The sequence below is a fragment of the Oncorhynchus mykiss genome, chromosome 19 (assembly GCF_013265735.2).
Source record: "Oncorhynchus mykiss isolate Arlee chromosome 19, USDA_OmykA_1.1, whole genome shotgun sequence".
NCBI lineage: Eukaryota > Metazoa > Chordata > Actinopteri > Salmoniformes > Salmonidae > Oncorhynchus > Oncorhynchus mykiss.
In genome coordinates, this window is record NC_048583.1 from 1,167,646 (window position 1) to 1,239,734 (window position 72,089).

The 72,089-nt window shown below is 41.6% G+C and overlaps 3 protein-coding genes across 5 annotated transcripts; 2 read left to right on the top strand and 1 right to left on the bottom strand.

The window, feature by feature from the left end:
- Positions 1–1,795: 1,795 nt before the first annotated feature.
- On the top strand, positions 1,796–22,509 carry LOC110497265 (CD209 antigen-like protein E). Of its 3 annotated transcripts, none has more exons than XM_036953891.1 (6): positions 1,796–2,061; positions 5,653–5,766; positions 5,862–6,179; positions 6,317–6,441; positions 6,536–6,636; positions 22,347–22,509. In XM_036953891.1, the coding sequence occupies exons 1-6, from the start codon at positions 1,920–1,922 to the stop codon at positions 22,492–22,494; spliced, it is 948 nt and encodes a 315-aa protein (XP_036809786.1). In that variant the 5' UTR covers positions 1,796–1,919; the 3' UTR covers positions 22,495–22,509. The 3 variants fall into 3 exon arrangements, with proteins under 3 accessions (XP_036809786.1, XP_021428954.2, XP_021428955.2); XM_021573279.2 differs by lacking the exon at positions 22,347–22,509 and adding an exon at positions 6,984–7,391; XM_021573280.2 differs by lacking the exon at positions 22,347–22,509 and adding an exon at positions 6,984–7,391 and having other exon boundaries at positions 5,668–5,766.
- Positions 22,510–34,887: 12,378 nt separating this feature from the next.
- Positions 34,888–36,390, top strand: LOC118941389 (CD209 antigen-like protein A). Its single transcript, XM_036953893.1, has 4 exons — positions 34,888–35,043; positions 35,162–35,304; positions 35,406–35,506; positions 35,829–36,390. Exons 1-4 carry the CDS (start codon positions 34,893–34,895, stop codon positions 35,968–35,970), a joined length of 537 nt encoding a protein of 178 aa, XP_036809788.1. The 5' UTR covers positions 34,888–34,892; the 3' UTR covers positions 35,971–36,390.
- Positions 36,391–61,245: 24,855 nt separating this feature from the next.
- LOC118941390 (ecto-ADP-ribosyltransferase 5-like) lies at positions 61,246–62,929 on the bottom strand. Its single transcript, XM_036953896.1, has 2 exons — positions 62,852–62,929; positions 61,246–62,273 (listed from the first exon to the last, which is right to left on the bottom strand). Exons 1-2 carry the CDS (start codon positions 62,927–62,929, stop codon positions 61,530–61,532), a joined length of 822 nt encoding a protein of 273 aa, XP_036809791.1. The 3' UTR covers positions 61,246–61,529.
- Between the last annotated feature and the right edge of the window lie 9,160 nt (positions 62,930–72,089).

Consider the following 72,089-nt stretch of genomic DNA (forward strand, 5'->3'; position numbering starts at 1 on the left):
GCTACATTAGCTCTTGCTCTCTCTCTCCCTCTATCCCCTCTCCCTCTCTCCCCCTTCTCCTCCTTCCTCCCTCCAGGTGACAGATTTTACATCTCCCAGTGCGGACTACCAGGCGTCTCCAAGGTACCAGCGTTCCGGTCTAGAAGCCCAGTTTGGATTGCACCTACAGTTTTGTTTTGGTACTGCAGTTTAACGGAGGCTCGGCCCAGAAAGACAATATTCCAAACACGGCCACATTGAGAATCCAAATGAGAAAATTCCAAATAAGACAATTTAGTCATCACATTTGTGCACAAAACATCCACTGAATTATTCAAATATATGTTGCTGTGGCAGATATTTTAAAAATATTTTATCTTCATCCAGGGCAATGGGATCCTCAACACTTCTACAGTCGTGCGCCTCAGGGCCAATAATGTGACCCGGGTGGCCTACAGAGCAACCTGCTGTTCAAAGAAGGTAGAGCTGGTGGTAGTGGACAGGGCAGGCAACGAGGGTGTGTGTCTGGGCTCAGTGAAGGACTCTGTGGGGGTGGTTGTGAACTCTACAGGCCAGGGCCCCGTCCATCGTTTCAACGATGTTCTAAGATTAATTTAGCCTTAATCTGCTACTTAGCCTTAGCATTTCGCTACACTCGCATTAACATCTGCTAACCATGTGTATGTGACAAATAAAATTTGATTTGATTTGAATATGCTTTTGGGAAACTGTGCCCAGGTGCCCAACTCTACAGCTGTACCTGTAGTTAGTACTACATCCACCCAGGTCTCTGTCACCAACACTACAGCTGTACCTGTAGTTAGTATTACATCCACCCAGGTCTCTGTCACAAACACTACAGTTGTACCTGTATTTAGTACAACATCCACCCAGGTCTCTGTCACCAACACTACAGTTGTACTTGTAATTAGTACTACGTCCAACAGAGGGCCAGCTTTGACTCTGTCCCTGTATCTAAGGATCTGTGTGATGCCTTCTCTCCTCCTGTGGAAGAGATTAGAGCTGTAGAGTTGTATAATAGTTAATGTAGATAGATGTCATGTGGAACAGTGGAATCAGTGCAGAGAGAGTTGTGTCATTAGATGTAACTGGTATGTATGTCATGTTGTACTGAAAGACAGGGTGGATATATGAACGTTTTCTCATAATACATGTGTCAGCTTTTTATTCTTCTTTCTATTCTCTTAAAAGTGAAACTATGGAGATGTTGTCAGAACTTCTGCTTTTTCATTCTGAGTAACTCTTCATAGTCAGCATAGATAGAATAAAGACCCCTATATGGCCATCGGTGGCCGGTCACACTTCGGGGGGAAGTTTCCCCTAGGTACAGATCTAGGATCAGGTTTCCCTCCCCCAATCTTAACCTTAACCATTAGTGGTGGAAATGTAAAACCAACCTAAGATCAGCATCTAGGGGCAACTTCTCCCCCTACACCACCAGTCACAGAGTGAGATCCATAATGTGTTCTCCATGTGAAGGCTGGGGGTGCTGTAAACTCAGTCAGGATATATGTAGTGTATATGTCAATTAATAGGATCACAATTTATTTTAGCACATCCAAAATTGGGACCCTGTGAATTCACACATACATCGTATAGCATGATATATAGTAATGTAATGTATTATATTGTCACACTAAGACTGGTGGGAGTCATATCATGTATTATATTATCATACTAAGGCTGGTGGGAGTCATATAATGTATTATATTATGAAACTAAGGCTGTTGGGAGTCATGTGGTGGCCTGTGTTGTGTTGATTTCACAATTTATCATCCACTGCGGATTACTGAAAAAGAGTTTCACTACCTAAAGTCACACAGACCCAGGACAGTGCAGGAGGAAGACACAGCTATAGATGTATATTAGAGTTGAGGTTAGATGTAGAAGTTACTGTATTTTATCAGCAGTGTGTTAAGATGTCAGAGGGAGTCTATGAAAACCCAGATGGATTTAATGACGATGAGCCTGATGCAATGAAGAACACAGACATTGATGGCCAATCATATGCCAACGTAAGAGCCTTCAAGCCCAGTCCAAGAGATGGAGTTGGTGCTTCAGGTAAGATTGCACGAACACACACACACACACACACACACACACACACACACACACACACACACACACACACACACACACACACACACACACACACACACACACACACACACACACACACACACACACACACACACACACACACACACTACAGTGAGTGAGTGAGTGAGTGAGTGAGTGAGTGAGTGAGTGTGTGAGTGAGTGTGTGTGTGTGTGAGTGAGTGAGTGAGTGAGTGAGTGAGTGAGTGAGTGAGTGAGTGAGTGAGTGAGTGAGTGAGTGAGAACGTTGTCATAGTAGGTTGATGTTACATCACTTTCTCACAGATCCAGTTTTGATTTTTTTTTAAATCTCTCTCTCTTTCCATTACATTTTCAAATGCAAATAGTACTTGGCTTCTTTGATGCATCTACAGTTCTCATGGAATAACATCCATGAATCAAAACATACACTTTTAGGAACATGATTGGAAACTCTCTCTCTCTGTGTTTTTCTGGTAGTTTAGTTACTATGCTGATAAAGTCCTTCAGTATGTACTGTAACTCGCCACTGTGTATTTCCAACCTAGTCTCAAAACATGTTGTATTATTCTGTACGTATATCAGAGACACTCCATTTTAATATGATATATTACCTTTCATATGGTATGTATCAGTTTGTGGATGCCCATCAACCATGTTGTATGAATTGTTACAAATTACAATGTGTATGATATGTTACGAATTTGCAAAAACAAACAATATGTTACGAATGTCCTAAAGATATGAATTCTACTAACATTAGCAAGCTGGTAGTAATTACTATGTTGATGGTTGGATACAGTGGTACGGAGGAGAGGAGATAAGAGGATAGGAGGAGAGGAGATAGGAGGAGAGGAGAAAGGAGTAGATATGAGGAGGTGAGGAGATAGGTGGAGAGGAGAGACTAATTGAGATAGAGCCTTAGTGTCAGAAAGACACAGAGGAGGAAGAAGAAAATTAGAAGACAAATAATTGTTGTGTTTAGATTTAGAGGAGAGAATGTAGACATACTGTACTCTGTAAAATTATTCTTCATTATTTTTATTAGAAACATGTCATGTGATTTTGTAAAAAAGTGGGACCAATTATTAGCCTATGCTTATCACTTTAATAATAAGAATAACAAAGCACAGATTAATAAATGAAGGAACAAAGTTCTTTGACAAGGTCGACCAGCTTCCTGATTGAATGTGATTGGATACTTAAATCTGTGTGACCTGGACACACACAGAGGGCAGAACATTACTGAGAGGAAACACTCACACTGTTTGGGATAGGGGGCAGCATTTTCACGTTCGGATGAAAAGCGTGCCCAGAGTAAACTTCCTGCTACTCAGTCCCAGAAACTAATATATGCATATTATTAGTATTGTGGATAGAAAACACGCTGATGTTTCTAAAACTGTTTGAATGATGTCTGTGAGTATAACAGAACTCATATGGCAGGCAAAAACCTGAGAAAAAAATCCAACCAGGAAGTGGGAAATCTGAGGTTCATCGTGTTTCAAGTCATTGCCTATCGAATATACAGTGTCTATGGGGTGGTCATAATGCACTTTCTACGGCTTCCACTAGATGTCAACAGTCTTTAGAACCTTGTTTGAGGCTTCTACTGTGAGGAATGAGGGAAGGAGAGCTCTTTGAGTCAGGTGTCTGCCAGAGTGGCATGAGTTGATCATGCGCGCTCACGTGACAGCGACCTGCGTTCCACTGCAATTCTACAAACAAAGGAATTCTCCGGTTGAAACATTATTGAAGAGTTATGTTAAAAAATCCTAAAGATTGATTATATACGTTGTTTGACATGTTTCTACGGAATGTAACGGAACTTTTTTGAATTTTCGTCTGGACCTAGTGATCGCGGTTCATGAATTTAGATTTGTGAACTCTAGGCTCGAACAAGGAGGTATTTGGACAAAAATGATGGACTTTAACCGCTGTGTCAGATTTTTTTTAAACTTTACAGAAAAAGCATAATCTGAGATCGGCGCTCAGAGCCTAAACCAGCCAAAAGAAATATCTGCCATTTTGCTCAGTCAACATTAGTCACAAATAGCATGATAAATATTCACTTACCTTTGATGATCTTCATCAGAATGCACTCCCAGGAATCGCAGTTCCACAATAAATGCTTGTTTTGTTCGATAATGTCCATCATTTATGTCCAATAGCTTCTTTTGTTCGGGCGTTTGGTAAACATATCCAAAAGCGCGATCTGGCCCAGTCGGACGAAACGTTCAAAAAGTTATATTACAGGTCGAAGAAACTTGTCAAACTAAGTATAGAATCAATCTTCAGGATGTTTTTATCATAAAGGATCAATAATGTTCCAACCGGAGAATTCCATTGTCTGTTGAAAAGCCATGGAACGAGAGCTAACTCTCTCGTGACCACGCATCATGAGGCTGTGACACTCTGCCAGACCACTCACTCAAACAGCACTCAACAGCTCTCATCCGGTCCCACTTCACACTACAAGCCTCATTCAAGTTTCTAAACACTGTTGACATCTAGACATCAACATTACCCATATCCCACTGTGTATTCGATAGGGCTGAGTTCAAAAACTACAAACCTTAGATTTACCACTCCCTGTTGGGATTTTTTCTCGGGTTTTTGCCTGACATATGAGTTCTGTTATACTCACAGATATCATTCAAACCGTTTTAGAAACTTCAGAGTGTTTTCAATACAATACTACTAATAATATGCATATATTAGCATCTGGGACTGAGTAGGAGGCAGTTCACTCTGGGCACACATTTCATCCAAAAGTGAAAATGCTGCCCCCTAGCCCAAAGAAGTTAACAGGATATAAAACATAATATACTGTCCATTGTACAGTGTGTAGATACATAAAGTACCAAAGTATATTTTAAGGGGGCAATTAGAATTAGCCTTTATATGGAGCAGTCTGAGGATATTTATGCTACTGTAGACAGGGAGAGCTGTGGACAGGATACTGTGAACAGGAGCACAGATAAACAACCTGAATCTCAGAACACTGGTAAGTACACAGTAGTCATAGAGACACACATGGAAGTTTAAACTAATGGTTCTTATCCTTCCACTTGCCGCATAAACAATTGTGCCTATGTTAATGTGATGCGGTTGGCCGATGCCTCATACCCCAAGACTTCAAAAGTCAACTGAGTAAAATAAACTGTAACAAACAGATTATTACATATTCAAAAACGGAATACAACGTGTCTTCCAAATATAGGTCTTACTTCATAAGGGAAAGCTTTGGAATTGATATACTTATGGAAAAGGATACATTAAATGCTAAATACTACATCTCCTAAATGAAACATTGTTCCTTTAAGACTAGAGGTTAAATGATCTGAAATGTTCGAGGCTCTGTATTTTAGGATGTTTACTAACTGCTGAAACATTAATTTTGATGTTCATAAAGTCCAATGCAAATCGCCAATGTGCATTTCCAACATGGTCTCATTGCATTTGTATTATTATGTACGTAAATCCGAGTCACAAGTCCCCCTCAACAGGAAGAGAGATGGTGTGAGAAAACATCACTTTAAAAGTGTGATTGTGTCTCATTGATGCTATGTACAGTACCTGTGTCCACAGAGCCTGATAGCTCAGGGAAGAGACCCTTCCTAGTTGCTGCAGTGTGTCTGGGGCTGCTGTGTGTTCTACTGGCTGGGATCATAGGCCTGTCTGTCTACTGTAAGTCTGAAGTTATAATTCCTACAATTCACCAGCATTCACCTACAATTCACCAGATTATCAATTTTATTGATACACTGTTGTTGTTAAAACAGATTATGGGGTCTCTAAGAGCTTCTTAGCCTATAAGACCAACTCATCTGCAGTGATAGAACAGCTACAGACCAGCTACAACAACCTGACTAAAGAGAGAGACCAGATACAGACCAGTTACAACACAATGACTAAAGAGAGAGAATACCTACAGACCAGCAACAACAACCTGACTAAAGAGAGAGACCAGCTACAGACCAGTTACAACACCATGACTAAAGAGAGAGACCAGCTACAGACCAGTTACAACACCATGACTAAAGAGAGAGACCAGCTACAGACTGAGAGAGATTTTCTTAACTGGAGGCTTACCAATCTCAGTGAGTAAACCTACAGTAATTAATTATCATTAATCCCACACAACTGATCATGAGTCTCTGTTCTTTCATTAAGTGTCCAGTGTGATAAATTGAAGGAAATTCATATTTTCATCAATATTTTCAAACCTGTTCTGAAGGCTGGCAGAAGTTTGAATCCAGTTGGTACTTCCTGTCTACTGAGTCCAAAACCTGGAAGGAGAGCAGAAAGGACTGTTTGAAGAGAGGAGCAGACCTGGTGATCATAAACAGTGATAAGGAACAGGTGAGAGAAAGAGGGAGAGGGAGTGGGGATGGGTGTGCAAGGGGTAAATATGTTCAAACATAAACGTCAGTTAATTTATCTTTCTCAACAACAGACTTTTCTCTTCAACCTCAAGAAGAGAGTCTGGATTGGTCTGACTGACTCTGTTAAGGAGGGGACCTGGAAATGGGTGGACGGCACCCCACTGACCACGAGGTGAGAGATGATAACTAATCTGTCAATACGGCTCCATTCAACCTTTTCTATACAGGTTACTGACATTGATGATAGCAGTCAACGCAGATAACTATAAAATGAAAAATGTCTACATATTATTTAGTATTATGATGTTGTAACTGTGATATCTGACTGTTTTTAACCTTGTAGGTACTGGTGTTAACCATGATATCTGACTGTTTTTAACCCTGTAGGTACTGGTATTAACCATGATATCTGACTGTTTTTAACCCTGTAGGTACTGGTGTTAATCATGATATCTGACTGTTTTGAACCCAGTAGGTACTAGTATTAACCATGATATCTGATGGTTTTTAACCCTGTAGGTACTGGAATGACAAGCAGCCTGATAGTAAAGATCCTACTGGGGAGGAGGACTGTGTTGAGATACATACAGATTGGACTCCACTTAAGGCATGGAATGACATGTCATGTGACAGGAAACTCAACTGGATTTGTGAGAAAGTGTTTTAACATCACCATGACAACGTACTATAACACATACAGCAGTTTATAGTTTACACAACTTTATTCTTCATTCTCTCTCTCTCTCTCTCTCTCTCTCACACACACTCACACACACACACACACTCTCTCTCTCTCTCTCTCTATCACACTTACACACATTTTCACACACACCCGCACACACACATACATGCAGGTACACACACGCATTCAAATGCACCTATTGTTGTAATAGTTTGTTGTATCATATTAATAAAATTCCTACTTTTTTCCTGTTTGTAGCTTCCTGTGTACCAGTAGTTATGTTTGACATATCATCAGAGTCAACAGGAAGTTAGTACATTTGACAAAAAATGTTCAATACAAATGTATTCTGCTCCAATTGAGGCCTGGTGATGACATTCTCTACATTACCAAACCACCATTACATACACTGTATAGGAGGAGGTGACTGTATCACCAATCAATGAGTGTAGTAGAGATATCAAAGGATGTTACTAAGTCATCTTTGACCGTCAGTCTTTGTTGTCAAGTCACATACAATATCAAATGCTCATATTTGACTGATGTTCCCTTATAAGGGTCCCAAAAGAGTGAAGTGGATGTTTTCAGTTGTTCAAACAGATGTCACTCAACATCTCATCCTCACTGGTTAAGCCTTCCCACCCTCAATATCCACTTGGAACAGTTTGTAGTGTCACATCTATTGTCTGGACATTATAATGATGATGATGATGATGTTTGTAGTCCTGGACCTCCTGAACACGTTGATGTATATTTGGGAGTAAACAGAGGGTCCAAATCAGCAGAAAGGTGAAAGGAAGGAGGAGTTCTGGAAACTCCCTGAATTATCTTGGGGCTGTTAAATATGATATTTAATATATGTTAACAACTAGTCTTTGTTCTCCACTTCCCCTCTATGATCTATATCTTCCTGGTATGATAGTGTCCTGTCCATCATCACAAATAGCAAGTCCCATTCCCTGGACAGGAGGACTGTGTTGAGATATACTCTGGACAAGATGACCATGTAGAGACATGGAATAATTTATATTGTTCTGCAGAAAATGGTTTAACAATAACCACTGTAACAATGTCTCACACTCACACAACTACACACGCAAGTTTTCAAACTTGTAAACATTTTTGTATTATCATAGCCACAACTTCCCGTGAAATGTTGTTGTTTCTTCCATAGAGTTAACAGCTACAGCAGTCACACACACTGATGACTCAGAGACAGAGATATCACAAGAAGCAGAGACTTAACGTATAGAGGGCCTGCAGTTGACGTACGACGCCTCCAGGCGGCCATGTTGGAAGACCACCACATTAATTCTAGAACAAGAGACTTAATGTACAGTTGGGGGGGACACGAGTCCCCATCCTTGGAAAAATATGATTTTTCTCCACAATATATCAATGTAAACAAAACTATGGAACATCAATAATATTAATAATACGCAATGAAAGCACTTGTGCTGATCATAGACACTTAATAGCGTGTTTTTAAGTTTCAAAAGATTGTCACACCTCGCCTTTTGCCACACAATGGTTTAATCCACAGCCTCCCACAACCTAGCAGTGTTACATGATGCAGGTACTGTGCATGTGTGGGAATCTGACAGTCTGTTTTTGGTGGCTGACCTCCAGTAAGTAGTTCAAACAAAGGATATGTTAGACATTTCTTTACTTCTCCAACTCAATACAAGAAAACACATTTATAACCGTCACCAGTCTTCATTTTCGCTGCATCAACTTACAGATCACTCTCTATGTTAGCTAGCGGTTAGCTGATGATTGCCAGCTAGCTACAGTAACATCAACCAGTTTTTGCAGCTATTTGAATATGAGTCAATGAGAGAAGCTAGCAATGCAATGTACTGTTCCTTAGCTGGCAAAGTAACAGAGGGTTGATGTCTACCGTCTGAAAGGCCCTCAATGCACGTAACTAACGTGAGGTTGATCCAGTCAATCTCACCATAGCGATTTTGTTTTATGTTGGCAGGGTTCACACACACAATAGCTACATTTGCAGAGCTAGCGCGCAAACTAATAAAAACATTAGCTAACAAGCTAGCTAGTACCTATTACATTTATGTGGTGTCGTCAAAGATGGAATCTTTGCTAACATCAGTTTATTCCAAGATTAGCATGCAGCTGTAGTGCTTCGAAGTCCCTGTGATAAGGTTTGCGATAAACTGAACTCCCAAATGAACAGAACTACACTCTCTTCTACCATTGTCTTAAATATCTTTAATGGTCTCGTTGCAAAAGGTAAATTGTCGCTAGGGGACTTGGAAGCACCCGTGTGCCGATCTTGGAGTAAACTGACGATAGCAAAGATTATAGCAAACACCACAGAAACGGAACTGGTGCTTGCTAGCTCTGCAAGTTCAGCTATTGTTGGAAGCCAGCCAATATAAAACATAAACTATATTAAAAGTACAAAACGTTGCAGAATACGTTGTGTAAATGGTGAACTCATACAGCTGTCAACCCTTGTCACTGCAATCCGTTTCACATTTGCCAGCTGACTAGCTAGCTTCCTTTTAGATCGAAGCCCAACTAGAATGATAGAAGATGATGATAGAAGAACATCTATAATGATAGAAGATGATAGATGATGATGGCAGCAAGCCAGGTAGAAAAATGGCAGAGAAAAGACGGACATCAAGAGTATTTTTCAGAAACCAAAACGCAAAGTAAGAACCCCCTACTAGCCTAATATCTCAGACTTGTTGATAAAATGTTCATAAGAAAGAAGTGAAATGATAATGGGAATGTTTCACAATGATGTCATTAGGCAGAGCAGGCTACAGATGGCACACATACAGTAGAGCTGGGGACAGATGGGCAGGGACAGACTGGCAGAGACAGACTGGCAGGGACAGATGGGCAGGGACAGACTGGCAGAGACAGGGAGTCTCAGGTAAGTTTGTTGAGTCTTTGTTTGGCAACATTATGAAAGGTTCTCTCTTTTTTAGACTTGTAAAATTGGGACATAAATGGAAAATGCCATGGATACCCCCACTCTCAACTTAAACTGGTGACTGAACTAAGATTTGTTAAAGGCAATGGTATTGCGGTTGTGATTAATTATGTAGTTTTGGGTACCAGTAGTTAGGAGTATGGCAAAAACCTTATTTATTTTCTAGGAGGCAGACTGTGAGTCAGTGAGGGTGGTGAAACAGAAAGAGCCACGGAGAGAGACTTCAGAGGACTGTCTCACAGCCACGGCAGGACCAGGTATCAACCTTGTTGCCAGCAGCACCAGTATAAGAGACAGTGACACGCCATTGTCCAGTTACCTCAGTGATGGCACAAAACCATTTCAGCCACACCCACAATTTATAGAACTGCAAACTCTTGCCAACAGAGTGTTGAGGTTTCAAGAGAGATGGTTTTGCGATTTCCCCTGGCTACATTATAATCCATCAATGAAAGGAGTGTTGTGTTTTCACTGTAGCCAAGGGTTTTCAAGCCAGCCATCTTTTGGCCAAAGAGCGGATGTTGCCTTCATTAGTGCAGGATTTAGGAACGGGTGGAAAAGCCATTGAATAATTCACAGCACATCAAAACAGCCAAACCCACCGCCACTGTGTAACGGTAACAGCACACCAGCTAAATCCAATCAGTGTCCAGTTATCCAGCGCGTGGGGTAAACAGTAGAAATGACGAAAGCTACCTTGCACTGTATGAGAAAGCAACAACATTGATTGACTCCATTGAGTCCATTGAGACACACTCAAGACGATTTGCTGGCAAAGCAGTGGATCACTATAGGGCAGTATTTTTTAAAGTGTTGGACGGTGTGGAGGTTCAGTTTGACGACCGTTTTGAACAGGACAGTCTAAACATTCTGTAAAAGTTGGAAAGAGTGCTTCTCACGAGGGGAGTTGGATGAGTCTCTAGATCAGTACCCTGAGCTGAACATAGATTCTCTTTCAGTGCAGATCCCTCTCTTTGCAACAAATACCCCTGTAGCAGCAGTGGAGAGGCAGCAGAGGTCCTCAGGAGGCTTCCAGTGGAGGTGCAGGGGGTTGGTTGACCAAGTTGAGGTGCTGAACAGAATTCTGTTTGTGGTACCAGTGTCTTCATGTGAGGCTAAGAGGAGTTTCAGTGCACTCCGTAGGTTAAAGACTTGGCTACGGGCCAGCAGGGGCCAAGAGAGACTGAACGGCGTAGTTGTCTGTAATGTACATTAAGACAGGCTGGATCTCGAGGGAAAATATCTGCCAGCAATTTGTTGGATCCTTTGAAACCTACAAACATATGTTTGTTTCTTTTGTTCAGTAGTGTGTATAGCAGTGGTTCTCAACATTTTTGGGGTACTGGAACCCCTGCATATTTTGAGGCAAGGTGGGCAAGGTTTTGAGTGGTCCTCAGGGACCCCCACCCCCTCTATATTATATGTAAAGTTACTGTAATCCTTGTGGTGCTGAATACGTTCATTACACTTTTCACGGACCCTTTACAATTACACCAGGGACCCCTAGGGGTCCATTGACCCCTGTTTGTGAACCCCTGCTGTATAGTGTGATATTTGTCCTTTTGTTTAGTAGTTTTCAGTTTTTAGTACATGACAGTACACTTACTAATTATTTATATTATGTTATTTTATTTAAAATGGCATACATTGTGTCACATACTTGTCCATAGCTGCTGTTTGAAGGGTTGAGACACTGACTGAACAATAAATATGTATTTTTGAAGGACATTTTGGTTGATTTATTTGGGTTATTCATTGAAGTAGTTATTTTGCTTTTACAACTGTACTTATTCTGAGCTTTCTGTTCTACTGTAGTAGACTCAGGCCAGTGGCACATGTTTAATGACTATATAAATGTATCAGAAAAAGTCAAATAAAAAGGTATACGGAGACCAACTTTGTGATGCTTCTCAATGGAGATGATTTTAGATGAGATCACACCATGTTCATTGTATTTATGAAAACTGCACCCATACACAGTGTACCATTGCCACCTACTGGCCTTATCTTGGTATTGCTGGTTGTAAATACAAATACCTGCATACATACTGGACTGATAAGGAACACTGCTATAACTATTATTAGTTGTAGTATTATAATGATTTAAACATTTGAACAAGTTGGGACAACCCTTCAGTTAACTACTGTACCTATCAATTATCCAGATGTAGTAATTATGGTTCCTCAATATATATTTAACATATTACAACGTAGGCTATGTGTTACAGCAGGAATTGCCCCCCCCCCCCCCCCCCCCCCCCCCCCGGAATTGCTCTTGAGAAAATGTAATGTAATTGTCCAATCCAAAGTTGATATCAGCTTTTGCCCCTGCAGTAGACCGACATAGAAAGAAAGACCCTGACATTGTTAAATATGTCAAAGGTCATCTATACTGAACCAGATATGAACAAGAATGTCAAGTTTGACAGAGGTGAGATGGAGGAGAGGATTGTGGATATCTACGTCAGCGCAGACACCCTGAGACATAAATGTCTCTTGTATGTGTCCACAGAGCTTGATTGCTCAGGGAAGAGACCCTTCCTAGTTGCTGCAGTGTTTCTGGGGCTGTGTGTGTTCTACTAGCTGGGATCATAGGCCTGTCGGTCTACTGTGAGTTTGTGTCTAAGTTCATTGCTTATCACATAGTTGTAAGAAGTACAGGCTACTAAGCCTATTTAACTTGTGTTTTACCTAGTAATTATGTGTTTATACTTTATAGATAACAGAGACAAAGATTCTGAGGATAAAAGAAACAACTTGTCAGAGTTTTCCCTTAATAAGACCAACACAACTGAAGAAAGAGACCAGCTACAGACCAGATACAACCACCTGAATGAAGAGAGAGACCAGTTACAGATCAGATACAACAACCTGACTAAAGAGAGAGACCAGCTACAGACCAGATACAACAACCTGACTGAAGAGAGTGACCAGCTACAGACCAGATACAACAACCTGACTAAAGAGAAAGGCCATATTCAGTCAAAGATTTTTGAGATATAAACTGATAAATTAGAAGTAAAATCAACAATAACTATATATCAATGGGTTTATGAGTATAGAGATAATGGCTAAGTGTCTCAATGTTTTCACCTTTGCTGAGAGAGAGGAGAGAGGAGAGAGAGAGAGGTGGAACAAGTATACTTTTCATCAGTACACTAATATGTTTGCATTATTTTATAAATATACCAATTGTGACATAAGCTTTATCTTTCTCGACAACAGACATTTGTCTTCAACCTCCACATGAGAGCCTGGATTGGTCTGACTGACTCTGTTACTGAGGGGATCTGGAAGTGGGTGGACGGCACATCACTGACCACAGGGTGAGAGATTTGACCATTTTAGCAGGTGAAATGGAGACAAAAAACAAATATATTTTGCTTCCAATCATGTTCATAAAAATGTATGTTTCGACTCATTAATGTCATTCATTGAGAACTATAGATGTATTTTAGAAACCAGGTAATATTTACATATGAAAAGGTAAACTAAATGTGTTGATGGCCCATTCTTGCTAATTTTACGATCATCTTACAGTGTTTCTTTAAAACTGTAAAAACATAAGACTATGTGTATAATTGAGAAGGATGTTTGTACCACAGTGTCTGACTGTGTGGTTCTCTGTGTTGTTTAGGTACTGGAGGACAGGACAGCCCGATGATGGTGGGCAAGAGGACTATTGAGGTATACAATGGACAAGATGACCCTGTAAAGACATGGAATGATGACAAATGTGGCACAAATCTCAACTGGATCTGTGAGAAAGAGGTGTAACAATAACACAGTAACAAACAGTCTTTCTCTCTCTCCCCCTTTCTCTCTCTCCCTTTCTCTCTCTCTCCCTCTAATGGTTGGATAAGGTCCTGAATGGTTAGGTGATGATTCCACCTAGTGGTTAAAGTGAGAGATGAACTCACCATAGAAGTGAAATAGTGGAATGACAGACTGTCTCAAAACACATTGAAGAACATAATCCTAGGGGACTGACCTTGGTCCCTCTCCTCTAATAGGGTTGAAAGGAGGAGAGGAGATAAAGTCTTAGTGTCAGAGAGCCATAAAGGAGGAAGAAGAAAATAAAGAGAAAGATAGAAAAATAAGACAATTAATTGTTGTGTTTAGATTTAGAGGAGTATGTAGACATACTGTACTCTAGAAAATGATTCTTCTTTATTTTTATTAGAAACATGTCATGTGATTTGCCGTAGACTTATCCTTAGTAAAATAAAATTGGGACCAATTATTAACCAATGCTTATCACTTTAATGATATGAATAACAAAGTCACTTATGAATAAAAAAGGGAACAGTTGTCTTTAACAAGGCATACCAGCTTCATGATTGAATGAGATTGAATACTGAGAGGGCACACTCACACACAAACAAAAACAATGCTAATGAAAGGTGAGAATGACTCACAACCTTCACTGTACAAGGGACAACGTGTAGGTGACCAATGGCAACACCAAGCACCAGAGGACCTGTCTGCTACACACTCATCATGGTGTCTAATGGGGTCTCCACCCTCTCCCTCTCTGTTCTGTCTGTGAACCACAGCAAGTTACAGGATGTGTCACAGCTCTATCCACCAATAAGAAACAGACCTGTGTGTCCTTAATGGCACCCTATTCTCTATATAGTGCACTACATAGGGAAATAGGATGCCATTTGGCCACCAGTTACTGAGGGAGAGAGACCAGTTACTGAGGGAGAGAGACCAGTAACTGAGGGAGAGAGAGCTGTTACTGAAGGACAGAGACCATTTCAAGAGTGAGGGAGACCAGTTAATAAGGATCAGATACCAGTTAAAGAGTGAGAGAGACCAGTTAAAGAGGCAGAGAGAAAAGTTACTGAAGGAGAGAGACCAGTTACTGAAAGAGAGAGACCAGTTACTGAAAGAGAGAGACCAGTTACAGAGGTCGAGAGACAAGTTACTGAAGGAGAGAGACCAGTTACTGAAGGAGAGAGACCAGTTACTGAAGGAGAGAGACCAGTTACAGGTGGAAAGAGACCAGTTACAGAGGGAGAGAGACACGGTACAGAGGGCGAGAGACCAGTTACAGAAGGAGAGAGACCAGGTACAGAGGGAGAGAGACAAGGTACAGAGGGAGAGAGACCAGTTACAGAGGGAGAGAGACCAGTTACAGAGGGAGAGACACCAGTTACTGACGTAGAGAGACCCGTTACAGATGGAGATGGAACCGTTACTGAAGCAGAGAGACCATTTACTAAGGGAGAGAGACCAGTTACTGAGGCAGGGGGACCAGCTAATGAGGGAGAGAAACCAGCTACTAAGGCAGAGAGACCAGCTACTGAGGCAGTGAAACCAGTTACTGAGGCAGAGAGACCAGCTACTGAAGGAGAAAGACCAGCTACTGTGGGAGAGAGACCAGTTACTGAATGAGAGTGACCAGTTACAGAATGAGAGTGACCAGTTACAGAATGAGAGTGACCAGTAACAGAATGAGAGTGACTAGTTACAGAATGAGAGTGACCAGTTACAGAATGAGAGTGACCAGTTACAGAATAAGAGTGACCAGTTACAGAATGAGAGTGACCAGTTACAGAATGAGAGTGACCAGTTACTGAATGAGAGTGACCAGTTACTGAAGGAGAGTGACCAGTTACAGAATGAGAGTGACCAGTTACAGAATAAGAGTGACCAGTTACAGAATGAGAGTGACCAGTTACAGAATGAGAGTGACTAGTTACAGAATGAGAGTGACCAGTTACAGAATGAGAGTGACCAGTTACAGAATAAGAGTGACCAGTTACAGAATGAGAATGACCAGTTACAGAATGAGAGTGACCAGTTACAGAATGAGAGAGACCAGTTACTGAAGGAGATTGACCAGTTACAGAATGAGAGTGACCAGTTACAGAATGAGAGTGACCAGTTACAGAATGAGAGTGACCAGTTACAGAATGAGAGTGACCAGTAACAGAATGAGAGTGACTAGTTACAGAATGAGAGTGACCAGTTACAGAATGAGAGTGACCAGTTACAGAATAAGAGTGACCAGTTACAGAATGAGAGTGACCAGTTACAGAATGAGAGTGACCAGTTACTGAATGAGAGTGACCAGTTACTGAAGGAGAGTGACCAGTTACAGAATGAGAGTGACCAGTTACAGAATAAGAGTGACCAGTTACAGAATGAGAGTGACCAGTTACAGAATGAGAGTGACTAGTTACAGAATGAGAGTGACCAGTTACAGAATGAGAGTGACCAGTTACAGAATAAGAGTGACCAGTTACAGAATGAGAATGACCAGTTACAGAATGAGAGTGACCAGTTACAGAATGAGAGAGACCAGTTACTGAAGGAGATTGACCAGTTACAGAATGAGAGTGACCAGTTACAGAATGAGAGTGACCAGTTACAGAATGAGAGTGACCAGTTACAGAATGAGAGAGACCAGTTACAGAATGAGAGAGACCAGTTACAGAATGAGAGAGACCAGTTACAGAATGAGAGAGACCAGTTACAGAATGAGAGAGATCAGTTACTGAGGGAGAGACAGCAGTTACTGAGTGAGAAAGACCAGTTACTGCGGGAGAGAGACCAGTTAAAGAGTGAGGGAGAACAGTTAAAGAGTGAGGGAGAACAGTTAAAGAGTGAGGGAGAACAGTTGCAGAGGCAGAGATCAGTTACTGAGGGACAGAGACACATTTGAGTGAGAGAGACCAGTTACTGAGGGAGAGAGACCAGTTACTGAGGGAGATAGACCAGTTACTGAGGGAGAGAGACCAGTTACTGAGGGAGAGAGACCAGTTACTGAGGGAGAGAGGCCAGTTACTGAGGAACAGATACCAGTTTAAGAGTGAGAGACCAGTTGCTGAGGGACAGAGAGCAATTAGAGTGAGAGAGACCAGTTACTGAGGCAGAGAGACAAGTTACTGAGGGAGAGAGACCAGTTACTGAGGCAGAGAGACCATTTACTGAAGGAGAGAGACCAGTTTTTTTATTTAAAAAAATTATTCACCTGTATTTAACCAGGTAAGCTAGTTGAGAACATGTTCTCATTTACAACTGTGACCTGGACAAGATAAAGCAAAGCAGAGGGACACAAACAACAACACATAGTTAGTTACACATGGAATGAACAGGCGTACAGTCAATAACACAATAGAAAAAATAAAGTCTATATACAGTGTGTGCAAATGGCGTGAGGTGGTAAGGTAATAAATAGGCCATAGTTACTGAGGCAGAGAGACCTATTATTGAAGGAGAGAGACCAGTTACTGAGGGAGAGAGACCAGTTACTGAGGGAGAGATCAGTTACTGAGGGAGAGATCAGTTACTGAGGGAGAGAGACCAGTTTCTGAGGGAGAGAGACCTATTACTGAAGGAGAGAGACCAGTTACTGAGGGAGAGATAAGTTACTGAGGGAGAGAGACCAGTTTCTGAGGGAGAGAGACCTATTACTGAACGAGAGAGACCAGTTACTGAGGGAGAGATCAGTTACTGAGGGAGAGAGACCAGTTTCTGAAGGAGAGATACCAGTTACTGAGGGAGAGAGACCAGTTACTGAGGAAGGGAGACCACCTTTCAGCAGGACAATAAGCTAAAACACAGTTTGACCAAGACAACACTGAATGTTCCTGAGTGGCCTTGTTACAGTTTTGACTTAAATTGTCTTGATAATCTATGGAAAGACTTGAAAATGTCTGTTTAGCAATGATCAACAATCAACTTGACAGAGCTTGAACTTTAAAATAAATCTTAAAAAATTGGCAAATATTGCACAATCTATGTGTAGAAAGCTCTTAGAGACTTACCCAGGAAGACTCACAGCTGTAATCGCCGCCAAAGTTGCTTCTACAAAGTATTGACTCAGGGGTATGAACACTTATTTTTTTTAATTTAATTTTCAATACATGTGCAAACATTTTTAAAACATGTTTTCAATTTGTTATGATTGGGTATTGTGTGTAGATGGGTGAGACAAATAATCAATTTAATCAATTTTTAATTCAGACTGTAACAAAACCAAATGTGGAATAAGTCGAGGGGTGTGAATATTTTCTGAAAGCACTGTACTTATCAAGCATGTTTCCACAGTGTCTGACTCGCTGGTTCTCTGTGTTGTTAACCATCTAGGTACAGGTATCTATCCAAATGCAATAATCTGGGTCCTGCTGGAGAGGAGGACTATGCAGAGAGAACACAGAAACATGTGAGGAGAATCTTCACTGGATTTGCGAGAAAGTGGTTGAACATCACCATGACAACATACTGTGACACATACAGCAGCCTAGTGCACACAACCTCCTCCTCCTGTCTCTCTCTCGCTCCAATTTCATCATTTAAAAGAGCGACTTACAGTAATGAGCAGTGGCGTAAAGTACTTCAGAAAAAATACTTTAGAGTACTACTAAAGTCATTTTTGGGGTATCTGTCCTTTACTATTTATATTTTTGACAACTTTTACTTCACTTCACTTTACTTCAATACTTTTTACTTTGTACATTTTCCCTGACAACTTGCACATTCATCTTCTGCACATCTATCACTCCAGTGTTAATGGTAAATTGTAATTATTTTCGCCACTCTGGACTCTTTATTGCCTTACCTCCCTAATCTTTTTACATTTACACATACACATTACACATCTATTGTGAAATTGACTGTACATTTGTTTATCCCACATGCAACTCTGTGTTGTTTGTGTCGGACTGCTTTGCTTCATCTTGGCCAGGTTGCAGTTGTAAATGAGAACTTGTTATCAACTGGCCTACCTGGTTAAATAAAGGTGGGGGGAAAAAAACTAAAGTACTCATTACATTTTGAATACTTGGCAGAACAGGAAAAATTGTGAAACACGTGGTCATCCTAACTGCATATATTCTGGCAGATTTCCAGTACATTAGACACAACATGAGATCAGTACATTAGACACAACATGAGATCAGTACATTAGACACAACATGTGGCCAGCAGCATACCACCCTGCATACCACTGCTGGTTTGCTTCTGAAGCTAAGCAGGGTTGGTCCTGGTCAGTACCTGGATGGGAGACCAGATGCTGCTAGAAGTGGTGTTGGAGGGCCAGTAGGAGGCACTCTTTCCTCTGGTCTAAAAAAATAAATATCCCAATTCCCCAGGGCAGTGATTGTACCCTACACTGCCCTGTGTAGGGTGCAGTCTTACAGATGGGACTTTAAACGGGTCTCCTGACTCTCTGAGGTCATTAAAGATCCCATGGCACTTATTGTAAGAGTAGGGGTGTTTACCCTGGCTAAATTCCCAATCTTGACCTTGAACTGTCACCCAGTTAACAATTGACTCATTCATCCCCCCCTGTAACTATTCCCCAGGTCGTTGCTGCAAATGAGAATGTGTTCTCAGTCAACTTACCTGGTAAAGTAACAGATAAATAAAAACAGGACATTAGACACAACATGAGGTCAGGACATTACACACAACATGAACAGGAGATGAAAATGCCCTGACCTTAACCACAATGTTACTATTTCATCACCTTCCTCTTTTGACATTTCCCTTTTATTCTGTGGATGAAGTCATAAACAGTTAGTCAAAGACTCAGAGCAGAGATAGGTACAGTAAAGAAACAGACACAGGGGCAACTATATTACCAGAAAACACAGTAAGTTGTTGGAGAGGTCATCTATGCTGAGCCAGATATGAACAAGAAGGTCACGTTTGACAGAGGTCAGATGGAGGAGAGGATTGTGGATATCTACGTCAGTGCAGACACCCTGAGAGATGGTGAGACCAGCACCAAGAGAGAAAAGACAGCAGACACTGCTCCTAATAATGGACCAGGAGACCAGCACTCAGGTGACACACACAAACACGCGCACACGCACACACACACACACACACACACACACACACACACACACACACACACACACACACACACACACACACACACACACACACACACACACACACACACACAAAAAAAAACATAAAATAATATGGAATGTGTCCACAGAGCCTGATAGCTCAGGGAAGAGACCCTTCCTAGTTGCTGCAGTGTTTCTGGGGCTGCTGTGTGTTCTACTACTGGCTGGGATCATAGGCCTGTCTGTCTACTGTGAGTTTGTGTCCAAGTTCATTGATTATCACCTAGTTATATAGAGGTGCTGGTTACTAAGCCAATTTACCTGGTGTTTAACCTAGTAAATATGTGTTTATACTTTATAGATAACAGAGCCATCAAAGATTCTGAGGATAAAACGATCAACTTGTCACAGAGTTTTTCCCTTTATAAGACTAACACAACTGCAGAGAGAGACCAGCTACAGACCAGATACAACAACCTGACTACAGAGAGAGACAGGCTTCAGAATTTGCTTTGTGGTCAGTGACCTTGTTTTCATACCTTTATTTATTATAAAGTACATTTTTCATTGAGATCCAGTGACTGATGGAACATAAAATGTGATGTTTATTTTATTGTATCACATTGTATCAGTGTTGTGTTGTCAAACAGAAAAAACATGTTGTTCAGACGGATGGAAGAAGTTTGAATGCAGTTGTTACTTCATCTCTACTGAGGAGAAAACCTTGGAGAAGAGCAGACAGGACTGTCTGGAGGGAGGAACAGACCTGGTGATCATAAACAGCAAAGAGGAACAGGTGAGAGGAGATAGCACGAAAGAGAAGGTTGAGGGGGGGAGGGGGGATATAGGTCTGTCGGGGGTAGATATGGTCAAACAATGAGCTTCAAAAGTATTGGGACTTTGACAAATATTTTTTGGTGGGGCTTTGTGCTCCAGCACTTTGGATTTGGAACGACACAATGTCTATGAGGTTGACGGGCAGACTGACAGCTTTCAGTTTATGGGATTTGTGCATCTTTAACTTTCTCACTCATCATTATTGACAATTCATTCAGCACTATCCGTAGTCATGGTAGCATCCACATTTATGTGGAAGTGTTTATAAAACACAATATATACTTATTTACATGTAACGTTACTCCAAATCGACACAATACATTATTAACCATTCATTTCTATTGGGCACAAAATAATGTGAAACACAACCAAAACTAATTGCAAATTCATCCAACACATTTGTAGAGTCACAAGCTAGATGTAGTCATTGCATGCTAGGAATATGGGACCAAATACTAAACACTTTGACTACTTTAATACACATATAAGTGAATTTGTCCTAATACTTTTGGTCCCCTACAATGGGGGACGATGTACAAACAGTGATGTCATTTCTAAACGGTTCACTCGATATGGATGACAAAACCCGAAACTGAAAGCTGACGGTCCGTACTTTAACCTTTAACCTTTAATGTGTCATTTCAATTCCGAAGTGCTGAAGTACAGAGCCAAAACAACAAAAAATGTGTCAGTTTCCCAAAACTTTTGGAGCTTACTCAACGCAGTGTATATTGTATCTTTCTCAACCATAGGAGTTTCTCTTCCACTTCAAGAAGAGAGTCTGGATTGGTCTGACTGACAGAGAGACAGAGGAGACCTGGAAATGGGTGGATGGAACACCACTGACCACAGAGTAAGAGATGTTATGTCACGACTTCCGCCGAAGTCAGCTCCTCTCCTTGTTCGGGCGGCGTTCGGCGATCGACGTCAATGGGCTTTCTAGCCATTGCTGCTCCATTTCTCATATGTCCATTTGTGTTTTCTTGTTCCATACACACCTGGTTTTCATTCCATAATCACACTGCATGTATTTAGTTCTCTGTTCTCCTCCATGTATTTGTGTGTAATTGTTTATTGTTATGTGGATATTGTCAGGTGCCATACTTGTGTTATCCTCTGTTTTTTTGGCACGTTTATGTTTTTATGTGCTGTTCTTTTTGGACTGGAATTAAAGTGTGCCTGTTTACTACACTCTGATCTCCTGCACCTGACTTCGCCTCCGTATATACCCCTAACATGATAACTATTCTCGCAATAATGCTCCAATGAAAATGTTTCTATACAGGTTATTATCGTTGATTATAGCAGTCAACAAAGATATCTTTAGTTATGTATATTATAATGTACATTATTTAGGATTGTAATGTTCTAACTGTGAAATCTCACGGTTTTTAACCCTGTAGGTACTGGTATTAACTGTGATATCTGACTGTTTTTAACCCTGTAGGTACTGGTATAAACCATGATATCTGACCGTTTTTAACCCTGTAGGTACTGGTATTAACCATGATATCTGACTGTTTTTTAACTCTGTATGTACTCGTATTAACCATGATATCTGACTGTTTTTAACCCTGTAGGTACTGGTATGACCCACAGCCTGATAATGCAGGTTCTACTGGGGAGGACGACTGTGTTGAGATACACAAAGATCAGAGTCCTCTAAAGGCATGGAATGACTTGTCATGTGGCAGCAAACTGAACTGGATTTGTGAGAAAGTGGTTTAACATCACCATACTGTAACACATTCATTCTCTCTCTCACTCACTCTCATTCTCACTCTTTCTCTCTCTCTCTCTCTCTCTCTCTCTCTCTCTCTCTCTCTCTCTCACACTCTTTCTCTCTCTCTCTCTCTCTCTCACTCTTTATTTCTCTCTCTCTCACACTCACTTCCATTCTCTAGTTCATATCTTCCTGGTATGATCGTGTCCTGTCCATCGTCACAAATAGCAAGTGCCAGGCTGCACACACTGGACAGCTCTCATAGAGAGATAGTGGTAGACTATGGAGATGTCTGTGTCCACTGTTTATATCAATGAAGATGTTAGAGGAATACAGTGTGTTTTAGGGGACCAGTTTCACAATAGAGCCCATCTATTTGAATGAATTTACTATATATTTGAACTACTTTTACTTATGCTTCACTATAATCTTAAAGAAAATAGTGTACTTTTATACCATATATTTTCCATGACACCCAGAAGTGCTCATTACATTTTGAATGCTTAGCAGGACAGGAACATTGTCAAATTCACACACTTATCAACAGAAAATCCCTGGTCATCCATACTGCCTCTGATCTGGTGGACTCACTAAACTCACATGCTTCGTTTGTAAATTATGTCTGAGTGTTGGAGTCAGCCCCTGGCTATCCTTAAATAAAAATAAAACTATTCAAATCGTGCCATCTGGTTTGCTTAATTTAGGAATTTTAAGTGATTTATACTTTTACTTTTACCTTTGATACTTGTATCTTTAAAACCTCATTTTTTAAAAACTTTTACTCAAGTATGGCAATTGGGTACTTTTTCCCCCACTGCTTCTTAGGTTAAATGATCAACTCATCTGCAAAGAGAGACCAGCTACAGACCAGCTACAACACCCTCACTAAAGAGAGAGAGAGCATCTACAGACCAGTTACAACACATTGCAACAGAGAAAGACCAGCTACAGACCAGTTACAACACCCAGACTAAAGAGAAAGACCAGCTACAGACCAGAGGATATGAGCCCTAGGACCATGCCTCAGGACTACCTGGCCCGATGACTCCTGGTTGTCCCCAGTCCACCTGATCGTGCTGCTGCTCCACTATGATATGTTCTGCCTGCGACTTATGGAACACTGACTTAGTGTTCACAGGACTTGCTACCTTGTCCAGGACCTGCTGTTTTTAGAAAAATCTGGCCTTTAATGGTGACGTACACTTATAATCTCCACCCAGCACAGACAGTTTCTAGGGAGTTTTTCCTAGCCAACGTGCTTCTACATCTGCATTGCTTGCTGTTTGGGGTTTTAGGCTGGGTTTCTATATAGCACTTTGTGACATCTATCAGGATGAAGGTAAGACCCAGATGCAGGCCACATTGAATTAACAAATGTTTAATAATCCAACAGGGGCAGGCAATAGAGAGGTCAAGGCAGACAATAGACAGGTCAAGGCAGACAATAGACAGGTCAAGGCAGACAATAGACAGGTCAAGGCAGACAATAGACAAGTCAAGGCAGACAATAGACAGGTCAAGGCAGACAATAGACAGGTCAAGGCAGACAATAGACAGGTCAAGGCAGACAATAGACAGGTCAAGGCAGACAATAGACAGGTCAAGGCAGACAATAGACAGGTCAAGGCAGACAATAGACAGGTCAAGGCAGACAATAGACAGGTCAAGGCAGACAATAGACAGGTCAAGGCAGACAATAGACAGGTCAAGGCAGACAATAGACAGGTCAAGGCAGACAATAGACAGGTCAAGGCAGACAATAGACAGGTCAAGGCAGACAATAGACAGGTCAAGGCAGACAATAGACAGGTCAAGGCAGGCAGGGGTCAGTAAACCAGAGGTGGGGCAACAGTACCGGACGGCAGGCAGGCTCAGGGTCTGGGTAGGCAGAGGTCAACAATCCAGAGGGTGGCAAAGGTACAGGTTGGCAGGCAGGCTCAGGGTCTGGGTAGGCAGAGGTCAACAATCCAGAGGGTGGCAAAGGTACAGGTTGGCAGGCAGGCTCAGGGTCTGGGTAGGCAGAGGTCAACAATCCAGAGGGTGGCAAAGGTACAGGTTGGCAGGCAGGCTCAGGGTCTGGGTAGGCAGAGGTCAACAATCCAGAGGGTGGCAAAGGTACAGGTTGGCAGGCAGGCTCAGGGTCTGGATAGGCAGAGGTCAACAATCCAGAGGGTGGCAAAGGTACAGGTTGGCAGGCAGGCTCAGTGTCAGGGGAAGGCAGAATGGTCAGGCAGGTGGGCTCGGAGTCAGGACAGGTAAAGGTCAAAACCAGGAGGGCGAGAAAAAGGGAGACAAGAAAAAGCAGGAGCTGAGACACAAAACCGCTGGTTGACTTGACAAACAGGACTAACTGGCAACAGACAAACAGAAAACACAGCTATAAATACACAGGGGATAAGGGGAAGACGGGCGACACCTGGAGGGGGGTGGATACAATCACAAAGACAGGTGAAACAGATCAGGGTGTGATTTATAAATACATTTGATTGATTGATGATTACAGACTAGCTACGATGCCCTGACTGAAGAGAGAAACCAGCAACAGCGAGACCAAGACAGGGTTCAGGAGATGTTTGCTATGTTTGGTAAGTGGTGGATATAAATATGGGCGGCCTCATAGAGAGGCAGATTGACGAAGGCAGCATTTTTCTAGCTAAATTGACCAAGACGCACCCTTCTAGCCTTTAGGTGGCCTTAAGTGAGATTTGGTTGCCCCATGGGCTGTGTGTACAACCTACAGTAAACAGCCTTGCTCATGGAGCACTGGGCTTTGGGTACAACCTACAGTGGTTCTTCCTTTAAAAGTTGCGAGCTTGTACCGCAGGATTAAGAGGTACCCAGCATCACGGCTTCATTGCTCCAGACTACCACAAGGGGGAGTTAGAGCGCTCATTATGCATTTGGGTCCCAAGGTTTTTATATGACCAATCATATCGAGTGGTTCCAATGATGTTGACGTGAGCCACCCTTGCCTTGTGGCGTTCTTCATCAAAGATGGCTAACAAAACATTACGGTGGATCCAGATGTAGGTTGTTATAACGTCATAATGAGTCAGGCAAAACATTTACAATGGAGAGGAAAATGTTAGTTCATGTAGAGACAAAACGTTTGTGCATATTATTTTGTCATGAAGTTAATTCACGAAAATCGCTCTTTAGCAAGTTATCTGTCTAGCTAACATTAGCCAGCTAGCTAGTGTTAGGATAATTCATTTATAATTTGTGTTGATTAATGTTTTAGGGACTCCTGAGATTACCAGCAAACCAGGCTGCCATCTTGTGAAACAGTGAATGTAAAGAATCTAGCTAGCGAAAGCATTTACTGCAAATTGAATGCGCAGTTATGTAAGCTTGCCTTGCAATGCAGCTGAAGTAACATAGCTAACTAACTATTTACATGCTTACTGTGTCTGCATGTATGTATTACAATTATACACTTCAACAGTGTTAACCACTCCAGCTCCTTGGACATCAATGATTATACATTGTAACTATGCAATAGATTAGAAACATGATTGATTTGTAATTCATATATACAGAAGAAGAAAAGCTATGCTTTATTAATCTGAGGACACAGGATAGTATTTCAATGAGACACTTAATTTCAACCAGTGGATAATGTGAAACACTTTATTTAAAGAAGTTCATTATCCAGGTGTTATAAATGCATTATAATTATGATAATTGTAATATTATAAATATAAATTCAATCTGTACTTCAATGCACATATGGTGTGCATTATAAAACGAGGAAGAAAGACGAGGTGGGAAGAGAGGTGTAGAAGACAGAAAGACAAGGTGGGGAAAGTGGTGTAGAAGACAGAAAGACAAGGTGGGGAAAGTGGTGTAGAAGACAGAAAGGGAAAGAGGTAAGAACCTCGCAGACAACATATGATTCATGAATTACAGTGCTACCCTAATATTCTCTCACAATTGCGGTGTCTCCTAACCAGCCTTGGGCTCCCAGTCGGCCCGAAGGTTATCTTAAGAGCGGGTGAGGTGGCGATAACGGGACTTGCTTCCTCTCTCACATCAAAACATACCTGCAGACGAGAGAGCATGATTAAGCCCTGTTTGTTTTATTCTAACAAGGTCAGTCATCTTAAATCAGGAGGTGAAATGCAAAACTGACCTTTGATCATTAACTCTGGGACTACTCCATCTCTGTCTGTATTTCAATGAACCTTTCTGAACCACCCTTCCCGGATCCGGGATAATTGTCATCAGCAACGCTGAATAGCGTAGCGTAGCATAGCGCCACAGGTAAATAATATTACAAGAAAATATTAATATTCATGAAATCACAAGTGCAACATTACAAAACACAGTTTAGCCTTTTGTTAATCCAAGTCGTCTCAGATTTTGAAATTATGCTTTACAGCGAAAGCAATACAAGCGTTTGTGTAAGTTTATCGATTGCTCGACAAAACAATAAGTACACATAGCATCAGGTAACTTGGTCACGAAAATCAGAAAAGCAATCAAATTAATCGTTTACCTTTGATCTTCGGATGTTTTCACTCACGAGACTCCCAGTTAGACAACAAATGTTCCATTTGTTCCATAAAGATATTTTTTTATATCCAAATATCCAAACCATATCCAAACCTCCGTTAGTTTGGTGCGTTATGCACAGGAATCCACCGGAAAGAGCGGTCACGACAACGCAGACAAAAATTCCAAATTATATCCATAATGTTCACAGAAACATGTCAAATGTTTTTTATAATCCATCCTCAGGGTGTTTTTCAAATATCTATTCGATAATATATCAACCGGGAAAGTTGGCTTTTCACTAGGACCGGGAGTAACAATGGCTGCCTTTCTCTTTTGCGCATAACTCACTCTGAGAGCCCCCACCTATCCACTTACGCAATGTGGACGTTCACACTCATTCTTCAAAATAAAAGCCTGAAACTATGTCTAAAGGCTGTTGACACCTTAGGGAAGCCATAGAAAAATGAGTCTGGTTGATATCCCTTTAAATGGGCAATAGGGATGCATAACAACAGAGAGGTTTCAGAAACAGGGGCAGTTCCTAATTGGATTTTCCTCAGGTTTTAGCCTGCAGGTTTTAGCCTGCAATATCAGTTCAACTCACAGACAACATTTTGACCATTTTGGAAACTTCAAAATGTTTTATATCTTAATCAGACAATTATATGCATATTCTAGTTTCAGGGGCTGAGAAATTGGCAGTTTCAAATTGGTACGTTTTTTAGCCAAAAAAGAAAATACTGCCCCCTAGCCTTAAGAAGTTTTTAATAATACTTTCTGTTGACCTGACCAAGTGACATCTCACCTATGATCATGCTGTGCTCTCTGCGTCAGCATGGGGGGGTCAATGTAAATAGTCTGGTGGCCATTTGATTAATTGTTCAGCAATCTTATGGTTTGGGGGTAGAAGCTGTTATATGAAATAGAGTAAGGTTCTCAGATAGGCAGAGAGGAGATGGGAGGAGAGGAATATAGGAAAGACTAATAGAGATAGAGCCTACTCTGGAAAATGATTCTTCATTATTTTTTATTAAAAACATGTCATGTGATTTGCCATAGGCTTATACAAAAAAAAAGAACGCGGGACCAAATATTAACCTATACTTTTCACTTTAATAATGTACATAATAATGTCACAGATTAATAAATGAAGTAACAATGTTCTTTAACCAATGGTTTGAGCAGACAGCAACCTCCAGGAAGAGACTCAACAGCAGTGTGTGAATGTGTGTGTTTGTGCCCTCTCAGTACTGTTCTGCACTCTGTGTGTGTCCAGGTCACACTGTTTAAAGTATCCAATCACATTTAATCAGGAAGTTGGTAGACCTTGTTAAGGTGTGAAGTCCTCCCACAAACCTATAACAGTGTATGTTCTCAGACTCAGCCTGTTAAGACAAAACAGCTGTTTAACAGCATATAGTCCCAATCCAGTGTATACTCTCTAGCTCCATAGAAAACAACAATATATTTTAGGGCGTAATTAGAATGAACCTATAAATGGAGATATCTTCGAAGATGTACGTTAATGTGGACAGAAAGAGCCGTCGACAGGATACTGTGAACTGGAGCATAAATAAACAACCTGAATCTCAGAACACTGATAAATACCCTGTAGTCATAGAGACACACACATGGAAGTGTAAACCAATAGTTATTATCCCTCCACTTGCCACACAAACTGTTTACCTTAAGATCATGAGGTTGGTTGATGTCTAATGCCCCAAACTCAAATATTTAAAATAATGATCTGTAACAAACAGATTATTAATATTTTAAAACAGAACACAACTTGTCTTCCAAACAATGGTGTCTTACTTCACAAGGGAAAGGTTTTGAAACAGTCATTCAAATTATTTGCGTGTGGAAATTGATAAATTTAATGCTACATACTACGTGTCCCAGTTTAAATGTTCTGAAATGTTGGAGGCTCCAAAGGTGTATTTGTCACGATCGTGTGTAGAATAAACGGATACAAAAACAAACGAAACGTGAAGTCATGGAGTGCTAACATGCAACTACACATAAACAAGATCCCACAAAGCGCAATGGGGAAATGGCTGCCTAAATATGATCCCCAATCAGAGACAACAATAGACAGCTGCCTCTGATTGGGAACCATACCAGGCAAACATAGAAATAAAAAACTAGAGTAGTCACACCCCGACCTAACCAACATAGAGAATAGAAGGCTCTCTATCGTCAGGGTGTGACAGTCCCCCCCCCCACCCCCCACCCCCCCAAAGGTGCGGACTCCGGCCGCAAAACCTGACTCAATAGGGGAGGGTCCGGGTGGGCATCTAATGTTGGGGGCGGCTCCGGTGCAGGGCGAAGTACCCAATCCACTCGCGGATATGGAGCGGGGTAGAACGCCGTGCCCGGACTGGGCATCGACGTAGAGGAGGGCCCCGGCCATGGAGCTGGGTTGTTCGCCACACCCGGACTAGGCACCGGCGCGGAAGAAGGCTCCGGCCATGGAGCTGAGTTGACCGCCGTGCCTGGACTGGGCACCAGCGCAGAGCAAAGCTCCTCCCATGGAGCGGCACCAGCACAGAGGAAGGCTCCGGCCTTGGAGCTGGACCTGATGCCGTACCTGGACTGGGCATCGGCGGAGAGAAGAGCTCCTGCCCCGGAGCTGGAGGTTCCGGACCGTGGACCGTTGCAGGACGTTCCGGACAGTGGACAGTCGCAGGAGATTCCGGACCGTGGACCGTCTCAGGAGGTTCCGGAACGTGGACCGTCTCAGGAGGTTCCGGAACGTGGACCGTCTCAGGAGGTTCCGGACCGTGGACCGTCTCAGGAGGTTCCGGACCGTGGACCGTCACCGGAGGTTCCGGACTGTGGACCGTCACCGGGGGTTCCGGACTGTGAAACGTCGCCTGGACTGGGGAGGTGCACCGGAGGCCTGATGCGTGGGGCTGGTACAGGTGGCACCGGACTGGTGACACGCACTGTAGTTCCCTGGGCTGCTGCTGTGGATACAGCTCTTCCTGAACTGCAAGCCACTTGAGATGAACGTAAGAGCCAGATACAAAGTTATAAAGCTGCAGGAGAGCAAAACAGTAACTGCCTCAGGCACTGATTTTACAGCATCGACAAGAACCAAATTCAAACAATGTGCATTGCAGTGCACATAAAATGCAAATCTTGCACTGTTTTTAATCCAGGCAGACACACCAGAATGTTTTCCGCTCATGACGGATGCACCATCATAGCCTTGCCCCATAAGATTATTTCAGTAGTCCAGACCATGTTTTTCAAGGCGATCAATTATCATTTTTGTGAGCCCTGATGAATCTAAGCTTTCAGCTGACCGAAAGCATAAAAAGCTTTTGTGGATGGCCCCATTGTAATAGTACCTCACAACTAAAGACATTTGTTATTTTTTCTTTAACTCTTTGGTTTCATCTGCAATTGCTCTCAACACTTTACTTTCTTTTACTTCTCTTATTAGTTCACTTTGAAACATCTCAGCAAAGCCCTCAAGAACTTCCTTCTGGATTTGGTGGCTTTTGTACTTAGCATTGCCACATGCATTCATCCTTTTCTCCATGACAGGGTCATGCTTTGCTATTTCTTCTAAGATTGTCTAAAAATAATCCTTGTTGTGAGAGTCATCAGACTCTTGATGACATCTCTGCGCTATATTTTGAGTGGCAGTTAATAGGAGCAAATCTGCAATTGTTTAAATGGAAGTACAGTTTCCCCCCCACTTTCTTTGTACGGTCCTCATTTTTGACATCTAACATTGATGAGTTGCTGTCAATAGCCTTTTTATGCTGATTTCAAGCATACATAGCATTGATATGATGCTCTGCCTTTGAATGTAGCTTAAACCCAGAATCTTTAAACAGAGCCTATTTCCAGTTACAAAAACCTGACTGTGATGTGAAGGCAGATTCAGAAGTGTTAGGCAGAGAAAAACGCCTACAGGCAAAACAATAAGTTAAATCTTAATTTACAGATAATTAAAGCCATAAATTGACCTTATACCAGGAACTGTTGAAAGCACTTTTCCTAGTACCATGCTGCATTCTGGGAAATGTTTTCAAATATATCTCTTAGAGATATTGTGTTTTATAGTGGTGTCAAAACAACAGTGAGTGTCAAAGTAACCTGTGGATAGACAGTAGATATTATGACAGTTAACCTGTGGATAGACAGTAGATGTTAGGACAGTTAACCTGTGCAAAGACAGTAGATGTTATGACAGTTAACCTGTGGATAGACAGTAGATGTTAGGACAGTTAACCTGTGGATAGATAGTATATGTTATGACAGTTAACCTGTGGATAGACAGTAGATGTTATGACAGTTAACCTGTGGATAGACAGTAGATGTTATGACAGTTAACCTGTGGATAGACAGTAGATGTTATGACAGTTAGCCTGCGGATAGACAGTAGATGTTATGACAGTTAACCAGTGGATAGACAGTAGATGATATGACAGTTAACCTGTGGGTAGACAATAGATGTTATGACAGTTAACCTGTGGATAGACAGTAGATGTTATGACAGTTAACCTGTGGATAGACAGTAGATGTTATGACAGTTAACCTGTGGATAGACAGTAGATGTTATGACAGTTAACCTGTGGATAGACAGTAGATGATATGACAGTTAACCTGTGGGTAGACAATAGATTTTATGACAGTTAACCTGTCTCTGCTGTCTCTTTCAGTCTCTGCTGAAAGATTCCTTCATTACCAAGGTCCGCCGTCTCTCTCCTCCAACCCCACTAGTGACATTGTCCACGTTCCAGATTGACTACATTGAAGTCACCTGCCAGATCTCACAATGCCTGGATTGGTGTTTAACACATCAGTTAATCACATCATGTTGTACAGTAATCTGATGCCCATTTGTTGATGCGTGCTACTCAACTGCAATATATTCGGCCTGGAACGAGACAGCTCTCTCCTCATTGTAGTTGATAGATTGAGCCGTACTGAGCTCTGACCTCACAGACACAGGAAACTACTAACCCTGCTACTTCTCTCCCTCCCATCTCACTCTGACCTCACAGACACAGGAAACTACTAACCCTGCTACTGTTCTCCCTCCCATCTCACTCTGACCTCACAGACACAGGAAACTACTAACCCTGCTACTGTTCTCCCTCCAATCTCACTCTGACCTCACAAACACAGGAAACTGCTAACCCTGCTACTGTTCTCCCTCCCATCTCACTCTGATAGCCACAATTTCCTCTTCTCTCTCTGGTTGGACAGCATACTTGTTACTCTTTGGCCTCAACTTTGTTTCAAAGCCATTTCTTAGTGTTACTTTTGTGTAAAACTACATCTAATGATTAATTTGAAAGTCAACAATAGGTTTTTCTATATGTCCTGCAAGCATTTCTGAAAACCCGCTCATTTCTGAAAAAACGTTTTTGCTCAGTCATTATGCGGTATTGTGTGTAGATTGATGAGGGGAAAAAACAATGTAAACAATTTTAGAATAAAGCTGTAACGTAACAAAATGTGAAATAAGTGAAGGGTCTGATTACTTTCTGAATGCACTGTACAGTACATGGTATTTGGTGGCCAGTCAAACTCTGGGGGGAAGTTTCCCCTAGGTGTATGATCAGCAATCCCTCCCACGATCCTAACCTTAACCATTTGTGGTGGAAATGCAAAACTGACCCAAGATCAGCGTCTAGGGACATCTTCCCCTTACACCACCAGCCACAGAGTGAGATCCATAATGTGCTCTCCATTTGAAGGCTGGGGGGCTGTAAACTCAGTCAGGATATATGTAGTGTATATGTCAATTAACATAATCCCAATTCATTTTAGCACATCCAGATTTGGGACCCTGTGAAATCACACATACATCGTATAGCATGATATAGAGCCATATCGTGTATTATATTATCAAACTAAGGCTGGTGCAAGTCACGTGGTGGCTTGCTGATTGTGTTGTGTTGAACTCACACTTTGGTTGACTGATAAAGAGTTTCACTACCTAAAGTCACACAGACGCAAGACAGTGCAGGGAGAAGACACAGCTACAAACGTACATTAGAGTTGAGGTTAGAAGTAGAAGTTACTGTATTTGAGCACAATTTTAAGATGTCAGAAGGAGTCTATGAAAACACAGATGGATTTAAAGACAACAAATCTAATGCAATGAAGAACACAGACATTGATGACCAATTATATGGCAACGTAGGAGCCTTCAAGCCCAGTCCAAGAGATGGAGTTGTTGCTTCAGGTAAGATCGCATGAACACACACACACACACACACACACACACACACACACACACACACACACACACACACACACATTACACACAATATATTAAACAAGTGAGCTTATCCTGTAGAACTCTAGCTTTATTTGTCTCAATCCTGGATGATACAGTTAAACATATTACCAAAGATGTTTAATCATTTGTGATTCAGTACATGTTCAGTGGTGGAAGAGACCCTCTGGAGTTGCTGCAGTGTGTCTGGGGCTGCTGTGTGTTTTCCTAATAATCTTTGAAAGTCAGTCTGTTGTCAAATTACATATAAGCAAAATATCAAATGCTCATATTTGATTGTTGTTCCTACATATGGGTCCCAAAAGAGGGAAGTGAAGTGGACCTTTTCTGTCATTCAACCAGCTGTCACTCAAAATCTCCTTGACCAATCAGGTTCATTAAGAGAGAGGGAGGCAGGTTGTCTAGCGGTTAAGATTGATTGGCCAGTAACCGAAGGGTGCTGCATCAAAATCCCGAGCCCGAAATTAACCCTAATTGGTCGTGTAAGTCGATCTGGATAAGAGTAAATCGCTCTGGATTCTAGAGGAGAGCCCTGGTGGTTACTGTTGTCATCTCATCCTCACTGGTTAAGCCTTCCCATCCTCAGTATCCACTTGGAGCAGTTTGTAGTGTCAAATCTATTGTACGGACATTATAATGACCCATGTTTGTAGTCCTGGACCTCCTGAACATGTTGATGTATATTTGGGAGTAAACAGAGGGTCCACATCAGCAGAAAGGTGAAAGGAAGGAGGAGTTCTGGAAACTCCCTGAATTATCTTGGGACTGTTACACATGATATTTAATATATGTTAACAGCTAGTCTTTGTTCTCCACTTCCCCTCTATGATCTATATCTTCCTGGTATGATAGTGTCCTGTCCATCATCACAAATAACAAGTCCCATTCCCTGGGCAGGAGGACTGTGTTGAGACATACTCTGGACAAGATGACCATGTAGAGACATGGAATGTTTTATATTGTGCTGCAGAAAATGTTTTAACAATAATCACTGTAACAATCTCTCTCACACACACATACACACGCAAGCACGGGCACAAGCATGCAAACTTGTCCTATTTTTTTTATTAACAACTACTGTGTCATTATGTTGATACTTCCCTATAGTTAACACCAACAGCAGTCACACAGACAGAGACACACAGTTGACTCAGAGACAATGATATCAGTAGAAGCAGAGACTTAACGTATAGAGGGCTTGCAGTTGACATACAACATCTCCAGGTTGCCATGTTGGAAGACCACCACATTAATTCTAGAATCAGAGACTTAATGTATAGTAGATCTACATAGAAAGAAAGACCCATGTATTGTTGACGATGTCAAAGGGCATCTATGCTGAGCCAGATATGAACTAGGTCAAGTAACACACACACACACACACACAAAACATAACAGTCTCTTGTATGTGTCCACAGAGCCTGATAGCTCAGGGAAGAGACGCTTCCTAGTTGCTGCAGTGTGTCTGGGGCTGCTCTGTGTTCTCCTACTGGCTGGGATCATAGGCCTGTCTGTCTACTGTGAGTTTGTGTCCAAGTTCATTGCTTATCACCTAGTTATAGGAGGTGCAGGTTACTATGCCTAATTACCTGGTGTTTTACCTAGTAACTGTGTTTATACTTTGTAGATAACAGAGTCATGAACGATTCTGAAGATAAAAGGAACAACTTGTTTCAGAGTTTCTCCCTTTATAAAATCAACGCAACTGCAGAGAGAGACCAGCTACAGACCAGATACAACAACCTGACTGAAGAGAAAGGTCATATTCAGGCAAAGCTTTTTGTGATAGGTGAGATATAAACTATGATAAATTATTAGTAGATCAACAGTAATAATACATCAATGGGTTTATGAGTTTAAAGATACTGGCTAAGTTTCACAATGTTTTCACATTTTCTCTTCAACAGAGCAGCATTGTCAGGAGGGATGGAGATACTTTGACTACAAGTTCTACTTCCTGTCTACTGAGAAGAAAACCTGGGAGGAGAGCAGACAGGACTGTCTGGAGAGAGGAGCAGACCTGGTGATCATAAACAGCAGAGAGGAACAGGTGAGAGAGAAAGTCGGAGCAAATCTAATTTTCCTCAGTACACTAATATGTGTGCAGTATTTTATAAATATCTTAAAATGTGCTATCTTTCTCAACAACAGACATTTGTCTTCAACCTCCACCTGAGAGCCTGGATTGGTCTAAGTGACTCTGTTACTGAGGGGACCTGGAAGTGGGTGGACGGCACCCCACTGACCACAGGGTGAGAGATTTACCATTTTACCAGATGATATTGGGATACAAAACAACAATGATAAATTGCATCTAATCATGTTCATCAGAATGTATGTTTCTATTCATGGATGTTATTCAATGAGAACTATAGATGTATCACAATAATCAAGTCATATTTTTCGATTAAAATTCCATTATATAATAAATAAATATAATTGGAAATGGCCCATTCTGTATAATGGTATGGTCATCTTTCAGAATGTGTCTTTAAACTGTTAAAACATAAGACTATGTCTATAATTGAGGAGTATGTTTGTACCACAATGTCTGACTGTCTCTGTGTTGTTTAGGTACTGGGGGAAAGGACAGCCTGATGATAGAGGGCAAGAGGACTGTGCTGAGATATACTATGGACAAGATGACCCTGTAAAGACATGGAATGATGACAAATGTGGCACAAATCATAACTGGATCTGTGAGAAAGTGGTGTAACAATAACCCACAGTAACAAACAGTCTCTCTCTCTCGCTCTGTTATTGTTATGTTGATGGTTGAATACAGTACATTGATGCGGAATTTAATCCCAGTGCAGGAACACCAACGGGCGGAAATTTCAGAACGCCAACTATAGTTTTCGATAAAACTCAAACTTTCATTAAAACACACATGCAAGGTACTGAATTAAAGCTACACTCGTTGTGAATCTAGCCACCAAGTCAGATTTGTAAAATGCTTTTCGGCGAAAGCATGAGAAGCTATTATCTGATAGCATGCACCCCCCCAAAATACCAGCACGCCACATAAAACTACAAGATCATGAACAAACAAACAATCTGACAAGGACATGAGGGGAAACAGAGGCTTAAATACACAACCGGATAATGAATGGGATTGGAACCAGGTGTGTAAGAAGACAAGAAAAAAACAATGGAAAATGAAAAATGGATCAATGATGGCTAGAAGACCGGTGACGTCGACTGCCGAGCACTGCCCAAACAAGGAGAGGCATCGATTTCGGCAGAAGTCGTGACAGCCGAGTATAGCCCACAAAGATCTCCCCCAAGGCACAACCCAAGGAGGGGCGCCAACCCGGACAGGAATATCACGTCAGTGACTCAACCCACTCAAGTGACGCACCCCTCCTGGGGATGGCATCGAAGAGCACCAGTAAGCCAGTGACTCAGCCCCTGTAATAGGGTTTGAGGCAGAGAATCCCAGTGGAGAGAGGGGAACCGGCCAGGCAGAGACAGCAAGGGCGGTTCATTGCTCCAGTGCCTTTCCTTTCACCTTCACACCCCTGGGCCAGACTACACTCAATCATAGGACCTACTGAAGAGATGAGTCTTCAATAAAGACCTACAGGTATGCATCTCTCACATGGATAGGCAGACCATTCCATAAAAATTGAGCTCTATAGGAGAAAGCCCTGCCTCCAGAAAGCCCTGCCTCCAGAGCAAGCCCATGTAATGCTTTGTAGGTTAGCAGTAAAACCTTGAAATCATCCCTAGCCTTAACATGAAGCCAGTATAGAGAGAATATCACAGTTTTTTTGGCAATATTACGTAGATGGAAAAAAGCTATCCTTGAAACAGTCTTAATTTGTTCGTCAAAAGAGAGATCAGGGTCCAGAGTTATGCCGAGGTCCTTCCCAGTTTTATTTGAGACGACTGTACAACCATCAAGATTAATTGTCAGATCCAACAGAAGATCTCTTTGTTTCTTGGGACCTAGAAGAAGCATCTCTGTTTTGTCTTAGTTTAAAAGTAAAACATTTGCCGCCATCCACTTCCTTATGTCTGAAACACAGGCTTCCAGGGAGGGCAATTTTGGGGCTTCACCATGTTTCATCGAAATGTACAGCTGTGTGTCATCTGCTTAGCAGTGAAAGTTAACATCTGTCACGACTCTGTCACGACTTCCGTCCCCCTCCTTTTTCGTGTGGCGTTCGGCAGTTGACGTCACCGGCCTTCTAGCCATCGCCGATCTACTTTTCATTTTCCATTTGTTTTGTCTTTGTCTTACACACCTGCTTTCAATCCCCCAATTACTTGTTAATTTTTTAACCCTCTGTTCCCCCATGTTTGTTTGTGAGTGATTGTTTATTTGTAATACAGTCTGTTATTGCGGGCTAGTATTATTGTGTATTTGTGTACTTGAGTAAATTACGTTTATTACTCATATCTGCTGTCCTGCGCCTGACTCCTCAACACCAGCTACACACAGGCATTATTACAACATCATGTTTCCGAATGACATCACCAAGAGTTGAAATATATAGTGAAAACAAAAGTGGTCCTAAAACGGAGCCTTGAGGAACACCGAAATGTACAGTTGATTTGTCAGAGGACAAACCATCCACAGAGACAAACTGATATCTTTCCGACAGAAAGATCTAAACCAGGCCAGAACTTGTCCGGGTAGACCAATTTGGGTTTCCAATCTCTCCAAAAGAATGTGGTGATCGATGGTATCAAAAGCAGCACTAAGGTCTAGTTGCACGAGGACAGATGCAGAGCCTCGGTCTGACGCCATTAAAAGGTAATTTACCACCTTCACAAGTGCAGTCTCTTCAGCTTCAGCGTTTCGTATACAATGTTTGTCTTCAAGAAGGCAGTTAGTTGCAAAGAAACAGCTTTTTTTTATTGAGAGGAATGGGAAATTCGAAATAGGCAGATATTTTATTATATTTTCTGGGTCAAGGTTTGGCTTTTTCATGAGAGGCTTTTTACTGCCACTTTTAGTGAGTTTAATACACATCTGGTGGATAGAAAGCCATTTATTATGTTCAACATAGGAGGGCCAAGCACAGAAAGCAGCTCTTTCAGTAGTTTTGGTCAAATAGGGTCCAATATGCAGCTTGAAGGTTTGGAGGCCATGATTATTTTCATCAATGTGTCAAGAGATATAGTACTAAAACACTTGAGTGTCTCCCTTGATCCTAGGTCCAGGCAGAGTTGTGCAGACTCAGGACAACTGAGCTTTGGAGGAATACGCAGATTTAAAGAGGAGTCCGTAATTTGCTTTCTCATGATCATGATCTCTTCCACAAAGAAGTATGTGAATTTATCACTGCTGAAGTGAAAGCCATCCTCTCTTGGGGAATGCTGCTTTTTAGTTAGTTTTGCGACAGTATCAAAAATAAATGTTGGATTGTTCTTATTTTCCTCAATTAAGTTGGAAAAATAGGATGATCGAGCAGCAGTAAGGACTCTTCGATACTGCATGGTACTGTCTTTCAAAGTTATTCGGAAAGACTTCCAGTTTGGTGTAGAGCCATTTATGTTCCAGTTTTCTGGAAGCTTGCTTCAGAGCTTGGGTATTTTCTGTATACCAGGGAGCTAGTTTCTTATGACAAATGTTTTTCGTTTTTAGCGTTGCGACTGCATCTAGGGTATTGCGCAAGGTTAAACTGAGTTCCTCAGTTAGGTGATTAACAGATTGTTGTACTCTTACGTCCTTTGGTAGGCGAAGGGAGTCTGGAAGGGCATCTAGGAATCTTTGGGATGTCCGAGAATTTATAGCACAGCTTTTGATGATCCTTGGTTGGGGTCTGAGCAGATCATTTGTTGCGATTGCAAACGTAATAAAATGGTGGTCCGATAGTCCAGGATTATGAGGAAAAACTTTAAGATCCACAAAATGTATTCCACGGGACAAAACTAGGTCCAGAGTATGTATGACTGTGGCAGTGAGTAGCTCCGGAAACATGATGGACAAAACCCACTGAGTCGATGATGACTCCGGAGTGGGTCTGTGGACTTTTCCATGTGAATATTATAAAGTCATTATTATAAAGTCACGAAAAATGTGGAATTAGGAATAGGATAGGAATTCAAGGAACTCAGTGAGGAACGCTGTATATGGCCCAGGAGGCCTGTAAACAGTAGCTATAAAAAGTGATTGAGTAGGCTACCTATGTTTAACCTATGTTTATCACTTTAGTATTAAGAATAACAAAGTCACAGATTAATAAATAAAGGAACAATGTTCTTTCACAAGGTCTACAAGATTCCTGATTTAATGTGATTGGACACTTAAAACAGTGTTACATGGACACACAGAGGGCAGAACAGTTCTAAGAGGAAACACACACACACTAACACAAATGCTAAGGAAAGGTGAAAATGACTCACAACCTTCACAGTACAAGGTACAACGTGTAGGTTACCAATAGCAACACCAAGCACCAAGCACCAGTGGACCTGCCTGCTACATATCCACACACTCAACATGGTGTCAATCTGCTGTTGTGTCTCTTCCTGGAGGTTGCTGTCTGTTCAAACCGCCGGTTAAGGTGTGAAGTCCTCCCTAAATCTATAACACTCTATGTTCTCAGACCCAACAGACTGTTAAACTAAAACAGCTGTTTACAGGATATACAACATAATATACTGTCTGTTGTACTGTGTGCAGATCCATAAAGTACCAAAGTATATTTTAAGGGAGCAATTAGAATTAGCCTTTATATAGAGCAGTCTGAGGAGATTCATGCTAATGTGGACAGGACACTGTGGACAGGAGCATATATAAACAACTTGAATCTCAGAACACTGGTAAGTACACTGTAGTCATAGAGACACACACATGGAAGTTTAAACCAATGGTTTTTATCCCTCCACTTGCCACATACACTTTTTACCTTAAGATAATGAGGTTGGTCGATGTCCAATGCCCCAAACACAAGTCTTCCAAAAATAAACTAACAAACAGATTACTAATACTATAAAAATAAAAAATAGAAAACATCTTGTCTTCCAAACGATGGTGTCTTCCTCCACAAGGGAAAGGTTTTGAAACATTAAAATGATTTATGTGTGGAAACTTATACATGACATGCTACACATGACATGTGTTCCAGGTTAAATGTTCTGAAATGATGGAGGCTCCTAAGGTGTATTTTAGGATGTATACTAACTGCTGAAAGTTAGTTATATGTTCATATAGTCCTATTAAACTGGCCACTGTGTACTTCCTGTTGCTGTGAAAACCTGCATGGTTAACAACAACATGCACGTCCCCCTCAACAGGAAGAGAGATGTTACTGAGTAACTAGGACTCCATTCATCTACTCCAACCATCTTTCTCCTGATGTGTGCACTTGTGGTCTACACTTAGACACTGGCTGAATTCTGATTCTCTACCCTTCTCCAGAAGTGTGCATAGGATTGGTGCAAACATGGCTGGATGGAGTTTCCACCACATTCTTCAAACTAGTTCATTGAGGTGTAGTGTACCAGTTAAATATCGCATTAGAATTTGTTGTGTGACATAAAGAAGATTTCTCCAACAGAGCAAAACAGTTGGCTGAAAATCAGGAAAACCTGTCCTGAAGGAAACTTGTCCCAATAATCTCCAAATTCTCCAGGTGTGTGCACCTGTTCACTTCCCTTCATGGATTTGAATGGAAATGACTGGTACATGGGAATTCACTCTAGTGCCCATACCTACACCAACCCAATGCTTTTACATTTGTTGGAATTACTGGACAAACAAACACTTTCGGAGAAAGGAGATATTATTTGAACACAATCCAGATGAGAACATTTAAAAACCAATATGATGGACAATGTGTGTGTGTTGTACGTAGGTACTAGAACACTGGTGGAAGAGAGGGACATTGCAGCCCCAACGATGAGGACCGTGTTGAGGTGTCCTGAAGGATGGAGGCTGTTGGGATTCAGATGTTACTTCCTGTCTACTGAGAAGAAAACCTGGGCTTACAGCAGACAGGACTGTCTGGAGAGAGGAGCAGACCTGGTGATCATAAACAGCAGAGAGGAGCAGGTGCGAGAGAGAGAGAGAGAGAGAGAGAGAGAGAGAGAGAGATTTATATGCTTATGAATCAGGAAAATAATTAATACTCACATTTCCCACACACACTTCTCAATATCTCTTCACACTGACTACTTTATGGCCATCGAGTGCAAGCCATCACATGACTTCCATATGAACGATGCCACAAACAGTATAACCTTGCAAAGTATAACTTCCTGCTTGAAGGTGATTGGACACTGAAGACATTCTATCAACTGTTTTGGACCAAAGACAGATATCAGAGAGGTACCTGGTGGAGTACCAGGTACCTGGCCCATTAGACCAACATAGCTACTTGTCAGTACAGTTAGAATCATACAGTAGTTATTACCATTAGGAGACAGTTAGAAAGGTAATCATACAGTTAGTTGAGATGGATGACCACATCAATGACCAGGTTATTGAATTGTTAGGTACTAAATAAACAGAGTAAACATTAACAGGCAACTAGGAAAAGCTCAAACCAAGTTTATTCACCCAATGGGTGAGACAGCTGAACAGACAAATACATGTTCCCAACAGCACACGCATGTATACCTCAGTTTAGGTGGAGTCTCCTCCTTACCTCTAAACATTACATCTTTATTGCAAAGCAGGAAGTTAAAAGTGATTTGGCTAATAAACTGTTCCTTCTCCCTTAATATGACCTGAGCTGACCTCCTCCTCCATTCCTCACTAATACACAGCTCTCCACCCTTATCTGTGACTGTAACCATGTCATTGCCTTTCCCTTAGTAGCATTCCAAGCCCCTGGTTCATATTCAACCTCCATCGACCCCACCATATACATTCCTCCTACAGATAACCATTAACGTCTGTTGTAGCAAGGATTTCAAATTACAACCCAGTAACTCAAACCAGACTGTGGACCTTCTCCTTTCCATAGGATACCTGATGTCAAACAATAACACGTTCTGACGGAATGTAAACGTTCTGCATTCCAATCTCTCCCTCAGTACCATGAACAAGGATTTTTTATATTTCAAATGTAGAACCCTTCAGTCCCCCCTAATGAATTTTGAACAACAATTCCACACTGTTCAACATGATATAAACTTGGAAATTACTTCTAAATGAACAAAGACATAAAACATGATTAACTTTCACAGTTAATTATTAGGTTTACACCTCTGAGACTTATGGTCTCTGATCTACAATTACACTATACACACTTATTTACATCTCTCGTCAGACAACTGAGAATGACATTTCAACTGGAGCTTGATACAAAGATGTCCTCTATCTATCTCTATGGGTCAAGGTAACAGTAATAGAAGGAAGAAACTGAGCTTGTAGAAAACAGCCAGTAGGGGGAGACAAACACTTAATAAAGAAGGTATTATACCCAACATGAGGGACTTTTCTGACCAATATCCCATTGACAAGCAGATTATAGACAAAACCTAAAACTGACCCTTACCTTGACCCTAACCTTCTCCTAATTTTAACTAATTCTAAATGTTTTATGATTAAATAAAATAATGTTCTTGACGTTTAAAATTAAGCATTTTTCTGTATAGATGTCCTGTTGTACTTGCGGTGACCATATATTCATGGACAAAACGTGGTCTGTGTTTTTAGGACAGATGCAGTGCATAAGTCCTACATAGAATGTGAATAATGACATTAAGGGCACTTCTCAAATGGCCACATATTCCCTGTATGGTGAACTACTTTTGTCCAGGTTCCATCACCTCTTTTGATATTTGACTCTTCCTGTGCTCTGTGGATAACCCCCACCACCTACAACAGGGTCAAAAGCAGTCAGCTGACTGTTTTAACCCTGTAGGTACTGGTATTAATCATGATATCTGACTGCTGTTAACCCTGTAGGTACTGGTATTAACCATGATATCTGACTGTTGTTAACCCTGTAGGTACTGGTATTAACCATGATATCTGACTGCTGTTAACCCTGTAGGTACTGGTATTAACCATGATATCCGACTGCTGTTAACCCTGTAGGTACTGGTATTAACCATGATATCTGACTGTTTTTAACCCTGTAGGTACTGGTATTAACCATGATATCCGACTGCTGTTAACCCTGTAGGTACTGGTATTAACCATGATATCCGACTGTTATTAACCCTGTAGGTACTGGTATTAACCATGATATCTGACTGTTATTAACCCTGTAGGTACTGGTATTAACCATGATATCTGACTGTTTTAACCCTGTAGGTACTGGTATTAACCATGATATCTGACTGTTTTAACCCTGTAGGTACTGGTATTAACCATGATATCCGACTGTTATTAACCCTGTAGGTACTGGTATTAACCATGATATCTGACTGTTTTTAACCCTGTAGGTACTGGTATTAACCATGATATCTGACTGTTTTTAACCCTGTAGGTACTGGTATTAACCATGATATCTGATGGATTTTAACCCTGTAGGTACTGGTATTAACCATGATATCTGACTGTTTTAACCCTGTAGGTACTGGTATTAACCATGATATCTGACTGTTTTAACCCTGTAGGTACTGGTATTAACCATGATATCTGATGGATTTTAACCCTGTAGGTACTGGTATTAACCATGATATCCGACTGTTATTAACCCTGTAGGTACTGCTATTAACCATGACATCTGACTGTTTTTAACCCTGTGGGTACTGGTATTAACCATGATATCTGACTGTTTTTAACCCTGTAGGTACTGGTATTAACCATGATATCTGACTGTTTTTAACCCTGTAGGTACTGGTATTAACCATGATATCTGACTGTTTTAACCCTGTAGGTACTGGTATTAACGATGATATCTGACTGTTTTTAACCCTGTAGGTACTGGTATTAACAATTATATCTGACTGTTTTTAACCCTGTGGGTACTGGTATTAACCATGATATCCGACTGTTATTAACCCTGTAGGTACTGGTATTAACCATGATATCTGACTGTTGTTAACCCTGTAGGTACTGGTATTAACCATGATATCTGACTGTTTTTAACCCTGTAGGTAATGGTATTAACCATGATATCTGACTGTTTTTAACCCTGTAGGTACTGGTATTAACCATGATATCTGACTGTTTTTAACCCTGTAGGTACTGGTATTAACCATGATATCTGACTGTTTTAACCCTGTAGGTACTGGTATTAACCATGATATCTGACTGTTTTAACCCTGTAGGTACTGGTATTAACCATGATATCCGACTGTTATTAACCCTGTAGGTACTGCTATTAACCATGACATCTGACTGTTTTTAACCCTGTAGGTACTGGTATTAACCATGATATCTGACTGTTTTTAACCCTGTAGGTACTGGTATTAACCATGATATCTGACTGTTTTTAACCCTGTAGGTACTGGTATTAACCATGATATCTGACTGTTTTAACCCTGTAGGTACTGGTATTAACGATGATATCTGACTGTTTTTAACCCTGTAGGTACTGGTATTAACAATTATATCTGACTGTTTTTAACCCTGTAGGTACTGGTATTAACAATTATATCTGACTGTTTTAACCCTGTAGGTACTGGTATTAACCATGATATCTGACTGTTTTAACCCTGTAGGTACTGGTATTAACCATGATATCTGACTGTTTTAACCCTGTAGGTACTGGTATTAACCATGATATCCGACTGTTATTAACCCTGTAGGTACTGCTATTAACCATGACATCTGACTGTTTTTAACCCTGTAGGTACTGGTATTAACCATGATATCTGACTGTTTTAACCCTGTAGGTACTGGTATTAACCATGATATCTGACTGTTTTTAACCCTGTAGGTACTGGTATTAACCATGATATCTGACTGTTTTAACCCTGTAGGTACTGGTATTAACGATGATATCTGACTGTTTTTAACCCTGTAGGTACTGGTATTAACAATTATATCTGACTGTTTTTAACCCTGTGGGTACTGGTATTAACCATGATATCTGACTGTATAAACCCTGTAGGTACTGGTATGACAAACAGCCTGATAATGCAGGTCCTACTCAGAACGAGGACTGTGCTGAGATACGTAATGACCAGCTTCCTCTAAAGGCATGGAACGACTTGTCATGTGACAGCAAACTCAACTGGATTTGTGAGAAAGCGTTGTAACATCACCATGACAACATACTGCAACACATACAGTAGAAAACAGTGCACACAATTTCCTCCTCCATTCTCTCTCTCTCTCACTCGCTCTCTCTCAAACCCTCACCCACTCATATATGCATGCAAACATGTTTGTAGTATCATACTAATAATAAAAGGCTGACTTATTTCCTGTTTGTAGATTCTTGTGTTCCAGAAGATATGTTTGACACATCAGAGTCAACATGAAGTTAGTACATTTGACTTCTTTCACACTCATCGGGGGCACTTCATCAATCCATTTCAAATATATTCTTCTTACTTACTACAGATAATTACATGCTCCAATTTAGACCCAGTGGAAACATTCTCAACAGTACCATTCACTCATTGCATACATTGTATAGGAGTTGACTGTAGAGATGTCAAGGTATCAAAGGATGTTACTTAATAATCTTTGACAGTCAGTCTTTGTAGTCAAGTTACATATAAGTACAATATCAAATGCTCATATTTGATGTTGTTCCCCTACATGGGCCCCAAAAGAGGGAAGTGAAGTGGATATTTTCAGTGGTTCAACCAGCTGTCACTCAAAAACAACCAATCAGGTTCATTAAAGAGAAGAGGGCTGCGGCCATTTCCCCACTATGATCTAAATATTCCTGGTATGATTGTGTCCTGTCCATCATCACAAATAGCAAGTCCCATTCCCTGGAAAGGAGGACTGTGTTGAGATATACTCTGGACAAAACGACCATGGTGAGACATGGAATGATTTATATTTTGCTGCAGAAAATAGTTTCACAACAACCACTGTAACAATCTCTCACACACACAAGTACTTACACAAGTATGCAAACTTGTTCAATTAGCATTTATATTAGCATGCCCATGTCCTTTTGTTGATACTTCCCTAGAGTTAACACCTACAGCAGTCAAACAGACAGAAACACAGATGACTCAGAGACAGAGATATCACTAGAAGCAGAGACTTCATGTAAACAGAATTCTGTTTTATTTCGTTAACGAGGCCAGTCAATTAAGAACAAATTCTTATTTACAATGACAGCCTACCCCAGCCAAATCCTAACCGGGATGACACTGGGACAATTGTGCACCACCCTATGGGACTCCCAATCACAGAGAGTTGTGATACAGCCTGGAATTGAGCCAGGGTCAGTAGGGACAACTCTAGCACTTACATGCAGTGCCCTAGACCGCAGCACCACTCAGGAGCACATTCCAGAAGCAGAGACTTAATGTATAGTAGACCTACATAGAAAGAAAGACCCAGGCATTGTTAAAGTTGTCAAAGGTCATCTATGCTGAGCCAGATATGAACAAGAAGGTCAAGTTTGACAGAGGTGAGATGGAGGAGAGGATTGTGGATATCTACGTCAGTGCAGACACCCTGAGAGACAGTCAGACCAGCACAAAGTAACAGAACCAAGGAAAGACCCAGATGCAGACTGTCGAAGTAACAATGTTTATTTTAGCAACAGGGGCAGGTAAAGACAGGTCAAGGCAGGATGGGGTCGATAATCCAGAGTATGGAGGCAAAGCTACAGGATGGCAGGCAGGCTCAGGTTAGGCAAAGGTCGGTGATCCAGAGGGGTCAGGGGCAAGCAGAGTGGCCAGGCAGGCGGGCTCAGAGTCAGGACTGGCAGAGTGGCCAGGCAGGCGGGCTCAGAGTCAGGACAGGCAGAGTGGCCAGGCAGGCGTGCTCAGATTCAGGACAGGCAGAGTGGCCAGGCAGGCGGGCTCAGAGTCAGGACAGGCAGAGTGGCCAGGCAGGCGGGCACTCAGGTAACACACACTCAACCCTATTATAGGAGAAGGTCCAAGGTCCCTCCCTCAGGATTGCATTATCCAATGTGTTTTGTTAAGGAAAGATGAATGGTGAAAAAGCCCATCGACAAGTCTGATATAACACAATTTTACCTCTATGATGAGTTCATCTCTCACTTTAACCACTAGGTGGAATCATCACTTAACAATTCAGTACTGTATCCAACAATCAACATGAGAGAGAGAGAGAGAGAGAGAGAGAGAGAGAGAGAGAGAGAGAGAGAGAGAGAGAGAGAAAGAGAGATAAAGAGAGAGAGAGCGTGAGAGAGCGTGAGAGAGAGCGAGAGAGCACGAGAGAGAGCGCGCGAGAGAGAGAGAATGGATGAATGAATGAAGGAGAAAGTTGTGTGCACTCTAGGCTACTGTATGTGTTACATGTTGTTTTCTGTGTCACAACAACAGACATTTATCAATGGGGTTAAATCAGTCAGTCATGTCTGGATTGGTTTGACTGACTCTATTACTGAGGGGACCTGGAAATGGGTGGACGGCACCCCACTGACCACCCCAAGGTAAGAGAATACTGCTCTATAATAACACTGACCACCCCAAGGTAAGAGACTACTGCTCTATAATAACACTGACAACCCCAAGGTAAGAGACTACTGCTCTATAATAACACTGACCACCCCAAGGTAAGAGACTACTGCTCTATAATAACACTGACAACCCCAAGGTAAGAGACTACTGCTCTATAATAACACTGACCACCCCAAGGTAAGAGACTACCGCTCTATAATAATACTGACCACCCCAAGGTAAGAGACTACTGCTCTATAATAACACTGACCACCCCAAGGTAAGAGACTACTGCTCTATAATAATACTGACCACCCCAAGGTAAGAGACTACTGCTCTAAACCTGGGTTGGTGAGTGGGGTACTGTCCACCCATCTCCAGGTCCCCTCATTAACTCAGTCAGTCAGACCAATCCAGACATGACTGACCTATTTAACCTCATTGATAAATGTATGTTGTTGTGATGCAGAAAACAACATTGTTAATACAAAGTTTTCTTTCTCTCATCTGCCTTTTATTAATCACCAGGTCTGCTCCTCTCTACAGACAGTCCTGTCGGCTCTCCCTCCAGGTTTTTTTTTTCTCAGTAGAGAAGAAGTACAAATTGGAGTCAGAGAATCTCCAAAACATGAGATTACAAAACATGGAATCATGACAATTGTGGCACAAATCATAACTGGATCTGTTATCAATAACCTACTGTGACAACGTTCTCACTCACTCACTTACTCACTTACTCTGTCTCGCTCATGTTGAGGGTTGGATACAGTACTGAATGGTTAAGTGATGATTCCACCTAGTGGTTAAAGTGAGAGATAAACACAACAAATAGGTGAAATAGTTGTATTACAGACTTTCCTATGGGCTCTTTCTCAATTATCAGTCCTCAATTCCTCCTGGCATCATCTATCCTCTTCTCCTTCTCAAAGCACATTGGAGTGTGTACAATCCTAGGGGATGGGCCTTGGACATTCTCCTCGTATAGGGTTGACCTATGTAGGTCTACTGTACATTAAATCTCTGCTTCTTGAATTAATGTGGCGGTCTTCCAACATGGCCGCCAGGAGGCGTCATACGTTAAGTCTGATTCTAGTGATATCTCTGTGTCGTGTAGTGTCTCTGTCTATGTGACTGTTATAGGTGTTAACTCTAGGGAAGTAACAACAAAATGACACGGGTAGTTGTGAATATGCTAACACAAAAAATTTGTTTGCATACGTATGTGTGTGATTGTATGCATGTGAAAGACACAGTGATTATTGTTAAAACATTTTCTGTGGCACAATATAAACCATTCCATGTCTCTACATGATCATCTTGTCCAGAGTACATCTCAACACAGTCCTCCTGCCCAGGGAATGGGACTTGCTATTTGTGATGATGGACAGGACACTATCATACCAGGAAGATATAGATCATAGAGGGGAAGTGGAGAACAAAGACTAGCTGTTAACATATATTAAATATCATATGTAACAGCCCCAAGATAATTCAGGGAGTTTCCAGAACTCCTCCTTCCTTTCACCTTTCTGCTGATTTGGACCCACTGTTTACTCCCAAATATACATCAACATGTTCAGGAGGTCCAGGACTACAAACATGGGTCATTATAATGTCTAGACAATAGATGTGACACTACAAACTGTTCCAAGTAGATGGGTGGGTAGTCTTAACCAGTGAGGATGAGATGACGTAATTGTCCGCAGCTCTCTTCTCTCTTAATGAACCTGATTGGTTGAGTAGTTTGAGTGACAGCTGGTTGAACCATTGAAAAGATCCACTTCGCTTCCCTCTTTTGGAACACATATTGGGGAACAACAGTCAAATATGAGCATTTTATAATGTATGTAACATGACAACAAAGACTGACTGTCAAATATTATTAAGTAACATCCATTGATATCACCTTTAAACTCATTGATTAGTGACACAGTCAACTCCTATATAGTGATTGTAATGGTGGTTTGGTACTGTTGAGAATGTTTGCACCAGGCCTAAATTGGAGCATGTAAGATTTTTGCAATTATGACCATTGTATTTGAACTGAGAGTCTAATGTGCACAAAGTTAAATGTACTAATTTCATGTTGACTCTGGTAAAGAGGAAGCTACAATGTCAGCAAGTGAGAAGGACTTTTATTAATATGTTAATACAAACAAGTAGAACATGTGTGGGTTTGAGACAGAGAGAGAGAGAGAGACAGAGAGAGAGAGAGAGACAGAGAGAGAGAGAGAGAGAGAGAATGGAGGAGGAAGTTGTGTGCACTGTAGGCTGCTGTATGTGTTACAGTATGTTGTCATGGTGATGTTAAACCACTTTCAGGTCACATGTCATGTCATTCCATGCCTTTAGAATACTCAATATCAGGCTGATGTGGTGGAGACCAGTACCTACAGGGTTAAAAACAGTCAGATATCATGGTTAATACCAGTACCTACAGGGTTAAAAACAGTCAGATTGTCACGTTCGTCGTAACGAGGAGACCAAGGAGCAGCGTGATTTGAATACATTCTTATTTTATTTACGAACGAACACTAAACAAACTAACAAAATAACAACACTAACGTGATGCTATAATAACAGAGTGCTGACACAGGCAGCTACACATGGACAATAACCCACAATACCGAAATGGAAAATGGCAACCTAAAAAGGATCCCCAATCACAGACAAAAAAATCAAATCAAATCAAATCAAATTTTATTTGTCACATACACATGGTTAGCAGATGTTAATGCGAGTGTAGCGAAATGCTTGTGCTTCTAGTTCCGACAATGCAGTAATAACAAGTAATCTAACTAACAATTCCAAAACTACTGTCTTGTACACAGTGTAAGGGGATAAAGAATATGTACATAAGGATATATGAATGAGTGATGGTACAGAGCAGCATAGGCAAGATACAGTAGATGGTATCGAGTACAGTATATACATGTGAGATGAGTATGTAAACAAAGTGGCATAGTTTAAAGTGGCTAGTGATACATGTATTACATAAGAATACAGTCGATGATATAGAGTACGGTATATACGTATGCATATGAGATGAATAATGTAGGGTATGTAAACATTATATTAAGTAGCATTGTTTAAAGTGGCTAGTGATATATTTACATCATTTCCCATCAATTCCCATTATTAAAGTGGCTGGAGTTGAGTCAGTGTCAGTGTGTTGGCAGCAGCCACTCAATGTTAGTGGTGGCTGTTTAACAGTCTGATGGCCTTGAGATAGAAGCTGTTTTTCAGTCTCTCGGTCCCAGCTTTGATGCACCTGTACTGACCTCGCCTTCTGGATGATAGCGGGGTGAACAGGCAGTGGCTCGGGTGGTTGATGTCCTTGATGATCTTTATGGCCTTCCTGTGACATCGGGTGGTGTAGGTGTCCTGGAGGGCAGGTAGTTTGCCCCCGGTGATGCGTTGTGCAGACCTCACTACCCTCTGGAGAGCCTTACGGTTGAGGGCGGAGCAGTTGCCGTACCAGGCGGTGATACAGCCCGCCAGGATGCTCTCGATTGTGCATCTGTACAAGTTTGTGAGTGCTTTTGGTGACAAGCCGAATTTCTTCAGCCTCCTGAGGATGAGGCGCTGCTGCGCCTTCTTCACAATGCTGTCTGTGTGAGTGGACCAATTCAGTTTGTCTGTGATGTGTATGCCGAGGAACTTAAAACTTGCTACCCTCTCCACTACTGTTCCATCGATGTGGATAGGGGGGTGTTCCCTCTGCTGTTTCCTGAAGTCCACAATCATCTCCTTAGTTTTGTTGACGTTGAGTGTGAGGTTATTTTCCTGACACCACACTCCGAGGGCCCTCACCTCCTCCCTGTAGGCCGTCTCGTCGTTGTTGGTAATCAAGCCTACCACTGTTGTGTCGTCCGCAAACTTGATGATTGAGTTGGAGGCGTGCGTGGCCACGCAGTCGTGGGTGAACAGGGAGTACAGCAGAGGGCTCAGAACGCACCCTTGTGGGGCCCCAGTGTTGAGGATCAGCGGGGAGGAGATGTTGTTGCCTACCCTCACCACCTGGGGGCGGCCCGTCAGGAAGTCCAGTACCCAGTTGCACAGGGCGGGGTCGAGACCCAGGGTCTCGAGCTTGATGACGAGCTTGGAAGGTACTATGGTGTTGAATGCCGAGCTGTAGTCGATGAACAGCATTCTCACATAGGTATTCCTCTTGTCCAGATGGGTTAGGGCAGTGTGCAGTGTGGTTGAGATTGCATCGTCTGTGGACCTATTTGGGCGGTAAGCAAATTGGAGTGGGTCTAGGGTGTCAGGTAGGGTGGAGGTGATATGGTCCTTGACTAGTCTCTCAAAGCACTTCATGATGACGGAAGTGAGTGCTACGGGGCGGTAGTCGTTTAGCTCAGTTACCTTAGCTTTCTTGGGAACAGGAACAATGGTGGCCCTCTTGAAGCATTTGGGAACAGCAGACTGGTATAGGGATTGATTGAATATGTCCGTAAACACACCGGCCAGCTGGTCTGCGCATGCTCTGAGGGCGCGGCTGGGGATGCCGTCTGGGCCTGCAGCCTTGCGAGGGTTAACATGTTTAAATGTCTTACTCACCTCGGCTGCAGTGAAGGAGAGACCGCATGTTTTCGTTGCAGGCCGTGTCAGTGGCACTGTATTGTCCTCAAAGCGGGAAAAAAAGTTATTTAGTCTGCCTGGGAGCAGGACATCCTGGTCCGTGACTGGGCTGGATTTCTTCCTGTAGTCCGTGATTGACTGTAGACCCTGCCACATGCCTCTTGTGTCTGAGCCGTTGAATTGAGATTCTACTTTGTCTCTGTACTGACGCTTAGCTTGTTTGATAGCCTTGCGGAGGGAATAGCTGCACTGTTTGTATTCGGTCATGTTACCAGACACCTTGCCCTGATTAAAAGCAATGGTTCGCGCTTTCAGTTTCACGCGAATGCTGCCATCAATCCACGGTTTCTGGTTAGGGAATGTTTTAATCGTTGCTATGGGAACGACATCTTCAAAGCACGTTCTAATGAACTCGCACACAGAATCAGCGTATTCGTCAATGTTGTTGTCTGACGCAATACGAAACATGTCCCAGTCCACGTGATGGAAGCAGTCTTGGAGTGTGGAGTCAGCTTGGTCGGACCAGCGTTGGACAGACCTCAGCGTGGGAGCCTCTTGTTTTAGTTTCTGTCTGTAGGCAGGGATCAACAAAATGGAGTCGTGGTCAGCTTTTCCGAAAGGGGGTCGGGGCAGGGCCTTATATGCGTCGCGGAAGTTAGAGTAACAATGATCCAAGGTCTTTCCTCCCCTGGTTGCGCAATCGATATGCTGATAAAATTTAGGGAGTCTTGTTTTCAGATTAGCTTTGTTAAAATCCCCAGCTACAATGAATGCAGCCTCCGGATAAATGGTTTCCAGTTTGCAAAGAGTCAAATAAAGTTCATTCAGAGCCATCGATGTGTCTGCTTGGGGGGGGATATATACGGCTGTGATTATAATCGAAGAGAATTCTCTTGGTAGATAATGCGGTCTACATTTGATTGTGAGGAATTCTAAATCAGGTGAACAGAAGGATTTGAGTTCCTGTATGTTTCTTTCATCACACCATGTCACGTTAGCCATAAGGCATACGCCCCCGCCTCTCTTCTTACCAGAAAGATGTTTGTTTCTGTCTGCGCGATGCGTGGAGAAACCCGTTGGCTGCACCGCCTCGGATAGCGTCTCTCCAGTGAGCCACGTTTCCGTGAAGCAAAGAACGTTACAGTCTCTGATGTCCCTCTGGAATGCTACCCTTGCTCGGATTTCATCAACCTTGTTGTCAAGAGACTGGACATTGGCAAGAAGAATGCTAGGGAGTGGTGCACGGTGTGCCCGTCTCCGGAGTCTGACCAGAAGACCGCCTCGTTTCCCTCTTTTTCGGAGTCGTTTTTTTGGGTCGCTGCATGGGATCCGCTCCGTTGTCCTGTTTGTAAGGCAGAACACAGGAGCCGCGTCGCGAAAAACATATTCTTGGTCGTACTGATGGTGAGTTGACGCTGATCTTATATTCAGTAGTTCTTCTCGACTGTATGTAATGAAACCTAAGATGACCTGGGGTACTAATGTAAGAAATAACACGTAAAAAAACAAAAAACTGCATAGTTTCCTAGGAACGCGAAGCGAGGCGGCCATCTCTGTCGGCGCCGGAAGTAGGTCTATAAACGATAAACAGCTGCCTCTGATTGGGAACCAATTCAGGCCACCATAGACCTACAATCATGTAGACTTACAAAAACCCCATAGATCTACAAAAAACCCTAGACAACACAAAACATGCATACCCACCCTTGTCACACCCTGACCTGACCAAAATAATACAGACAACATATATAACTAAGGTCAGGGCGTGGCATAGATATTGTGGTTAATACCAGTACCTACAGGGTTAACAACAGTCAGATATCATGGTTAATACCAGTACCTACAGGGTTAAAAACAGTCAGATATCATGGTTATTACCAGTACCTACAGGGTTAAAAACAGTCAGATATCATGGTTAATACCAGTACCTACAGGGTTAAAAACAGTCAGATATCATGGTTAAAACCAGTACCTACAGGGTTAAAAACAGTCAGATATCATGGTTAACACCACTACAGGGTTAAATAAAGGCTATATTTTTTTTTTAAATACAGAGGGCAGAGTAGAAATCTATGGCATGTTGGCGCATTTCTCTGTCACCTTCCCATTAGGGATACGAAGGCAGACCATCTGTCTGCGTTGCAATGTAGACTGCCATAGTGGTAAAAAAAAAAGGATTGAGGGTAACAAACCCCCCCCCCCCCCCCCAAAACCCTACACTTCTTGGTCACACTGTCTTATGTTCTCCTGACCCCTCCTGTCTCAGCCTCCAATATTTATGCTGCATTAGTTTATGTGTCAGGGGGCTAGGGTCAGTTTGTTATATCTGGAGTACTTCTCCTGTCCTATTCGGTGTCCTGTGTGAATTTAAGTGTGCTCTCTCTAATTCTCTCTTTCTTTCTCTCTCTCAGAGGACCTGAGCCCTAGGACCATGCCTCAGGACTACCTGACATGATGACTCCTTGCTGTCCCCAGTCCACCTGGCCGTGCTGCTGCTCCAGTTTCAACTGTTCTGCCTTATTATTCGACCATGCTGGTAATTTATGAACATTTGAACATCTTGGCCATGTTCTGTTATAATCTCCACCCGGCACAGCCAGAAGAGGACTGGCCACCCCACATAGCCTGGTTCCTCTCTAGGTTTCTTCCTAGGTTTTGGCCTTTCTAGGGAGTTTTTCCTAGCCACCGTGCTTCTACACCTGCATTGCTTGCTGTTTGGGGTTTTAGGCTGGGTTTCTGTACAGCACTTTGAGATATCAGCTGATGTACGAAGGGCTATATAAATACATTTGATTTGATTAAGGTTTCGTGTATTTCATCAAATACAGCAATACGCTCTGTACCCTCATTAGGAGCATAAACATAAAAATAAAAAAAAATAAAAAAAAATATATATATAACATCCGCCTTGACCAATAAAACCCAACCCTTTGCAATCTTTCTTGTAGATACCACAGTCACCCTGAGGAAAACAAAATGGCCACCTCAGCACTGAAATTAGTACCATGCCCCTCCCACCACATACCCCTGTCAACCTCATTATCCTCATCACTATTGTTGAGTCTTTGGCATTATTAAAACTGAAGACTTATTTATCAAATAACCCTCTGTAATTATTATTACGCGATTAAACTAATTAATCTTGTAACTGTAATTAACTAGGAAGTCGGGGCACCAAGGAAAATATTCAGATTACAAAGTTATAATTTTCCTAATATAACTTTCAGATATTTTAATATCTGCTTAATTACTATTCAAATTAATGAATTATTATTTAGCTCACGCTAGTCTCATTCCAAACGTTGTAAATTGTTGGTTATCTGCACGAACCCAGTCTTCACTATGAGTCATACATACATCAATTGTTTAAAATAATTCATTTACTAACTAAGTAATTCACAGAAATGCATAACTCAAACAAACAAAGTAAATGGTTACAAAGAAATGATAGCGGATGTGCCCTAGTGGGCTAAACCTGCATGGCGGCTTGTTAGACAAAAGAGAAGTGGGGGTCAGCTGAGAAGTCACTAAAGAGTTGATAATTATAACAATTGAAATGCTAATTCTTTGCACATGAATGCTCACTCATTCGGGAACAATTGCAATCAATATTGCAATTGCAATCAATATATGTGTGTCGTCGGGATCTCTGTTGAAAAGTTTGTTTCTGTTGAAGAGTTTGTCCCCTCCCTCTCTGCCATGGTTAGAATGCATAGTTCATTCATGTCGTTATAGAATAGATGTTTCGGCGGTTGTCGGTCTTCGCGTTCAATGATACCGAATTCCTAGCTGCAGACTAGTAATTAATATCAAAGACTTGTTCTTATTCTGTCGGTATTGATAGTCTAAGAGTTTAACCACGTGGTATGGTTAAAAGATTCAGCCATCTACTCAAACCTTGGCCCTCTCGTGGTAAGCTGGTCTGCAACCTTTAGCCATCTCGTAATTGAGGTAAGCTCAGTCTCCTCTCAGTCCTTTGCTCAATCCTACTTAAACCTTGGCCCTCTCGTTATCGAGGTAAGCTGGTCTGGTGATAGAAAACCCGGGTGGGGGTTTTATTCGGAAGAGCAGAAAAGGGCCTGTCCCAGGACGCCAGACCATAACTGTGCTCATGGGCGGTCCTCTGACTAAGTTAAACTCCAAAGAGAATTGGAGTTTCCTTCAATAAACAGTCCAAAATCACATTACACAATATCATCCTCACTCATTCATCTTATACAACAATTAGATGTAAGCCTCATATCTGAGGCTATTGTATAAACAGCGTTATGGTAATGTAGCCGTATTGTCTCCCATGAGTTTCACAAAATTGTACCAAATGGACCAGTTCGTAGCTGGATTCTTCACCGATCTTTTATACATTCTCCAGAACATAAATATTGTTCGGACCTCAAGTTCTGTGAGGTGGAAGAAATTCCTTTGTTCTCTCTATGAAAACTCACTCTCTCTCTATACTGTGGCCATGAGGAGATATTCTCCTCCGGGAATTTACAACTTGAGGTCGCAGCAGCCTGAGTGTAGGAGACAGAGAGAGGGGGATGGTGCTTGCTGTACCCAAAGAGATCAATGTCATGACACTATGTGTCTCCTGTAGAAAAACTACATTAAGCCTTTTCTGTTTTATTACTTTTATTCCTGTCTCTTCCCCCATTAAGAAGTACGCCATGCTCAACCATCCGATCAACAAGACGCTCTTCTTTAAGAAAAACCACCACCTCTTTATTCATCCGCAACGCATAAGTAACATTTTCATAGCCTATGGTTGCTATGGCAACCAGAAACTTCGCCATAATGACAGTAGCTTCAGTAACACACCTGAAGCCGTGACAAAGTGACAGGGACGATCTCCAACGAAGCAGATACAATATACTTAATTCTACCACTAAAATGTTTTACCTTAATCATTCATAGAAAAAGGAAAACCACCAAGAAAAGGAAACAAGCAAGTAAATATTGGCGATGTGACTTCAGACAACACTCGCAATCGCTCATACAATTCCCAGCATGCACCAAACACTTAGCATAGAAAGAGAGAGAGAGAGAGAGAGAGAAAGAGGGGAGGAAGTTGTGTGCACTGCAGGCTGCTTTTTGTGTTACAGTATGTCTGTTCCACATGACATCTACCTACATGAACTATTATACAACTCCATAGCGACACTCTATTCCACGGGAGGAGAGAAAGCCTCACACAGATCCTTAGATCTTAATCGGGAAGAACTATTGCATATCAGAGAGACGTCAACTTACCAGCACTCCAACCAGGAATACGACATTCCCAAAGCAGATCCTTTGTCTGCACCTCCCAGGCCATATGACTCCAGAACTGATTCCAGAGGCCGACCCAAAACAACGCCGTCGGAGGTGAGGGTGCCGGAGAGGTCTTCTAGTGATGCTTCGGATGTGCGCACCACCCACTGCTTCCGAGTATATTACTCGCTAATGTCTAGTCCCTACTTAACAAAGTCGATGAAAATAGGGCAAGAGTTGCTTTCCAAAGAGATATCCGGGATTGTAACGTACTCTGTTTCACGGAGACATGGCTAGCTGTGGACATGCTTTTGGAGTCCGTATAGCCAACGGGATTTTCAGGGCATCGCGCCTACAGGAACAAACATATCTCTAGTAAGGGCGGGGGTGTATGTTTCATGACTAACGACTCATGGTGTAATTGTAACAACATACAAGATCTCAAGTCCTTTTGTTCACCTGACTTAGAATTTCACACAATCAAATGTATTACCTCCCAAGAGAACTTGCTTGGGTTATCGTCACAGCCGTGTATATCCCCCCGAAAGCAGATACCAAAATGGGCATCAAGGAACTTCACTGGACTTGCTAAATATGCTAAATATATACTGAGGCTGCATTTATTGTAGCTGGGGATTTAACAAAGAAAATCAGAGAACAAGGCTACCTAAATTCTATCAGCATATCGATTGCAGTACACAAGCGAGTAACACACTCGACCACCGCTTCTCTAACTTACTCAATGCATACATGGTCCTCCTCCGCCCTCCTTTTGGTAAATCTGGCCATGACCACATCTTTTCGCTCTCCTCCTATAGGCAGAAACTAAAACAGGAAGTGTCCATGCTTAGGTCCATCTAACGCTGGTCTGACCAATCTGATTCCACACTTCAAGATTGCTTCGATCACATGGATTGGTATATGTTCCGGGTAGCCTCAGACAATAACATCAAGGTACACGTTGACTCAGTGAGCGAGTTTATAAGGAAGTGTATAGGAGATGTACCCTCTATAACTATTAAAACCATCTCCAACCAAAAAACGTGGATTGATGGCAGAATTTGCGCAAAATTGAAACCACCTACCAATCAGTAACATAATGGTGAATATACACAATATTGATGGGGTGGAGGGAACCCACTGGTTGATGCTTATTTATAAAACCCTCTTAGGCCTCACTCCCCCCTATCTGAGATATCTACTGCAGCCACCATCCTCCACATACAACATCCGTTCTGCCAGTCAATTTCTGTTAAAGGTCCCCAAAGCACACACATCCCTGGGTCACTCGTATATGGCTGCTTTGTGTGACGTATTGTCTCTAACTTCTGCCCTTTGTGCTGTTGTCTGTGCCCAATAATGTTTGTACCATATTTTGTGCTGCTACCATGTTGTGTTGCTACCATGCTGTGTTGTCATGTGTTGCTGCGTAGCTATGTTGTTGTGTTAGGTCTCTCTTTATGTAGTGTTGTCTTTCTTGTCGTGATTTGTGTTTTTTCCTATATTTATATATATTTTTGTTTTCCCCAGCCCCCATTCCCGCATGAGGCATTTTGCCTTTTGGTAGGCCATCACTGCAAATAAGAATCTTTTTAACTGACTTGCCTAGTTAAATAAAGATAAATTAAATTAACAATTTAAAATATATAAATGATCAAAGAGGACAACACTAACTATTATGGGTCAAACTGGTTATAACTGGATCATTACAACGGAAAGAAGGACAGTTCAGATGTATTTATGGTACATTAGTTGGGGTTGTGGAATGATCAGTGATATACAGAAAATATTAACATAAGAGTATTAAGTAGCATGTATCTGATGCTCTGTAAAAAAATATTTACACATGACACTCCCCTTGTCTGTCAAAAAATGTGCAGACCCTCCCAATATTAAAATTAACTAAACCAATTTATTACCACCACAAATTGGAATAACTAGCAATATGTTGAAAAACATATTGCTTCAACTTGTTTTATTAATTTTAATATTGGGAGGGTCTGTGCATTTTTTGACAGACAAGGGGAGGGTCATGTGTAAATATTTTTTTTACGTTGTGGAAGGGGGTGATTTCATTTTTATGACACCTCGGCAAGTCAGTTATAATTATATATATATATATATATATATATTTTTCTTTCTGTGCTTTCTTATATCTGACACGTTCGTTGTAAGGATTGGACCAAGGCGCAGCGTGAGTAAAGTTCCACACAATTTTAATAAATTGAAACTTACTGAACAAAACAACAACCAAATGAAACGTGAAGCTACTGATGTGCACTAAGGCAACTATACATAGACAAGATCCCACAACGCAAATAAGGAAAATGCTACCTAAATATGATCCTCAATCAGACACAACGATAAACAGCTGTCTCTGATTGGGAACCATATCAGGTCAACAAAAACCCCATGACATACAAAAACTAGAGTACCCACCCTAGTAACACCCTGACCTAGCCAAAATATATAGAAAAACAGCGATAAAGGTCAGGGCGTGACAATATCTTGGACAGACACTTCCAAACCTTTTTCCATTAGATGTCATTTTTATTTAAACGTTTTGCCATTTATGAATGTGTTATTCAATGTGTTTCTGTGGACTATAGTAGTACAGTTCCAAATTAAATAGCTACAAATAACTGCAGTATGTTAGCTTAGTACCCCCCTCCCCCCATTGTCAAAGCAACAGATTAGTGTCAAAGTGAATAGACAGTAGGTTGTATGATTGTTCACTGCCTCCCTGTGACTTCTGTTTTCTGTGTCAGTGAACACATGGCTACTGAAAGGATTCTTCATAACTGAGCCCCACCCCCGTTATCAAAGCAATAGTTTAGTGTGTCAAAGTGGATAGACAGTAGGTTGTATGATTGTTCACTGCCTCCCTGTGGCCTCTTGTCTCTGTTAGTGAACTGAAAAAATTCTCGATTACTGAACCCCGGCCCCTCTCTCTTCCCACAACATTGGCAAGATTCCAAGTTGACTACATTGCAAACACCTGACAGAACTCACAACTCCTGGATAGGTGTTTAACATATCAGTTAACCAAATCATATGGTGTAGCAATCTGAAGCTCATTTGTTGATGCGTTGAACTCAAATGCAATATAGTTGGCCTGGAACGAGACAGCTCTCTCCTCGTGGTTGATAGATTGAGCTCTGACCTACAGAAAACATCTAACCCTGCTACTGATCTCCCTCCCTCCCTCCCTAATCTTTCTTTTAATCTAAATAGGGAATATATAAATATCTTTGTAGCCACTTCTAATTATATCTGAGAACAAACACATTTACTTCAAGTGAGCTGACATTGATATCTTTATAGCAGATGTACAGGCAGTGTCACGACTTCCGCCGAAGTCGGTCCATCTCCTTGTTCGGGCGGCTTTCAGCTGTCGACGTCGCCGATCCACTTTTCATTTTCCATTTGTTTTGTCTTTGTTTTACACACCTGGTTTCAATTCCCCAATAACGTGTTCACTGTTTAACCCTCTGTTTTCCCCATGGTTTTTGTGCGTGTTTGTTTTGTGTATTTCGGTCCTTTGTGTGGGCTTGGTATATCTACATGTATTTGGTAATGTTGAGTAAAGTTACTTTTATTACTCAGCTCTGCTGTCCTGCGCCTGACTCCTCTGCATCAGCTACACCCAGACCCTTACAGGTGGTGGATAAATAGGACAGGAGATGTCATATTGCTGAAGGCTTTTCTTTATTGGTTTTAACAAAAGCTGCAATGCACATGACAACAAATGCCAATTCACTGGCAGAAGAAATATTAACAATATAACAAACAATGTGTGTAGCATTTATTACAGGACTGGCCTGACAATCTGAAAGTTGGGAAAGTACTGCTTTTATTACTGAATATTTCCTGCATTTGTAGGCGGGAGCGATGATGGGTGGGGATGCTGGGGGTTGAAAATAAAATCTGCATGTCATATTTGATTGAAAGCAGAAAACTTGTGTTGCTGGTTTGATTTTATTCTCATTGGAGTGTTTTATTAATCATCTGGCATTTCAGGTCACTCTTTCCTTTCTCAGTACTCTGCAGTTTGTAGACGACGTCACACCAGAGGTCTTTCTGGTCTTTTCTCCTCATCACCTTGGTGATTTTGAACACCTCGTAGGGGGGAATCAGTACTTCTTTCTCATGTGGTAGCTGAGAGTACTTCCCCAGTGGGGCACCAAAGTAGGTAGCGATCTCAAAACAGGATTTAGTTCCAAAGCCTTTAGCAATTTTCTTGTCTAAAGAGCTCGAGGTGAACTGTCCAAATCGCATTGTAGTTTTTCGGTCAGAGAAGAAAGTCACATTGGTTCCTCGGAAGGTATGGAAATGCCTAATAAAGCATTTCCCAAAATTGTTGTTCAGGATTCGTAAGGCATTGGTCAGAAGGAAGTGCAGGGAGTGGTACTGGAATGTTGTGGTGTATCTCTCCTTTTGGGTACGAGTGGCTGCGTTGAATGACTTGTAAATGTTGGATGTTGCATTCACATACACCTGGATTGCCAGGGAATAGTTTTTAGACAGTTTTCCTTTTTTTGTGTAATGGTCCTCAGCAGCAGTCCAAGCCTGGTTGAAATCTTTGTTCTCTCCTCTCTCTTTTGGCAGGTAATAGTCATGCACCTTCCTGAGCATCTTCTCCTCACAGCCATTGTAGGAGTCATCAACAGAGTCTGGAGCCATGTCTAAGGAGAAGTTGGATTTTGGATCATGCAGAGGGAGACTGACCTTTAGTGATTTGAGAGAGAAATGGAGAAACAGGTGTGAAACAAGAAAATGCAGATAATATTATTATGATGAGAGACAGCTGTAAGTCTGTTAGTTATCGTTGGGGGTGGGTGAGAGGTGCTGAGTTGACATAGAATTGTTTTAAGATGGTCATACTATGGATCATTTAGCTATTTGATTTTGAATTTAAGACCCCTTTAGGTCTCAAAAAAAATATAATAAATAGTAATATGATGAAGGAATGTTGGCCTTTCCTTTTAACCCTAAAGAAACACATTGGATAACACATTCATCAATGGCAGAAAGCAGTAAAAAATGAATCCGGAAAAACAAGGTTTTGAAGTGTCGGTCCTAAAGCTAGGAGATATAAGAAAACTCAGGAAATGTGTATATGTTTCTTTACACATATATAACGCCTTTTTGGGGTAGGCACAAAACTACCTTCATACTTCAATTCATTTTTTAAACCGGTATCTGTTACTTTCAGACGAGTCCCTTGACACTTAACTTTGTCCACACTAAAATTGTGCCTGTTATTTTGCTCTTTCACTCTCTCTCAAAATAGTGTAGCATCTTACCATCTTGGAGTCCACACCCAAAATCCAAGCCTGGACTAAATACATCAGAGTAAAGGTTAGGTTCTTGTATCTTGCCATGGTGTCAAAATGTATTGGTCCAATGGCAACTTGTAATGGAGATGAATTGTCTTTTAAGATACAGAATCAATATTCAAATGTTAAACTTTCAGGGGGCCTTTTAATACCAGTGCTCTTGTGGTTACTTTCACAATACCGCCTCTCATGCTGAGAACAGGCACAAGTACCCCTCAAACACCATAGCACAGTAAACGCACACACGCACGCACACACACCAAATGACTTCTGAGAATTGTTTGTTCACACTTCCTCCATGCTGATCTACGTGTGAACATGACTAACAGCAACACCACTGCTGATACTGAGAAAAGGTTTCCCATGGTAACAGTACAGAGACACCCTTATTAAACCTCATCATCATCCTTCTCCTCTAAGCAGGGACTGATTCAGGTCTAGAATACTAATAGCCAATATACCACTATTAAATCAATAACCCAGAATAATGGAAAGCAGCACTAAAGTGAAGATTGAGGCCCCCAGTCCAGGGTTTCCCAACCCTCTTCTCATGGACCATCAGACATTTCACATTTTGGTTTTAGCACTAAACTGGCAAACCTGATTCAGTCTACTAACCATCAACCCCTTGACTAATTGATGCAGGTGTGCCTGTCTGGCGAACCCAGCGGACAGGGTTGGGAAGTACTGCAACTACTGTACAGTGCAGTATGGAACCCTGGTCCTGGAGTGCTGCAGGCACTTCCCGTTTTGTCATTTAACCGACCTGGAAGACCAGGTGTGTTGAATTTAGGCAATCACTGAACTGATCAGTTAGCTAAGTAGCTCAGTGTGGTCTGTAGTTGTGAGAAAATCCTGCAGTACCTGCAGCACTCCAGAAATAAGTTATTCCAGAGTTTTGTCTGCCAATCCTTCCTTTGGCTGGTGGAGTTAAATACTGCCCTCTTCTGGCTGCTGTGCAGAATGAACCATGTCAAATAACTAAAGCAGGGTTTCCCAAACTCAGCCCACGGGCCCCAAAGGGTGGTTTTGTCCTCTACACAGCTGGTTCAACTAATCATTAAGCTTTGATCATTTGAAACAGCTGTGTAGAGTTCAGGCAAAAAAAATGAAAGTGCACTCATTTGAAAGTGCACTCCAACCTGGTAGGTTGACAGGGTTGCATTCCTTTGTTATGACTGAGATGTGAGAGACCTGGTAGGTTGACAGGGTTACATTCCTTTGTTATGACTGAGATGTGAGAGACCTGGTAGGTTGAGAGGATTCCATTCATTTGTTGTGACTGAGATGTTAGAGGCCTGGTAGGTTGAGAGGGTTCCATTCCTTTGTTATGACTGAGATGTGAGAGACCTGGTAGGTTGACAGAGTTCCATCACATTGCATTCATATGGTGAGGTCTTTCAGATCTGTGGTGGTAACAAAAGGAAAGGAGACAGGGAAAGGAAGGTAGCAGGTTGAGACTGTTGGGATGTGACCTTAGTGATTGTGAACATAGTTGATGAATGTGTCAAGTTTATGCTGTGTCCAGCCACTATAGACAGCACATAATCCAACAGCCATAACTGTGTAGAGCGATGTGAGTTTGCACAGATCAATAGAAAATCAAATCAAATTGTATTGGTCACATACCTGTTTTCCAGATGTGATTGTGGGTGTAGCGAAATGCTTGTGTTTCTAGTGCCAACAGTGCAGTAGTATATAACAATTTCACAACAATACACACAAATCCAAAGTAAAGGAATGGACTTAAGAATATATACATTTTTGGATGAGCTATGTCAGAGCAGCATAGACTAAGATACAGTATATACATATGAGATGAGTAATGCAAGATATGTAAACATTTTTAAAGTGAGGTCACATTCTAACGCACGCACACAGGGAGGCAACACCACATGGCTTCTGAGAATTGTTTGTTCACACTTATTTAATGCTGATCTATGTGTGAACATGACCAACACCAGCAACACCACTGCTGATACTGAATAAAAGTTCCCATAGTAACAGTACAGAAAGACCCTTATTAAACCTCATCATCATCCTTCTCCTCTAAGCAGGGACTGATTCAGGTCTAGAATACTAATAGCCAATATACCACTATTAAATCAATAACCCAGAATAATGGAAAGCAGCACTAAAGTGAAGATTGAGGCCCCCAGTCCAGGGTTTCCCAACCCTCTTCTCATGGACCATCAGACATTTCACATTTTGGTTTTAGCACTAAACTGGCAAACCTGATTCAGTCTACTAACCATCAACCCCTTGACTAATTGATGCAGGTGTGCCTGTCTGGCGAACCCAGCGGACAGGGTTGGGAAGTACTGCAACTACTGTACAGTGCAGTATGGAACCCTGGTCCTGGAGTGCTGCAGGCACTTCCCGTTTTGTCATTTAACCGACCTGGAAGACCAGGTGTGTTGAATTTAGGCAATCACTGAACTGATCAGTTAGCTAAGTAGCTCAGTGTGGTCTGTAGTTGTGAGAAAATCCTGCAGTACCTGCAGCACTCCAGAAATAAGTTATTCCAGAGTTTTGTCTGCCAATCCTTCCTTTGGCTGGTGGAGTTAAATACTGCCCTCTTCTGGCTGCAGTGCAGAATGAACCATGTCAAATAACTAAAGCAGGGTTTCCCAAACTCAGCCCACGGGCCCCAAAGGGTGGTTTTGTCCTCTACACAGCTGGTTCAACTAATCAGTAAACTTTGATCATGTGAAACAGTTGTGGTGAGTTCAGGCAAAAAACTAAAAGTGCACTCCTTTGGCTCCAGAGGACTGAGTTTGGGAAACACTGCCCTGAAGGCCTTTGGGTACATTAGTGTGTGTTTGGATTCAGTGGTCTCTCCTGCCAGTGTCCAGGGTATGATTGAGACAGTATCCCAATATTCTAATACTGCTGGTTATGGTTGTTTCCTTTCCTTTGTTATGACTGAGATGTGAGAGGCCTGGTAGGTTGACAGGATTCCATTCCTTTGTTATGACTGAGATGTGAGAGACCTGGTAGGTTGATAGAGTTCCATTCCTTTGTTGTGACTGAGATGTGAGAGACCTGGTAGGTTGATAGAGTTCCATTCCTTTGTTGTGACTGAGATGTGAGAGACCTGGTAGGTTGACAGAGTTCCATCACATTGCATTCATATGGTGAGGTCTTTCAGATCTGCGGTGGTAACAAAAGGAAAGGAGACAGGGAAAGGAAGGTAGCAGGTTGAGACTGTTGGGATGTGACCTTATTTATTGTGAACATAGTTGATGAATGTGTCAAGTTTATGCTGAGTCCAGCCACTATAGACAGCACATAATCCAACAGCCATAACTGTGTAGAGCGATGTGAGTTTGCACAGATCAATAGAAAATCAAATCAAATTGTATTGGTCACATACCTGTTTTCCAGATGTGATTGTGGGTGTAGCGAAATGCTTGTGTTTCTAGCGCCAACAGTGCAGTAGTATATAACAATTTCACAACAATACACATAAATCCAAAGTAAAGGAATGGACTTAAGAATATATACATTTTTGGATGAGCTATGTCAGAGCAGCATAGACTAAGATACAGTATATACATATGAGATGAGTAATGCAAGATATGTAAACATTTTTAAAGTGAGGGAGGCAACACCACATGGCTTCTGAGAATTGTTTGTTCACATTTCTTTCATACTGATCTACGAGGGAACATGACCAACACCACTGCTGATACTAAATAAAGGAACAGTACAGAAAGACCCTTAAAGCTCTAATAAATTAATCACCCAGAATAATGGAAAACAGCACTAAAGTGAAGATTGAGGCCTCCAGTCCAGGGTTTCCCAACCCTCTCCTCAGGGACCATCAGACATTTCACATTTTAGTTTTAGTCCTAATCTGACACACCTGATTCCGTCTAATAACCATCAACCCCTTGACTAATTGAGGAAGATGTGCCTGTCTAGTGGTCCCTAAGGAGAGGGTTTGAAAGTACTGCACCTACAGTGTAATATGGAACCCTGGTCCTGGAGTGCCGCAGGAACTCTACTTATTGTGGTTGATAGATTGAGCAGTACAGGGCTCTGACCTCACAGACATATGAAACTACTGACCCTGCTACTGCTCTCCATCAAGTTTATTTTGAAGCCATTAATAAGTGTCATTTATTTCTACGATTATTTCTTCATCTTTGTCAAACTTTGAATTTTAGTTTAAATATAAATATCTTTGTAGCCTTTTCTAACTATAAAACTAAGAACAAACTCATTTTCTTCAAGTGAGCTGAAATTGATATCTTTATAACAGATGTACAGGAAGTGGATAAATAGGACAGGAGATGTCATATTTGCTGAATGCTTTTCTTTATTGGTTTTAACAAAAGCTGCAATGCACACATGCCAATTCACTGGCAGAAGAAATGTTAACAAACAATGTATGTAACAATTAGAACAGGACAGATCTGACAATCAGAAAGTTGGCAAAGTTCTGCTAATGTTTTATTACTGAATATTTCCAGCATTTGTGGGAGGGAGCAACAATGGATGGGGAAACCAAGGGTTACAATATAATCTACAATACAACACAAAATGTCATAATTTGACAGCATGCAGAAAAGCTGTGTTGCTGGTATGATTTTATTCTCTTTGGTGTGTTTTATTAACCATCTGGCAGTTCCAAAACATGCCGTGATTTTGCAGAGCCACATCAATTTACAGAAATACTCTTTATAAATGTTGATGAAAATACAAGTGTTATGCATGGAACTTATGCAGATAAACTTCTCCTTAATGCAACCGCTGTGTCAGATTTCAAAAAAACTTTACGGAAAAAGCATACCATGCAATAATCTGAGTACGGAGCTCAGAGCATAAACCAGCCAAAATACATATCTGCCATGTTGCGCAGTGAACATTAGTTAGAAATAGCATTATAAATATTAACTTACCTTTGATGATCTTCATCAGAATGCACTCACAGGAATCCACAATAAATGTTTGATTTGTTCGATAAAGTTCATCATTTATGTCCATATCCCTCCTTTTGTTAGGGCGTTTGGTAAACAACTTCCAGCGGAAAGGTTGGACGAAAATTCCAAAAAAGCTATATTACTGGTCATAGAAACATATCAAACTAAGTATAGAATCAATCTTCAGGATGTTTTAATCATAAATGTTCAATAATGTTCCATTATCTGTAGAAAAGCAATGGAACGAGAGCTAACTCTCTCGTGACCGCGCGTTAGGAGCCCAAGGCACACTGCCAGACAGCTGACTCATTCCCCTCTCATTCAGCCCGCCTTTATAGTAGAAGCACCAGACAAGGTTCTAAAAACTGCTGACATCTAGTGGAAGCCTTGGGAAGTGCAACTTGACCAATATCCCACTTCAATAAGGGCTGAGTTGAAAAACTACAAACCTCAGATTACCCACTTCCTGTTTGGATTTTTTCTCAGGTTTTTGCCTGTCATATGAGTTCTGTTATACTCACAGACGTCATTCAAACAGTTTTAGTTTTAAACTGCCTGTTACTCAGGCCCAGAAGCTAGGTTATGCATATGCATGGTAGTATTGGATAGAAACTCTAAAGTTTCCAAAACTGTTAAAATAATATATGTGAGTATAACACAACTGATATGGCAAGCGAAAACCCGAGGACAAACCATCCAGATTCCAATGGGTGTCTTTTTTAATATGAAGGGAAGACCTCCCGGATTGCAGTTCCTAGTGCTTCCACTAGATGTCAACAGTCTTTAGAAAGAGTTTCAGGCTTGTTTTTGAAAAATTTGCTAGATTTTGTAGTTTTTCTAAGTGGATCCCATTTTAGCTGTAGTGTTTGTTACGCGTTCCTGTGAATGCGCGTACTTTGTTGTTTACCTCCGGTTATGACAATAAATATTCTCCATCTTAAATTGTATCGTTTATTAACATATTAGGGTACCTGAGGTTTGATTACAAACGTTGTTTGACTTGTTTGAAGAAGTTTATTGGTAACGTTTGGGATTCATTTGAATCCATTTTGAATGAGGGAAACCGGTGGATTATTGAATGAAGCGTGCCAGCTAAACTGAGTTTTTGGGGATATAAAGAAGGACTTTATCAAACAAATCGACCATTTGTGATATAGCTGGGACTTTTTGGAGTGCCAACAGAAGAAGAGCTTCAAAGGTAAGCAATTTATTTTATCGCTATTTCTGACGTTCGTGGCGCATCTACCTTGTTTGAAAATGTTTTTAATACTTTTGTGTACTTTTCTGGGCGCTGTCCTCAGATAATCGCATGATGTACTTTCGCCGTCAAGCGAAATTAACAAGAAGTTAATTTCACCGGATGTTGTCAAATCTGTCCCGTTAATAAATTTGAGCGGTAAGGGATCCCTAAGAGGTTTTAAGTGTACAGTGTGATAACTTGAAGGAAAGTAATGTCAATCATCTTCTAGAACAAACGTGTCCTGAAGGCTGGCAGAAGATTGAATCCAGTTGGCATTTCCTGTCTACTGAGACTAAAACCTGGAAGGACAGCAGGCAGGACTGTCTGGCAATAGGAGCAGACCTGGTGATCATAAACAGCAATAAGGAACAGGTGAGAGAGCGACAGAGACACAGAAAGCGACAGAGACACAGAGAGCGACAGAGAGAGAGACAGAGAGACAGAGAGAGAGACAGAGTGGGAGAGAGAAATAAATAAAATATGGGTGTACAGGGGTAGATATGATCAAACGTATATTGTTAGGTTCTAATTCTAAGAGTAATAAACTAAACATACAATATGGTGGTGGTCCCACTAGCGACCCACCTCAACAACATCCGGTGAAATTGCAGAGTGCCAAATTCAAAATACAGAAAACATAATATTAAACCTTCTTGATAAAACAAGTGTCATGCATGATGCTTTAGCTTGGCAATCTAACCGCATCTTCCGATTTCAAAAAGGCTTTACGGCGAAAGCACAGCATTCGATTATCTGAGGTCAGCGCCCCACAACAGCATATTATCCAAACAAGCACAGGCGTCACAAAATCACAAATAGCGATAAAAAAGTCACTTAACTTTGAAGATCTTCCTCTGATCGCAATCACAAGAGTCCCAGGAACACAATGAATGATCGTTTTGTTCGATAAAGTCCTTCTTTATATCCCAAATGGTCCATTTAGTAGGCATCATTGAGTTCAGTAATCCACCCATTCAGAATGCAGACATAGGATTTCCAAAAGTTACCAGTAAAGTTTATCCAAAAAATCAAACAACGTTTCTAATTCATTATTAGGTACTCTAATATCTAAATAAATGATAATATTTAATACGGAGTGAACAATTTTCAATAGGAAAGGAAAAAACAACACTATTTTTGCATTAGGACTTCCTAACTATTCCTCGTTGGCTTTTCAGAATACAAGCCTGAAACCATGTATAAAGACTGTTGACATCTAGTGGAAGCCATAGGAACTTTAATTTGGGAGGAAGAAGTCTTTGATTTCAATAGCTTAAGCTTGGAATTGGCTGGAAGGTCAACAGAAAAAAACTTGGTCCTTGGGTTTTCGCCTGCCAAATCAGTTCTGTTATACTTATACATTATAGCAGTCAGATGTCCTCTGCCCTCGTCTTGTCGTGTCCCATATATATATATATATATATATATATATATATATATATATATATATATATATATATATATATATATATATATTTACACCTTTCTTCACATATATTTTATATATTTTCATTTCCAAACACTCAACTTCAAAACACTCTCCTGCAACCTGCCTCACCAATTTAAAAAAAAGTATTATTTACCTCATATCTGAAATCCACAATAGAAGCTAGCCAGAAGCTAACCAGACGCTAGCCAGAAGCTAACCAGAAGCTAGCCAGTTTAGTATTCAACTAACCACGGTTTGTGGTCATCAGCTATCCTTTAGCTTGAAAATCTATTGCCAGTTTTGTACGGCGCGACTCGGACCGGAACATACCGGACCTATTTTTCTCTTCATATCCCCGGATTTCAACCGCAAGCTCTGGACATTTATACCTGAATCTCGCAGCTAGCTAGCTGCTATCCATATGACTATTGGCTTACGTCGATCCTGGAGCGAACATCAATTATTCCGGAGCTAGCCAGCTGAAGAGCTCCATCAGCCACTCCTGGGCACCAATCACCTATCCGGACCCGTTTTACTGCCAATGCGGAGCCCCACCGGGCCTTCACGACTGGCTACCGACGTTATCTTCCCGAGGGAGTTATCCAACTGGCCCCTCCGTTGCGACGTTACCTGAACGCCCATCTGCGGCCCGCTAATCATTAGCTGTCTTATCAGCTGCTATCTGAATAGATCTGACAATTTTTCTTGGGTCACTATAACTATATCTATTTTTGCTAATTTGGATCGATCCCCTCTACCACACAGAACCCCACTAATCTACCGACGGAAACGCATGAGGTGGCTAAAAACAGACCTCCATCCTATGCTAGCTTGCTACCGATGGCCTAGCTAGCTGTTTGAATCGCCGTGACCCCAACCAACCTCACCACTCATTGGACCCTTATGATCATTTGACTAAGCATGCCTCTCCTTAATGTCAATATGCCTTGGCCATTGTTGTTCTGGTTAGTGTTTATTGGCTTATTTCAATGTAGAGCCTCTAGCCCTGCTCATTATACCTTATCCAACCTTTCAGTTCCACCACCCACACATGCGATGACATCACCTGGTTTCAATGATGTTTCTAGAGACAATATCTCTCTCATCATCACTTAATACCTAGGTTTACCTCCACTGTATTCACATCCTACCATACCTTTGTCTGTACATTATACCTTGAAGCAATTTTATCGCCCCCAGAAACCTCCTTTTACTCTCTGTTCCAGACATTCTAGACGACTAATTCACTTAGCTTTTAGCCGTGCCCTTATCCTACTCCTCCTCTGTTCCTCTGGTGATGTTTTATTCACTGCTTTAGCACACTCTGCCAACCCGGATGTTCTAGCCGTGTCTGAATCCTGGCTTAGGAAGACCACCAAAAATTCTGAAATTTTCATCCCTAACTACAACATTTTCAGACAAGATAGAACGGCCAAAGGGGGCGGTGTTGCAATCTACTGCAAAGATAGCCTGAAGAGTTCTGTCCCACTATCCAGGTCTGTACCCAAACAATTTGAACTTCTACTTTTAAAAATCCACCTCTCTAAAAACAAGTCTCTCACTGTTGCCGCCTGCTATAGACCACCCTCTGCCCCCAGCTGTGCTCTG

Excerpts from the sequence above, each read along its gene's own strand:
- LOC110497265 (XM_036953891.1), top strand. The coding sequence starts at position 1,920 with ATGTCAGAGGGAGTCTATGAAAACCCAGATGGATTTAATGACGATGAG. Across the intron at positions 2,062-5,652 it reads AGATGGAGTTGGTGCTTCAG|TACCTGTGTCCACAGAGCCT; the intron begins GTAAGATTGCAC and ends TGCTATGTACAG. Across the intron at positions 6,637-22,346 it reads GGCACCCCACTGACCACGAG|GTACTGGTATGACCCACAGC; the intron begins GTGAGAGATGAT and ends TTAACCCTGTAG.
- LOC118941389 (XM_036953893.1), top strand. The coding sequence starts at position 34,893 with ATGAACGATTCTGAAGATAAAAGGAACAACTTGTTTCAGAGTTTCTCC. Across the intron at positions 35,044-35,161 it reads GGCAAAGCTTTTTGTGATAG|AGCAGCATTGTCAGGAGGGA; the intron begins GTGAGATATAAA and ends TCTCTTCAACAG. Across the intron at positions 35,305-35,405 it reads TAAACAGCAGAGAGGAACAG|ACATTTGTCTTCAACCTCCA; the intron begins GTGAGAGAGAAA and ends TCTCAACAACAG.
- LOC118941390 (XM_036953896.1), bottom strand. The coding sequence starts at position 62,929 with ATGGCAAGATACAAGAACCTAACCTTTACTCTGATGTATTTAGTCCAG. Across the intron at positions 62,274-62,851 it reads TGGGTGTGGACTCCAAGATG|GTCAGTCTCCCTCTGCATGA; the intron begins GTAAGATGCTAC and ends AAATCACTAAAG.